Raw genomic sequence first — 72089 nt, forward strand, 5'->3', positions numbered from 1 at the left:
AAGAAAGAAGGTACTAAGAAAGAAGAGATCAAAGATGCCACCGCACCTAAAGATGCACCTCCAAAGGAACAAGGTATCGCTCTACCAAAAGATATCCAACAAGGGACTACTAAAAGAAAAGAGCGCTTCTTCACATTTTGCAAGAACCTCTATAACCTTTACTCTGGAAGAGATGGACGATTTAGAGAGAAGACTACTCAAGAAGCAGCTGCAGCTGGTTAAAGAGTTCAATTGTTACCATATACATATGGTAGTGATGTGTGTGAACACACTTAGGATTGTTGGGGAATTTTTTCCCTCACTAGGAGGTTTTTTCCCCGTGCATTGTATATACGCCCATGACTCTAGGGCTATCTTATCTTTCCATTGCATAATAAGTAATATACTCTCTCTGTTGTGTGCCTTGTGCTTCCTTCGTCTTCTCCAAGTTGTGTGTGTTTCCCTACAACCCTAATTCCAACAATTGGTATCAGAGGAGGTTGCGCCGTCCTGGGCTTAGTGGCCAGTAGCTCCAGAACGCGCTTTCTCACTTTCTCCAATTTCTATGAGCTTTGGCGGGTGTCAAAAGGCCAACAAATACTTTGGGGAAAGTTGTAGAGCTTGGTCTGCTTAGAATTTTCATTTGGGCTCATTTTGGCCTCCGTTTTCACTATAGGCAGTACTGTGCAGGGTATATTGTCATTTTGTGTAGGAATTTTGTCAATGCCATTTTTTTGCATAGCAGTCCCTTATAGTCTTCTACGATTTGTGCTATATAGCACGCGTTGTTCCCGTTTTGTTTCACCTCTTTTTGGGCAATTTTCACATTAGGTGCAAGCATTCGTCATGGATGACAACAACAAAAATGTGTTTAAGATGTTTGTTGCTGAGGATAGATTGGATGGGGACAATTAGGTCCTATATGGGCTTATATGATGAAACATATTCTTGTGTCAAAGGGTGTTTGGAATATTGTGCAAGCAGGGCACTGATGTACATCCTAGTTATGTAGATATAGGCGATGTTGAGGATGCTACAAGTTTGGTGGCACGATTGCTGCTATTAGAGCTATTTTGCCTATGATTGAGCAAGCTCGTTGGGATGTAAGAGATGCACAAGCTCATGCATTGATTGCGTTGTCTACGAAGCACACTATTACTCCTCATATTTGTTTAGCAAAATTTTTAAAATAGTCTTGGGATATTCTAGATGTCTTTATGCAAGTCGCAAAATGGGGCTAAAATTGCATTGTTGCGTAAAGAGCTGGAGTCGAAGATTATGCATGAGGAAGATGAAATGGACACTTTTCTTGTTGATATCAAGGATATAAATGAGCAACTTATTTTTTCATGCAAAGTCATTTTTGATAGTTCCCTTGTGCAGGACTTTTCTTGATGCTTTGCCAAATTCTTACCAGACTTTTGCTAGTACTTGGAGACTTATGACCTAAGGAAATCCTAAAGTTGTCAAGTTTGATGCATCATGCACATTGCTATTGCAAAGTCACTTTCAAAAAAAAAAAGGCTAAACAACGTGTAGTTGAACATGCTTTTATTGCTGCTCAAAGAAAAGGTGGTAATAACAATGTACTTCTCATGGTTCTTCTATGAGCGGAAAATCTTACGTTCCTAATGCTTCTACGGGAAGCATTTTGTCTAGGAATTCTAGTGGTAAGGGCAAAAAGAAGATACGTTTCCATTATTATAAAGCTGATGATGAATTGATCAAGCAATGTTCGCAATTGAAGGCAAAAGAGGTTGTATCAACTACAGGGTCCAATACAAGTGCAACTATTGTAGACCCTTTTGTGAAAGGAGATTGTGATGCTGATGTTGATGCATAGTGGGATTTTAGTGCTGAGTGTACCTATGATCCTCCTGTACATGATGCATGCATATAAGTTGCCGCAGATATGCATGTGTGCTATTTTGATAGTGGTGTTACAAAGCAGATTACCTCCATTAGGGCCAATTTGGATGAAAAAAGGGTTGTGTAAGGATCTAAAAAGGGGAAACCTAAAAAAGACCATGAAGATCTTACCAAAACTATTCAACATGTATTCATTGGATAGACCTCAACAAGTGCCACCTATGGACCATTTGAGCACTAAATTTGGAATTCATATGCAAAATTTATGGCTAAAATAGTGCAGAATATTCCAAAAGCAAGTGAAGGAGATCTTGACACGTGTACAAAAGTGCCATACTTTTGGAAATGTGGCTCCTCCTTGACCCTTAGATCAAGAATAGAGAAACCCTAAGCAACCCTTTTTTCATCCAAATTGGCCCTAATGACATCGTGATTTATTTACCTCTCTTGTGTTTGTCCCTCATGGAAATACTGTCACTTGTGCCAAGAATGCCTCTTATCTTGTTCAAGGAGTTGGAAAGATTGTTCTTACTATTGAAAATGGTATTTCTTTTACACTTGTTGATGCATTGTATGTACCTAGGATCAAGAAGAATATTTTGTATGTATCTACACTTGCTATACTTGGACTTGTAGTCAAATTTGTGGATGACAGATGTATAGTACATGATCTTAGTTTCGATGATGAAATTGTTGCATCTGGCATTTTATGCAATGTGCAGTATAAGCTCACTTTGTATGACACGTGTGGGAAAAATTTTGCAAATGCTATTGTGGATTCAAATGCTGTTTTAGATGCAAAACTTTGGCATGCACATTTTGGGCATCAGAATTTTGCTAGTTTGCTACGTTTGCAAAAATTTGATATGGTTGCTTCTTTGCCTCCTCTTGAAGCACCTATCAAACATGTTTGTGAAGGCTGTGTTTTGGGTAAGATGTAGTGTTCAAAGTTTCCAAAGGATAGTTTAGTTAGGGCTATTGTTGGACGGATACGCCGCGACGGACGTCATCGCAACGAGAACTCACCTAAAAAGATTTGTCAGCTAAGGACGAAGCTCGACCCACAGGCACGTGGAAGCAAGCATAGGGTGTCAACCTACACTTGACGGACTCCTAACTAATTCCTACAGAGGTCTCTACCCAATGTCTAAGTCACATCCTTAAGGAGTGCATAAGAGGAAACTTCCTACAACGCTTTCTTGAGCCAAACACCCATCAAACAATCTCAAAACACCACAGAACTTGAAGGAGACCCTACTAACACCAATAGGTCGCTCTCCCTAAGGTCTATGAACCAAAACCCCAACTCAAAACACCCGGTGCAAAATCACGTAGGATGTCTGGCCGAAATTTGCAGGTCTTCGTTTTTGAAATCTAAAGTGCCTAATGTGTAGCTCTACTCAATGTGAACGTGTGGATATGCTGCAATGCAAAATCGGACAACGTATGCTCACCGAATCACCAGATGAAGCTCGTAGATGGAGCTCACAAAACCGGACTGTACGCGTGCAATGTAGGCATCGGTGTGTAGCTCTCGTTGGGGAAACATGCTGCACTTCTTCACACTCGATTCCGACCACCGGTGCACAGGTAGCGTCAAGATGAAGCTCACACTCTCTCTCATACACAGTACGCTCACTCACAAACTTCAAACTTATTTTAAAATGACAAAAAGTTTTTTATTAAGGTCAAAAAGTGGTATAAATACCTTACAATTCTCAAACCCTAAAGTTCCAAATCAACCATCTACTCAATCTAAATGTCAAAACTGGGATACAATCTGGAAACTTCTGTAAGCCCCAATATTTACAAGGTGAAGTGTCGGGTTTTCTCAATAAATGAATAATTACAAAAAATGATAATCTGCCGAGCCGTCATTTTTCGTGGGGTGTGTTCAGCTTCTAACACTCCCCCCGTCCTTGCTCATGTCGTCCCCTACATAGCTGTTGAGATGCTTCTTCATCTTATGGTTTCGCGCATCTTGAGCAGCGACTCGTATCTTGCATGTAAATCCAGTAGTGTTGGGCCGAATATATCGGTGTTGATGGTGAAGAAGCCAGTGTAGAAGGCTTCTTCAAAGGCCTGGAGGTGATAGGATGGCAGAAAAATTATCCTTTGATACAATGCATGTATCACCTCCTTGGAAGGCTAACCAGACAGATGATATGCACATCTGTAAGTATCTTGAAAGAAGAAGATACCGTCTGTCACCTGGCCCGGTTTGAACGTCTCAAAGACTGCCAAAAGAGTTTTGCAGATCTTCCTCATCATTATGCAAGAAAGGTCAGGCGAGCCAATGAGAACAATTTGATGGCACCCGTTAGGGTTTTCACCATGTATTGAACACTTATTCTCTCGCCTGTCTTCAAGCCTGGCAGCTTCAGATAGTTTAGCCAAGTGGGCTGGCTTCTTTGTAGTATCTCCTGGGCCTTCCACGTCTGCATCCTTGGTAGAGGGCAGTAGCTTAGGTTATCTCTGATGATTTTGGGTGCCTCTACCAAATGGATTACGTACTGTGGATACTTCGTCAGCCATGCCTTTCTCCACCTGGGCTGGGAGTCGACTATCAACTTTGCCCCTTCAGGCTGGGAGATATCTGTTGTGTAGAGTGGCACTGTTGGCTCTTCTCTGATTCTCTTGTTGATGGTGGCGGCTTCGTACTTTAGCAAAGGATATGGGAGAGAGGGCTGTAGCCATTCACGCCGGAGGTTGCTGGTGTCTATCTTCTGAATGGTCATGGATTTAAAATCCCTTTGCTCCCATTCCAAGGCTTCCTTGGCCATTTCTCTGATTTCTGCCTCTATGGCCTTGCGCAGCTTCTCTTCCTCTTCTTGTGTCAGATCTTGTGGCTCTTGAGAGGGTCCTACTAGGATTTCCTCTTGCATGGGTGTGTCCACAGGATCTGCCACATTCTCTAGGTCTATGACTTCCATGGATGATGGCCTTGTGCCTGCCTGCTCTTGTGCTTGCTGTCCTCTTAGCTCATCTATCTGCTTTTAGAGTGTCTATTTCTCTGCTTCAACTTCTTCTCCCATGTTTACGAGGAGGTCGTTCAACTCGGCATTTATCTTCCCCGCCTCCTTGAGCTTTCTCTTGATATTTTCTAGCTCATCTTGCATTGCTTTCTGCTCTTCTTCCATGTGTGTTTGCATAACCACCGACCCTTCTGCCATCATCAACCTTTGCTTCTTCTCTAAGGTCAACTCTTTCTTGAGCTCTTTCATCTGTTCTTCATAGATATGTCTCTCTGTAGTGGTGTGAGTCGAGCTAGTAGCCCTGACTCTGGCAAGAGATGCCCGTAGCCACTGGATGGTTTGATCTTTAACTTTAAGCTGGTCCTTGAGTTCAAGGACCTCATCCTGGTTGGCCTCCTGCTCTATTTCTTCCTTCTCTTTGGCATTCTGCATGGCCTCAACTTCCTTGGACTCCTCAACAAGTTGTAGGGTTAGGTTATCCCTTTCCCTCTCTTCATCTGTCAATGACTTGCTGAGTTGTCTATACTCCTCTTCGGCTCCTTGCAGTCTTTGAGCTGCTTCCTGATTTTCTCTTTCCATTTCCTGGCATCTTTGCAATGCCTTTGCCAGACTAGCTTGCAGCTCTGCTTCTCTCTCTATCTGCCTTTGGCTTTGTTTTTGTAAAGTGTCAACTTCAAGCTTTATATGCACTTCAGTGGATCTAAGAGTTGCCATTTCACTTTCTGAGGCCATCGACTGTGCTCTTAGCCCGATTAGCTTTGTCATCACCATATCCCAATCATTGGTGGGCGGGTGCAGGTCCACTCCCGACATTTCTTCTAGAGACGGCTTCCATAGCTCGTCTAAATCTCCTTTAAGGGCTCTTTCTACCTTGAAGCTTTCCATCAGCCGCTCTAGCTGTGCCACTTTCTGCGATTTCGTCTCTTTTACTGGCACTTGGGCAGGTTCCTTCTTTCCCTTCTTCAGCTTTGGCTACTCTTCTTTGCACGGTTTCTAACTGGCATTTCAAACGGGTTGCCACCCTTGGTGCTTTTGGCTGTTCCTCTTCCTTGTCTTCCTTGAACCTCAGCCAGTCGTTCTGTGATGGAGGGTCACGCCATCTCCCCTTGGCGTGAAATGCTCCATAAATCACCTTCGTGATTAGCTCACCCGGCACAATGTATGTGGGATTCTTGTTGCCCATCTTCACCAGATTATCATGTACATAAGCTGCATAATTGATTACCTTCGGCTTGCTTTTCTGCATTTCCCAGGTGAATGTTGTGGCAATTGCTGCAGGCGACATCCTGTACTTTTGTGGTCGCTTTGTACACATATGGAAATATTGATTGTACAACTGCCTCATGATTGCCACTTTAGGGTTGGCAATGTCTTCAAAGGTGTAGTTGGATTTCTTTTCGGTGTACACCTTTACTTCGTCTCTCCTTTTGGTTACACTATCCCCCTTGTTGGAGAGGTCTAGTGCAACTGCCACTACTCTCTCGGTGATTAGAATTTATGTGCCTGACTTGCCCTGCAGATCCGTAACTCGGGCCACTCCATCTTCTTTTATTGTTGTCACAAATTCCCATACTCTTTTTATGTCTATACCTGCTGGCACAGCTTCAAAATAGTTGTGGAGATCAATCTTCTCCAGATACTCTGCCATCTTGCTTCTGACGAACTCATTGAGTTCCCGCGGTAGCATTGGTAGCTCTATCACATTTCCTTCAGTGTCTTTGAACACGCCCTGGTAAATCTTTAGATCATTGGACTCTAGCAGATCTTCTTGGATCCATGTGCTTATTGGCTTTAGAGTTTCTTCTGGTATGACGAAGGGCTCTACTTCTTCCAAGTAATCCTTTATGGTCATCCTTTTCTTCTTTGCCGGTGACTTTGCGGCTGCCATAGATCCTGTTGCACAAAGTAGTCCGAAGTTACCGTTTTTTCCATATCAGCTAAGAAACTGAGTTTTAACTATCCAAATGACTTGAAAATTGAAAATAAAGCTTAAAAGGAACTTGTGAAACTGTGCATGTGCTCATAGTGCAATTCTGGCCAAAAATTTTCAATTAGACATCCTACGCGTAGGATGTCTTTTTCATCAGATTTTGGTGATACTTGACATGCTGGTGGTCCTTGGCTTGTACAACATGGCTATGTGCTTGGATTTGGATTTGGGCATCAAAAAGTGGATTTTTGGGCTGATTCAGGCTTTAGGTCACCAATTGGGTAGAATGTCCATAAGAGGTAGTAAATGATATCCAAATGGGTTGAAAATTGATATATGGGCTCCTTGCACCATGGTATTGGCTCCCATGATGTCATTCTTTGCACAGAAGGTCAAAAACATGCTTGAGACATCCTACACGTAGGATGTCTATTTCATCAAAATGGCTTGGGATTTGTTCTGTGGGTAGTCCTTGGCATGTGGAACATGGCCATGCTCTTGGATTTTGATTTGGACAAGAATTGATGTTGGTAAGCTGGGTAGTGTTTTTGGGCTCAAAAAGTGTATCTTGAAGGTATTGGGGGTCAAAAATGATTAGAATGGCTTCAAACTTGGTATATGAGCTCTTGAAGATGATGAGAAAAGATCTGGAATTTAAAAATACCCCTTGTAGGCCAAAAATGTCAAATAGACATCCTACGCGTAGGACATCTACTTCATCAGTTTTTGCAGGTGACCACACAGGTTGGTTGGCTATGTGCTCATGAATGTGTTGTGCAAGTTTCATGTGATTTGGACAAGTTTTGGTAGGTCTATGGCCCATTATTGCCTCTATGCCCTAACTTTGCATTTTTTCATGCATATGAGGTCAATTTTGGTCCAAATGTGATGAAACTTGGTGGCTAGCATGTAAAGGCTATTCAAAAAATGTGTGTGATGAAAAATATTGGGTTTTGTGCCCAGAAATGGCCTTGAGACATCCTACGCGTAGGATGTCTCCTAATGTTTTTTTCATGGAATCTGTCACTAGTGTCTGCCCTTAGTCCCTGTGAGTCCCTTTTAAGCCTAATTTCAACAAAAAAGTCAAATGGATAGAAAGTAACTCCCTGTGTGGATTTCAGAGCCTCCGAGTTGTTTTTTGACTTTTGGAGTGCTTTTCGGCGATGAAATTTCTTGATGTTGGTCTCCATAGCTTCCCAATCCCTTGGGGATCCTTGTCGTATGGTTTTTGTCGACTTTGGCTTCACCGGAGCTCCATTTGGCAATTTGTCGCCCTAGAAGCACCCGTGGTTGCGTTTACATGTCTTCGATGACTTGTGGTGGTCTACCACCATAGGACTTGGTTGTTGATGGTCTAGGAAAGCCGCTCGTGAAGTTTGGTGGCAAACGGACATGCGGTTTGGCTTCGAGAGCTATTTGACGCTTTGTGTATCTGTTGCTGTTTCTGAAGTTTCGTGCCACTTCGGGTCACCTTTTGGTCATGTGGGCTACATAGGCTTGTCAAGCATGTCGAGATGCTCCTACCCATGAATTTTGGTAGCATTTGGGCACCTTTCCGCCGATTTCCCATTTGGTGGCCTCTTGCGGGATTCTAGGAATTAGGGTTTTTCCCGATGGTTTTCTACTGCCTTTGGACATCCAAGACTGGTCTCCTATGCTAGGCTAAGCTTCTGATGAAGTCTCATCGCTTTTGGGTTAGCCGTTAGGTGGCCGCCTCTACTTGTAGGTCTCTACTGCCCGCTTTGTGTGTGAACCCTACGCTAGTTTTCGCGACAAAACGACAAACATGCGCGAAAAGCTCAAGGTGGCTAGCCTACCTCTCATGTCTGAAGCCCGTCGAGTAGTCGTGTGCGTCGTAGAAGCTGCTGGTAGTTCCGCTCGCTCTAGGTGGCAGAAACTCTCTCTCAAAGGTCAATAGTGAAAATGAGGTAAAATTTTATTATAATGGAGGTCCCCGAACCACTTTTCATGAAATTTGACATGTGCTCCCAACTTCTTGCGAGATGCAGTTTAGCCTCAAAAATTTCTTGATTTGGACTCCATTTGCCCTGTTTACCAAACATTTGGCATTTCGGTCAAAATCTGGTCAAAACACGCTTTCCGCTCCAGTCTCATAATTGCACCCCCACTGTACCATAGGTTGTCCTTAGTCACTGATCATCCCCATGTTTTTTGTTTTTCATTACGATCGTTTTTCACCTGCTTTTTGTATTTTTGAAGTTTTTCTGTCAAAAATTAGCAAAATTAAAAGGAAAATAGCAAATCAAACCCAGAAAATCCCCAAAAACTAGAATAAATCAAAAACATCATTGCAAAACATTATATACACTCACATGCAATTTTTATGGCCGGATTTCTCCGTTTTACCAATATTTTGCCCGAAAAATGGCTATTTCTACTTATATACACACACTTAGGGGCTTGATTCGGCGTTTGGCCCCATATACCTGTAGATTCATGTTGTATAAGTACATATGTACTTTGGTTAGTCCAAAAAATTTCGCAATCAAACAAGAACCCTTAAAAATAATCGAAAATCATGCCCTTTTTTGCTCTTTCTGCTATTGGGTCCGCATTTGAGAATGCCTCCCCCCCTCCTAGCCGGAGTCCTCCCGGACGACAAGGTATCACCTCGGAATATATGCCGTGCATAGGTTGAAAAAATTGTGCTAATGCTTGGCCGTGTAATGTGGCCCTATTTTATGCATACTCGGTCAATGCATGGAAAAATTAATGTTGTGCAAGAGAAGGGTATAAGCAAGATGCTTATTGGCATTCGCCGTCGAGGTTTCCTATTTTCTTTGCAAGTAACAGCTGTAACTCTACTGCTCTCTGTTTGATTGTCTTTCTTGCAAAAGGCAGTCGCCTTGCCGCTACTGTTGATATGGCCGTAGTTGTCTCTTTGGAGAGAATTGGCTTGGCCGGAATGGCCATAGACCGTATCTCTTTTGCTTTCCATTGGTAGCTTGTTTTTGCCGGTTTAGAGTTTATTGCTACTGCATTGGTTGCCACTGTTTTGTTGCTTATTGGCATTCACATAAGTCGGTTTGCCGGTTGCAATGCAGCTGTCTGCCTTCCGATGTTGCTTGTACTGAAGGGAGTTCCTTTTGCTTTTGTTTTGGTATCCAAATGAGAGTCACATTTGAGTTATTGCTGAGCATTTTCTTTGGGATCCATATCTGTTTTATGCCCTTGGTGTTTGGTTGAACTATCTGCTTTGGTTGAATTCTTCCGTTTGTGTATTTTCTGTCTGCCATGTCATTTCTATCCTTCCGCATCCATACTTGTTTCTCTGGTTTTGGTAACCTCGATCTTTGCACTGCGGTTGGTGACTTGTCATACTTGTAGTGGACAATGTTGGTTGTTACCTGTTTGTTAGCCTTGCCAGGTATTATGTTGTTCTTTGGTGGCACCCTTGATTTTGGCTTTTTATCCAATGATTGAATTGTTGGCATCTGATTCTTCCGGGGTTGTTGAGCAAAGGCTATCACCTGTTGTTCTTGTGCATGCTGAATTTTGACTACATTTGCATTCCAATCTATCTGCACATTGTACTCTTTTTGCCAAGGTTGTCCCAACAACAGGGGTGTTGGGTGCTTTCATCCTCAACTACATAAAAGTTGTGTGGGTAAATATATTGATGTATTTGTACATGCAATATAGTCCAGCCCAGTGTTTTCAACGAATGTGATGTACTACTTTCCAGCACTCATGGAGTAGGATGAAGTTGACCTATGGACTTGAGTTGTTTGTATAATCTGTACGAGATCAAATTTACTTGAGCTCCAGAATCAAGCAATGCCGTCGATTCAACCTGATTGCTACCCACTTTGGCTGCAATTATTGGCTCCACTGTGTCTTCCTCAAACTTCGTTAGTCGAATGGCATTGATTCGCAATGGTGCTCCACCTTGTTGTTGTTGTCGCAGAAGTCTTCATTTTGCAATGCGTTCTTTTGCTTATGCTTGAGCTTCTTCTCGTACTCTCTGTTTCTCCTTCATTTGTTGTTTTCCTTGATGGATTTGTTGAAGCATATTCTGTGTTAGTGGTAAATGATATTTCTTCAATTGACACCTACTAATCCAATTGGGCATTCACCTGCTAATATAGCAATCTTGACAGCTCCGCTTTGTGATAGATCACTTATCACAAAGGGTCCCATCCCTTGCTTTTTAAGTTTCTTGGCATGTTGCTTCAAAGTATAAACAAGTACATAATCACCTGTTTTGAACTCTTTCGTGCGCACATGCTTGTCAAAAAACTCTTTTTGTCTTCTCTTTTTAGCATAGATCGAAGCTATAGCTCTCAAGCGGAGTTCATCTAGCTTTTCAAGATTATCTATTCTTGAAGAGAGCTCATGCCTTGTCCATTCTAGGCGTTTCACTACTCGTAAAGTTGGAATTAAAAACTCTATGGGTAATATAGGATTTAGGCCAAACACCATGTTGTACGGTGTCGTTCCTATCGATGTTTTGTAAGCTACCTTGTATGCCCATAGTGTTGAGTGTAGCTGCTGATCCCAATCTGTTCTTGTCTCTGATACAATTTTAGTGAGAACCGTGCATAGTGTTTTATTTGTGGCCTCAGCTTGTCCATTTGCCCGTGAATGGTATGGAGCAGATTTCCTATGTATGACCATGAATTCCTCTAGCAGATATTCAATGACTTCATTAAGAAAATGTGTTCGACGATCAGTGACAATTTCTATTGGTAAACCGTGTCGTACAAAAACATTCTCATACAAAAATTGTGCAGTGGTCCGTGCATCTGCTTTTTGTGTTGCCTTGGCTTTCGCACATTTTGTGAGATAGTCTATAGCCACAATGATATATTGGGTATGGGTGCGATATGCGGGGGGTGAAATAGGCCCCACAAAATCAATGCCCCATTTTGCAAATTCCCTTGCTCCCATCATTGGCCGTAGTGGCATCTCATCTCTCTTTATTGGCACCTTGGTGCGCTGACATGCGTCGCAATGCTTTACAAACTCTTCAGCATCCATATGCAATGTAGGCCACCATATTCTTGCGGTTAAGACAATTTTTGCCGTCTTATCGCCTGAAAAATGGCCTCCACTTATTCCGCTATGTGCGTGTTCTAGAATCAGTAGGTATTCACTTTCACTTGCACAGATTCTAAGTTAATTGTCCTTTCCTCGCTTATAGAGTTGGTTTTCAATTAACTGAAAGTCACGAGCCTCCAGCTCTATAGCCCTTTTCCGTGCTTTTGTTATGTTTTCAGGAAACGTCCTTGTGGTTAAGAAATCAATGATATATTGACTCCATGCAGGTGCAATGTTTACCTGAAACAATGTCGCATGATCCACTAGTCATTTGGCACTACATATAGTACAATTGGTAACATAAGCATGTGTGTCCGCATACATAGTTGGCCAATAAACCCCTAACTATTTCAGTCTCTGGTGTGTTTTCACTGTTGAACAATGAAATGCACAATCTTGGACATGTGCTTCTTCAAGATAACACTCGAATTCCTCCAGATTTATACATAATCGTAGAATTTGGTCCGATCCTAGATGATACAACCGTCCTGCAATCAACTGGAAGTTTTTTGTTTGTCGAATTGTTTGTTGTTTGGATCTGTATTCCGTGTTATCAAACCTACCTCCAAAGGAAAGAATGCTAACAATTTCCTGAGACCATTTGGGTATCATTTCAATATTGAAAAGATAAGCATCTGGTATGTCATCATCTACTCCTTTAGGAGCTTTCCCATTGTGTATCCTTGAAAGATGATCCGCTCGTAAGATGGGTTTTACCCTTTTTGACCACCACTATGAAATCAAACTCTAGCAATATAATAAACCAGCGTACAATTCTCCCTGTATTGCATGGTTTATTCACCAGATACAAAAGAGCTTGATGATCTATGAAGAACACAAATTTGTTTGCAAGCAAATAATGCCGAAATTTCTTTACAGCATAAATCATTCCTAACCCCTCTCTTTTGGTGGTTATGTAGTTCTTTTCCGCACTATTTAACTGTCGGCTTGCATAACAAACTGGAAAATCCATTGTTCCATCTCCAGGTTGAGCCAGGATACTCCCGATTGCATATGCAGAAGAATCAATGTGAACATGGAATATCTTTTCCCAATCCGGTGCTTTAAGTACAGGTGCTGATACAAGGTTTTCCTTCAGCTTTTGGAATGAAGTTTTGCACTCGTCTCTCTAGTCGAAATTGATTAGCAAACGATACAGAGGTTGTGCGATGACTGCATACATATATATGAATCTTCGATAATACCCACAGTATCCCATGAAGGATTGCACTTGTTTCGCATTAGTAGGCCTGGGTAGGTCTACTATGACATTGACTTTGTCTAGGTCAGTGGTTATGCCATTTCTTGAGATAATGTGTCCTAAGATGCGGCCTTGCCTAACCATAAAAATACACTTTTCCGGGTTAAGACAGATTCGATATGTCCTGCATTTTTCAAATACCTTTTGCAAATGGTCAATATGTTCCTCTCGTAGAAGAGAGTGTACACAAAGATCATCCATGTATATTTCTAAGAATATTCTCAGGTATTCTTTGAATGCGTGCGTCATTAATCGTTGAAAGGTAGTTGGGGCATTAGTTAAGCCAAATGTCATAACTCAATACGCATAAATTTCCCATTCCATGGCAAACATTGTTTTGTGTTGATCCTCCATTGCAATTGCCAGTTGGTTGTATCCTGAAAACCCATCTAGAAAGGAATAAGCCCGTTTCCCGGCCACCCTCTCAAGTACATGTTCTGTGATTGGAAAGGGATAGTTATCCCTTATGGTGGCTGCATTTACCTTTTTGAGGTTTACACACACTCGTAGTTTTCCGTTCTTTTTGGAGACTACCACAATGGGTGACACCCAATCTGTATGTTCGATTTCATAATGAATTCAACATCCATCAGCTTGTCAATATCCTCTTTGATTCGTTTAGCAAATGTGTCATTACATGTATAAGGACGTTGTTTGCTAGGTTTTTCATCTGATCTCAAAGGAATTGTATGTTGGCATATCGATGGATCAACTCCTTTGAGCTCTTTGTAGGACCATGCAAACACATCTTTATACTTCTTGAGAAGTTGTGTTAGCCGTTCTTCTTCTTCAGGCTCTAAATCGGTTGCGATATAGACCGGCTGAGGCTTTTCACCTGGTTCCATGAGGTCTATCCTTTTTGCATTTTCTAGCCCATCATAAGATTCCTGGTTGGTTCTTTCTCTGAGTGGTGATGTCATTATGATTTTTCTGTCTTGGATGGTAAATTTCTGATAGTGTGATCGTACATTCATGTTTCCCTTTTCTAACTCCCCTTTACCATCACTATCTTCCTCAGTAGTCCATATCTCTCGTAAAGACCGTTTCAGTTCTTGGTATTTTTGTTTACACTCCAGTTTCATCCACTCTTGGTCTTTTGTTGTTTCTTTTTTTTATTTTTGAGATTTTTGTAATTTTGTTTCTGTTTTAGCTTTTCGTACTTGTCTTTTTTCCTCTCACGTTCTTTCCATTCGAACTTTTGAGAATCTTCCTTATATTTGATCTTTTACACAATCCTCTGCTTTTACAAGCATCAGATAGTGAGTTTTACCTTTTATCCTGGGCATTAAGTTCTCTCTCGCTTTGTTTCCTGCTCGTTTTCTCCTATAGAATTCTTGGCGTCTAGGGTACTGATTAGAAAAATCATAAAACTTGATATTCTCTGCTTTCTCCACACACTCGCTTGAGTTGTCTGAACACTCATTATCTGCATCATTATTTACTTCCAGTTGTTCAGAGGAGTTATAAAACTCTACTTGTTCTGGTGGTTCTATCGTCTCATCTCCTCTGGGTAGAATGCTTACCATGTAGTAGGGTAGCACATCATAGCCATCCTTATCGCAAAATTTTGTTGTTGGACTATCTGTAATAGTACAGACATCCAATGTTGCTAGTATGTGTTCCCATTCCAGAGGTTCCAAGGCATCTTCAGGAAAAGGTTCCGAAATATACTCCTTGTCCTCAATCACTCTTTCTAAGACGCATTCCACTCTTTTTAGGCTTCCACAATGTGAGGACCCGCACATCCAGAGCTCTTTTTGTTTCCCTAACCATACTAGGAGTTCCGACCCTGCTAATGTAGCTGAATAAAACTCTTCCACTGGTGTCTGGTTCACATCCTTGTAACTATGGTCTTTCATGTGTATTTTGGTTGTTGTCTCGCCATGTCTGAGGTATATGTGGTCGTAACCCCAATCTTGGACCATCTTCAATTGTCGCATGAACGGCCTTCCCAAGATGATCTCATAATTGTTCTTTTTGTCGAAATTGACTATTGCAAATGTATGCTCATACTCGATTCCGCACGAAGTGACAATCACTTTTTCTAAGAGTCCTAGAGGCTTCTCCATGAACCCATCTGCCAATTGCAATTTCATTATGGCAGCTCTAAATGCTGGTTTTCCCCATTTTTTCCATATTTCCTTGGTGGCGATAGTAACTCCCGCTCCACTGTCAAGCATGGCTTTGGAAACTACTCCTTGGAATTCTACTAGTAGCGTGGTGTTTCTATATTCTCCCTCGCAATACTCTCCAACTTTGTTTAATGGTACTGGCCTAGTGTTTAGTTGAGGCCTGTCCAATTCTCTGATCCCTTCCTGAAGCTCAAGGTGGGGTCTTTCACTCCAAATTTTTCTAGGCATTTTCCTACTGTGGTCCACATGTTTAGTCGTAACCTTAGGAGTTCGGCTAATGTGATTGTGCATGCCACCGCGGTGGACAATAACTCAATCAAACCTTGTGAGTCCATCACTTTGTTAGAAGAAAGTCTTTGAGGTGGAATTGCTCTCACTTTAGACTTGGCTTCATACTCTCCCAGGTAAGAGGGTAGAGTTTTCAGCGAGTATGGTTGGCTGTGCCCTGAACTAATTGATCCTTGGTCTCCCCCTTGTGAATGTATATCAAAGTTCATTTGCGATCTTGCCTCAAATTCTTCAATAGGCGGTAAGATCTCATTCTTCTCTTTTCTCGTGCTATTCATGTGGTTACTCACCCTGTTAGCTTCGTTGGCCTCACGGATTTGCTTCCACAGATCATCTAGACCGTTACAATCCTTACCCATTTCTGCCAATGTTTTAGGCTGGAACCTGTCACTTGCCTCATCTATTGTATTTGGCACTATGATAGGTTCTCCCCTAGTCTCATAGGCATGCTTGAGTCTTTTCTTCATTTATACTTGTTCCTCTAAAGTTGGTTGGATAGGGGTTAGAGCTGGTACTTCATGCCAATTTGCAAGTTTACCAAGCGAGTTTTCTATCAATGATTGAGCTGTTTCAATCATCTTTCTACACATTTCCAACCTCTGTTTTTCTATTTCAGCATATGGATAAGTCATCCATCTTTGCTCTTGGGTTTGGTTCTTTTTTAGTATGGCTTCATAGGCTTTTAGAAGTGCATCCAACTGCTCGTTTACCTTGTCTGCTAGTACTAATCCTCCTCATCCTGCACTTTTGGGTTCTGCTATTTCCTTAGGTGCTATGGTTGCCGTGGTGTGTGAGCTTAGGCTAGCTAGATCCTCTAACCGCTCTAATCTATCCTTTGTGTGTTTTAACTCCTCGGATAGAGCTGTTTGCTCTCGTTCTTTCCTGGTTTTCATACGCGCCTTTCTAAATTTCCAAGTGCTTCTCTGATTTTTCGTTTCTGAACTTGGGGCATCGGTTTTTGGTTCTTCAATTATGGGTTCGTTCGTCATTCTTTGAGCTTGGGCTCGTGTCACCGCCTGAATAGGTATGATTGTTTCATTTTCTGACCCACCACTAGAAGGCACTGCTTCTAGCATGTTCAAGGTAGTTTTTGCTCCTTTTCTCGGGTTCTTAGGGAAATCAAGAATCAAATGAGTAACTCCACACTTGGTGCAATATGCGTTGACCCTAATGATTTCATCATGAGGACAGTCTCTTAGCCAATGGTCTCCACCACACTTGTAGCAGGGTCCCTTGGGTTGTTGAGGTGCTCCTTGAGCTCCTCTCTATTGGTATGCATGTCTCTCTCCGCCCATGCCTCCATTGGCTATGAACAACAATGTTCGTTCATCTAAGCTATATTTTCCTTCTCCCACTGCTTGTGCAGTTGTTGGTGGTCCTGTATTTCCTATCATGCTCCATGGTTCTGGTGTTGAGGGTTCTTCCGGTGGATGATAGACAGGATTTGCCGCATATCCACTGGGATCTTCATAATATGCATGCATAGGCAACAAATCCTTCTCTTTTGATTTGGTTACGGTTGGTGTGTATCTTATAACGACTGGTCGTAATCCTGGTAGGGGTGGTTGTTGCCTCAACACTGGTTGTGGTCTTTCTACACCTACAGGTCCTGGTAGATTGCATGCTTGATACCTAGGCATCGGTGGAACTTGAGGAGAAGCTACCTGAGCTTGGGGAGTGTAAGGTCTCTCTCTCACATATCCCTTGTTATAATAACATTCCTCCGTCCCATGGTTTGTCCATTTTTTTTCAATAGCACACCACTTAGGCTGTTTAGCTTGGGGTTTGTGGCATACAAGTTAATCTTTTTTAGCACTTCCTCTACAAGCTGCTCCTAGTTTACAGCTACTTCTCCTTTCGGTGTTGTCTTAGAAGATTTGCCTCCGCTTTGTTGTGAAGATGAATCGTCGTCAAGATCCTTGAACTCACCCTCTTTGTAGACCGCACAATTGTCCACAAGGTAAAGAGCCTCCTTGGTTAACTTATTCAACGTCGTGCTCCTCTTCATATGTAAGTCCTTCTGGAGATCTGCATTCCTTAGTCCTTGGATGAATGTAAGCATAAGTTTGGACTGAGTTGGCAGTTCTTCCACAGGACAGAACTTCACATACCTTTTTAGTCTTAGGACTGCCTTTCGCACAGATTCTCCATCTTTCTATTTGAATTTATGGATTTGTGAGACGGTATTATGAGCTATCCCCCTTTGTGAGAATTTCTTGATAAACTCATCAAACACTTCCTCCATAGACTCAAAGTCTCTATGCTCCACAGAGTCAAACCAAGTAGCAACATCATCCTCTAAGGTTAGTCCAAACCCTGCAAATTGAGTAGGGAAATCTAACACCTCTTCAACTCTAATTACACACACAAAGGCTGCTACATGATCTCTTGGATCTCTGTTTCCTGTGTATTTCTTGTTTACCCATTTTTGCACTTGAGAGGGTCTAATTCTACGATGGTCTACAAACCTCATCATTGGATCTCCATGTCCTAATCGATATACCTCCTCTGGTATTCTGTAGTAAGCTGGTTCCTCTCCTAATGGTTCTCCTAAGACATAATTTCTAACAGTTCTTGCAAGAGATGGTTCATCTCTTCGAATTCGTTCTATGGGTGGTCTTCCAGGCTCCGTTGACCCTTGAGTTTTTGGTTTACTCTCTCCTTGATACCTTGAATAGTGTGGTGGTTCTTGCAAATCCCTTAGCCCTCATGTGGCTTGATAACCATCTCGGTTTCGATCTTGTTCCAATGTTGCACTCTGTCGAAGCCATGCCTGCAATGATGGCTGAGTTGCTGGTTGGTTTTGATTGTTGAATGTTTGCGGTCGGGTGGAATGTGAGGTCGTGTCATACTCCTTTGAAAAGGGATTTGTAGACTTGCTAGGGGTGTAGGTGGCTCTTGGCACTTCGTCATGGGGCATATGTTGATGCTCCTGGAACTGTTGCCTTTTTTACCTCCTCTGGGAGAATACATTGGTATTCCCGCCCGTACCTATCAGCAAAAACTATATCCTTCCCCATAGCAATTTCATAAGAGAATAAGTAAAGAACCTTGTCTTTGCTTAGCTCGTTTAAGTATGGTTCTTTGTAGCAAAAGTAAGCGACTATTCCCTCACTCTCATGCTTGTAGATTCCCATGTTCTCATTATAAGCTGAAACCTGGTTGTTTTCTTATCATACATAAAAATTGCTCCAGGTCGATCAATGTTTGGTGGAGGTTCTTGAGTTTCTGAAACCATTTTCCCCTTCACCACGTTATCTCCATATCTGTTGTAATCCTCAGGGTTACTAACTATCAGATAGTGGTTCCCCTTTTCGTCTCGGAATCTATCTCCATCATCATAGACTCGAATTATCTCAAATCTTTGAGCCGGCCTTTCTTCAATACAAATGCACTTACGTCCTCGATAGTCAGAATAGACTAGGGCTCCCCTCTAGTTTGTTCCTTCTAAGAAGATCACAGTGAACTTGGAATCATTCAATGGATTTAAGGAGGTGCTTCCTCCTGGCATTGGCCCATCATAGGTGAAACCTTCTGGCTGTTGACTACCCATCATGAAGAAATATTTATCTGATGAAGTTTCAGTATCACTACCTTCCTCAATAATCGGTGCTAGTGGATCTAGCCTTGCCTGAGTTACACTCTCCTCGGTGGACACTAAGCTACCTTGGTCACCTGCCACCTTTTGGTCTCTAAAAATGTATCTTCATGACCTTAAATTTATCAAAATTATCAATGCAGTTTATCACAAATCCAACCACTCACCTGGCAAAGGATCAGTCTCCGCACAACTTCTTGCTTTGCTGCTGAATATACCTGTACACAAGCGTTTAATTTCGGCAATCGAATCAAAGCATTTAACTGCTAGAGAATATCTTAGTAATGATTGGTATAACTAGAGAGTTAATCTCAACCACTACTATATTTTATACACTGCTGATGTTCTGGATTAGGTCTGCTAATCTAGAACTGTACTTCCCTCGGATGTTGGTCAATTTACGTGAAAAAGTCTGAATTCAGTCTTTGCTCCGTCAAATGACCAAACAAGGTCCAAATTCACTTCTGAAAAAAGTTATGGAACCCTTAAGCCAAATGGAACCTCACTGTCTAAGCCCAGTCAAATTTTCTCTTCAGTAGACCCCAGTAGACATCCTACGCGTAGGATGTCTCCTGCTCTATTTTGCCTGGATTTTTGCACTATGGATTCCCCTTAATGTGCTCAGTCGACAGCTGTTTTTACTTTTTGATTTGGACACATATAAGCTGGTCAATGGATCAGATATCTGTTTCGACAGCCTGCTGCTGGTCTTGATCAGTCTAATCAACTCCAATTTGGACCAAAATTGACTAGGAGGCTAGCCTCAGGCTATACAACACCTTGCTATGCCCACAGTCAGTATTTTGCTTCAATTTCTTGCCTTAGACATCCTACGCGTAGGATGTCTTTTTCATCAGAATGGCTTCCAATTCAAAGCACAGGCTCCCCTTGAGGTGCTGATCACTTTGGTATGCTCAAAATTAGGTTTGGAGTGCAAAATCACATAGAAGACATCCTACACGTAGGATGTCTTTTTGGTCTGTTTGACCCTAGACTTGTCCCACAGCTTCCCCTTGATGTTAACAACCCAGTGGTATGCTTAGATTTTGGTTTGGATTTCAAAAGTCCCCAATTTTAGCTGTTCTAGCCTTTTTCAGTCAAAAGTGCTAAAGTCTGCTTTGAACCCAATTTTCTCACCCAAATGAGATGAAACCTCTCTTAGTCACTCAATATATCATGCAGATCATGCTCATGCAGCCATCCTATGGTTTTGGTCTTCAAATAATGCTTTGGCACAATTTGGGTAGGATGTCTGGCAATTTCAGTCTATGTGACCTTATCCTCTCAAGATATGGTCAAATTTCCACTTTCCAGGTGAAAATAGGGTAAACCCCACCTTCTGAATACACTGGTCAACTCAAAATCCCAAAATTCCCACTAGATTAGTCTGTAGACATCCTACACGTAGGATGTCTCCTGGCTTAAAATTAATTTTTTTCCTGACAGAAATGCTCTTGATGCTCTGCAGCTCTATCAGAAACACTCACAGTAACTTTTGGACTTCACTTCAGCTTTCAAACACACTTTTGTGTCTTTTTGCGTCTTTCACAACCTTGTGATGAATCTACCAAGCAAGTATACATGCATGAAGTGCTCTAGATCCTGAATCATGATGTCCTACTTACTCTAATCCTACTCATCATGTGAAATGGTGATAATGGTGTTTTGGTTGCTCTCTTGCCTCTCCAGACTCTCAAGCTCTCCTCTCACCGCTTCTACCACTCCAACTCCTATTCAAGGCTCAACTAATATCTAAAATTATCTCAGCATACCTAAATCTACCTAAGTCGAAGGATCTAAGCCAGACACACGCTCCTTAAACTCCCTCTAAGACCTAGAGAGTCCTCCACCCTCTGATCCTATCTAAATGTAGAACAAGACTTTTGGCAAGCCAAAGAATCCCTATCCTCAAGGACTAATCTCGGTCACCTACCTAAGGTTTTCGTCCCCGGCAGCGGCGCCAATGTTGGACGGATACACCGCGACAGACGTCAGCACAGCCAGAACTCACCTAACAAGATTTTTCAGCTAAGGATGAATCTCGACCCGCAGGCGCGTGGAAGCAAGCATAGGGTGTCAACCTACACTCGACCGACTCCTAACTAATTCCTACAGAGGTCTCTACCCAATGTCTAAGTCACAGCCTTCAGGAGTGTATAAGAGGAAACTTCCTACAACGCTTTTTTAAGCCAAACACCCAGCAAACAATCTCGAAACACCACAGAACTTGAAGGAGACCCTACTAACCCCAATAGGTCACTCTACCTAAGGTCTATGAACCAAGACCCCAACCCAAAACACCCGGTGTAAAATCACGTAGGATGTCTGGCCGAAATTTGCAGGTCTTCGTTTTTGAAATCTAAAGTGCCTAATGTGTAGCTCTACTCAATGTGAACGCGTGGATATGCTGCAATGCAAAATCGGACAACGTATGCTCACTGAATCACCAGATAAAGCTCGTAGATGGAGCTCGCAAAACCGGACCGTACGCGTGCAATGTAGGTATTGGCGCGTAGCTCTCGTCGGGGGCAACACGTTGCACTTCTCCACACTCGATTCCGACCACTGGTGCACACATAGCGTCAAGATGAAGCTCACACACTCTCTCGTACACAGTACGCTCACTCACAGACTTCAAACTTATTTTAAAATGACAAAAAGTTTTTTATTAAGGTCAAAAGGTGGGATAAATACCTTACAATTCTCAAACCCTAAAGTTCCAAATCAACCATCTACTCAATCTAAATGTCAAAACTGGGATACAATCTGGAAACTTCTATAAGCCCCAATATTTACAAGGAGAAATGTCGGGTTTTCTCAATAAATGAATAATTACAAAAAGTGATAATCTGTCGAGCCGTCATTTTCCATGGGGTGTGTCCAGCTTCTAACAGCTATATGTAGGTTACAACTTGTGCATAGGTGATGTTTGTGGGCCCATGCAAACTCCGTTCGTGGGAAATTACCTTTACTTCATGACTTTCATTGATGATTACTCCAGACCTGCATCACTTAAAGAAAAGTCTGAAGTGTTTATGTGCTTCAAACAATTTTTGGCTATCACTAAAAATGTCTCAAAATGTACTATGGGCACCCTCTCTTTAGATTGAGAGGGGAGTATATGTCTCATGAATTTAATGCATTTTTGGCTAGTCATGGGATAAAAAACCAATGTAAAATTCCATATACATCTCATTAAAATGGTGTTATTGAGAGGAAAAATTAGTCAATGGAAATGGCACAATGTATGGTCCAAAGTCAAGCTTTTCCGCATTCGTTTTGGTTTGAGCCCATCATGTGTGCATTTGTGTACTTAACAGGTGTCCTACTAAAACTTTGCTCTCTATGACTCCATATGAAACATGGTATGATAGAAAGCCTTCTATTGAGCACATGCGTGTTTTTGGATGTTTGGCATATGCTTTGGTGCCACAAACACAACACAAAAAATTGGATTATAAGACTGTCAAATGTATTTTTGTTGGCTATAGTGCTAAAAGAAAAGGTTATAGGTCATATCATCTACAAACATAGAATATCTTGGTTTCACAGGATGTTGTGTTTGTGGAAGATTTTGTTCAGCCCTTGTTGTCATGTACTAGAGCCAATAATGTAAGCTCACATGTCATTTATGACACATTGTTGCCTCTTTTTAGTGGTGGAAGTTTGAATGTAGATTAAAATGAAGGAAATGTATTGCCTATGGGGGTTTCAAAAAATGTTTTTGATCAGCCTATTACTAATGTAAATGTACATGATGTACTTGATGCAGAAAGGGCTATGAATGAGCAGGCTAGAGGTATGCCAAAATGGCTGGTGCATACTTTTTGTGACAATAAATTGGATGCACCTTTGTCTAGTCGTACGCGTTCTGGTTCTCACCATGTGTCTCATGCATTAGATTGTTATGCTTTGGCTATGTCTAGCTTATGTGATGTTGAGTAACCTCTGTCTTTTGATGAAGCATAGAAATTGAAAAATTGGATGGCTGCCATGCAATATGAATATGATGCACTTATAGAAAATGACACATGGACATTATGTGATTTTCCTCCTAGAAAAAATTCCATTAGTACAAAGTGGGTTTACAAGTTGAAACGCAAGCCGAATGGTGAGATTGATCGCTATAAGGCTTGACTTGATGCAAAGGGTTATGCACATCAAAAAGGCATAGATTATGACGAGACTTTTGATCCCACTTGTTGTATGACTACTGTGCATTTTCTATGTGCATTGGTAGATCATTTTATGTACATTAGTCAGACATTTTTATTGATTTCTTGAATGGTGACATATTTGAGAAGTTTATGTAACACGGCCTCGTGGTTTTGTCAAGAAAGCATAAGAGGATAAAGTGTGCAAATGTAAGAAAGTTATGTATGGGTTGAAGCAATCTCCTTGTGCTTGGTATGAGAAAGCTGATACTCATCTGGTCAAACAAGACTTTTGTAACAGTTCAATAGAAAGCACACTGCATGTAAAGCATGAGGGTGATGTACTTCTCATTGTCGTTCTCTATGTGGGTGATTTACTGATCACTGGACCAAATAAGGGATATTGCTAAATTTAAGGCTGATTTGAATGCTACTTTCAAGATGAAAGATTTGGGGTTGTTGCATCATTACTTGGGCATACAATTTAAGTAGTGTGATGGTGGTATTATTGCCTTGTGTCAGACGAGTTACATAAAGACATTGCTACGTAAGTTTGGACTTGAGGATTGCAAACCTATTGTAACTCCCATGGAAACAGGTTTGAAATTGAATCTTCATGATTTTGGTGATCTTGCCTCATTTACGTATGCAACACGAGGCCGGATATTCAGTTTGTAGTCTCACAAGTTAGTAGATTTATGCATAGACTAAGGTCTAAGCATTGACATAGTGTTAAGAAGATTTTTTCTACTTGAGTGGAACTTTACATCTTGGATTGTTTTATCCCACGGGGGAATCCTTTCCACCAGATTTACATGCTTTTTTGGACTCAGATTGGGCTGGTTGTTTTTACACACGACGTGGTTTTTGTCTCATGCTCAACAGTTTATGCATATCATGGTTGAGCAAGAAGCAACCTACTATGGCCAATTTGAGCTGTAAGGCTGAGTACAAGGCACTCTTCACAACTACGGTCAAGTGTGTATGGCTTAGATGCCTTATGACTGATTTGGGTGTTGGACAGGACACTGCCAACACTATCTACAGTAACAATCAAAGCACATTGGCGGTTGCGAGAGGAACCTAGTTTCTCAAGCTTGCACAAAGCACATTGAGGTACATCACCACTATGTTAAGGAGAGGATCTCAACACGAGAGATCAACTTGGCTTATGTGTCAACATAGGACAAGCTTGCAAATTTTTTCACAAAGGCATTGGAGTCATGAGAAGTTCAAAGCTTTTCACAAAGCTTTGGGCTTACTCCCCTTTGTGGAATGATCATGTCCTTAGGGCATACACTTCCATATACTCTATTTACCAGCTCTCATTCACCACCACTCCCAAGGGGGATTTGTTACCATATACATATGGTAGTGATGTGTGTGAACACACTTAAGATCACCAGGGCATTTTCTCCCTCACTAGGAGATTTTTCCCTGCGTGCATTGTATATACGCCCATCACTTTAGGTCTATCTTATCTTTCCATTGCACATTAAGTAATATACTCTCTTTGTTTTGTGCCTTGAGCTTCCTTCATCTTCTCCAAGCTGTGTGTGTTTCCTTGCAACCCTATAACAAACGATGGAGCAATTCCAACATCAACCCTAGAACAAACCATGGAGAAACTACAATATTAGTTCATATGCCATCACAATGTGATCAACACACAAAAAAGGGAACTCAAGGCATACATTATAGCTTATAAAGAAATGGTAGCAAAGAAATGCAATTTGGAAGATCAGGTCAAAGCACTTGAGAGTAGCAGGAACACCTTGCAAGAAGAAAAGGACAAGCTAGCAAAAGACCTACAAGAGGCACATGTAGACATTGAAAGGCTCAACGAGAAGGACATTGCGACCAAGGTCAAAGTCCAAAGATTGGAGGAGCTCAAAATGAAACGACGTAGATTATACAAAAGTTTTGTAACTTCATACGAATCAATCAAAATGGCTCCTGCAAGTTTGCTCATGAATCCGATAACAAAGTCTTCCATGGTGAGCACCTCAAGCTCACAACAAAATGAGGAGATTGCCAAACTCAAGAAAGAGTTGAAAGAAGAAAGAAGGCAAAGACAACTGCGTGTTAGTGGTATCATGGTCACTTATTCTCAAAATAAAGCAAAGATTTGAGAGGTGGAAGAGCAAGTAGCAAAAACAAGAGAAAAAATGGAGCTCTAGGCTATACAAAACAAGAAGGAGATACAAAAAAAGGAAGACTAGATTTGTGCAAGATATTTGTAGATAAGTTACCTCCAAATAGCCAAAAAAAAAAGCCAAGCACGTCTACAACAATGGAGTTTGTGCCACCTGAGCCGCTCGCTTGAGCTACCCACAACACAACTCGAGGCGACTCATAATGTACCAAAGACATTGGGGTAGATACAACTCTAGACATCTAGTTTGAAAGCACCATGGTGGAGATGAGACAAGATCTAGACAAGTGGATAGAGGATATGCTTGAAGGATCTACAAAGGAATACATGAAGTAGGCAAACAAAGTGCTCTCATTAGCAACCTTAGAACTCATCAAGCCAGAGTAGCAAGTAAAGAACATCGGGCACGGCATGTTACCTCTACCACTACTAAAGCATGAAGTGTACCTCTAGAAAAATAAGATGCTACCATGTAAGGTTTGTGGGATTTGTCCTAGAGTCACCATGGAGAATGTTCTGATTCTACCGGGCATATATGTCAAGGCAAGGGTCCTGTACCCTAAGAACTAGGATAGTCATGGACTACGGCCAAGGGTCGGGCTAGGCAGTGTGGACAGGGGATCTGTCTAGGGCAAGGGGCTAGGAGCCCGCCTATATAAAGGGAGCTTGGGAGGAGGATCTCAGGTCCAGTTTTCCTAGTTCTTACACTGGTACCAAAGCTTAGGAGTCTCTCTTCCACTCTCTCTCTAGTTTTTAGCAAAGCACTGCCTAAATCGGGCAGTCGTGCCCGTTTTGGAAACCACTGTGTGGTGCACGGAATCGTGAGGGCTTGGGCTTGGGCTTGGAGGAAGCGCCCTGGGGAGGTAGGAGCTTTGCCAGGACCTCGCGGCTGCTACCGGATTGGGCAAGCACACACACACCATCTCCTTCTTCACGCTGCTCACGGCACGCTGTCTATGTGTTTTTTCTTCAAAAAATTTGACATATTCACATTGCAAGGCCTTTTGGCCATTAGTTTTGAGCCTTGGTCATTGGTAGTGGCCTTTCCCACAGGCAAGGAAGCACTTCGGGTGCAGGGCAAGCAAGAAGCACTCGGCTTTTCATAGAGTCTCAAGGTGGATGACTACGCTGAGTTATTATAGAAGAATTCCAGAACTTGCATATTTTTCCGATTGCGACGACTTCAAGTGGCGTTCAAGCAACATCATAGCCGAAGCTTTCAATAATTAAGCTTCTTTTCAACGGTGACGCTTCAACCATCTACACTACACGCGTTCAGTCATCTTTTGAACCACGGGCAATTGTGCGAAGTTCGTCTTTTACACCGTAAGTGCAAATTCTTCTTTTTTCGACGGTCAAGTGCTACGACGCACAAAGGGGAGTTAGCTATACTTGGCAAGTGCTACCAAAATCAGTTTTTTTTTCCTGAGTACTTCTTTCACTACACTTTGTAGCCATGGATTTGGATATCAACATGACATTCGATTTTGAGCAAAGTACTCCCGATCCTGCCAATGATGGCTCGCGGCCGGATCCTCTCAAGGAGAGTACCCGCGACGCTACGACAGGAGAAGATACTTATGAATTGCTCGATATTCAAGAATTTCGTGCACTTCAGACACGCATGACAGTCATGGATGAAAATTTTAAGGCTTTAAATGAAAATGTTACTAAACTTTTCACATTAGTCATTCAATTAATGCAACAGCAGACTAAGAGTCCGCTGACACCACATGCATGAGCACGTTGGAACACAAGGGCAAGGCCCAATTAATAAAACACTGCATACTCTCACTACCAAAGAGGTAGATGATTTGTTGAAGAATTTAAACCACCAATTTTCAAGGGCGAAGACCGGGACCGCAATAAGGATGCAGTGAACATCTTTCTCAGTAAATGGGATGGAATTCACGCCTTACGACGTACTCTGGATGCAGTAAGAGCTCTGCAAACGAGCTTAACTCTGGAAGGCAAGGCCTACAAATGGTGGATGTCTCTCAAGGAGAAGAACATCATACCACATAGTTGGGCATCCTTTGAATCAATGTTTAGCAAGGAATTTTTGCCTACAAACGAGGCCGATCGGAATTGGACCGCTTGGGACACGTGTTCCATGCACCAATATCCATCACTCCTTGAATATATCTCTCACTATAGGGATGTCATCCTCAAGTTGGAAGGCTTGGATACCTTTCAACAAGTACGAGGGTTCATACGAGGTTTGACTCCAGAACTTAAGAAGTATGTCAAGTCCCAGGACCCTAAAACACTTGAGGAAGCCATTGTGAGAGAACATATTCATGATGAACCTGATGATAAGAAAACACATAATAGTAATGTGCCTGCTAGTATACATGGTAATACACACACTCAGTACGGGCACAATAAACAAAAATTTATAGTTGCTAATTCAGATGCATCTAAAAAGCCCAAGGGGTCCAGGGGACCTCTCTCTCTTGAGGATTTTGATAAGGCCAAGAAAGAGAAGCTATGTTTTCAATGATTAGGAAGAGGCCATGGAAAAAAGGATTGTCCCAAGGGGAAATCTGCTGCCCAGGGGAAGGAGAAAGCAGTGCACACCGTGCAACTATTGCCTCTCGAGTCTTCCTCAAAGTTCTCTACAGTGGAAGTAACACACACTGAGGTGGTGCATGAATGCTGTCTCACAGCTTCCATGTGGCAACAAACCTTTGGACCACATGAGCTAGTACGTATGCACGGATATCTGCAAGGGCACAAGGTGCGCATCTTGGTAGATGACGGTGCTACGCACAATTTCATCAATTATGGATCGGTTAAAAAGCTCAAATTGTCTCAAACTCCGAGTACCCACCGCTACAAGGTAGCAATGATGAATGGACATGATAGTGAAATATGTGATACTCAATGCCGAGCTGTTCCATTGGAAGTACAAGGGTACTCTACTTGTTTGGATTTTCAATTTATGAATGGAATTGGAGCTGATCTCTTGAGACAACTAATTCCAGTGTTGGAAGATTTTAGCTACTAATGTGGGAAGATTTTAGACAGCAGACTGGACAGGAATCAGAGACTAGACTGAAATGTGGATACTGAAATAAGAATCGGACTTATGTACTGGAATAAGGTTCCGATTCACATTCAGAAGACTGGACGAGAAGTAAGTATAACTGAATAATATGCCATGATTGGGATTACAGATCAAGATTATAGTGAATATGATTACAGAGAGAAAGTACAGCCAACAATACTGCCAATGATGCTCAAGTACAATTATAGCCAAAGCGCTAGCCTAAGCGATAACAATTGCCAACCCGATAAAAATGTAATGGGCCCTATTTATACACTTCGGTTTTACTGTAGTAATTACTAAGTAATTCGCTGCCCATCTTCTAAGAAGACGTTCCCACATAGTGAGTGACTATCCAGCCGTCTACATCCTTCCCTTCTTTCTTAAATTTTGGCTAGATTCCAATATTTTTGAAAAATTCCCCTGTCTGATTTTGATGTGAGACTGAAAAATCCATCCTCTGGTTCTGATGTTGGGATGCCAGCTTGACCACTGAGAGAATGGCCATTCAAAGATTTCGAGTAGGAGTTCAAGAAGGACCAGGGATTGCGAGAGACAGCGGAAAAGGCCAAGGTGGAGCTCTCACCAGGCTAAGGTGGAGCTGTCATCAGGCCAAGGTAGAGCTGTCATCTCTCCCTGCCTGCTGAGAAGAAAAGTTTCCACTGAATTCTGAGATGGAACTACCCAGTATCCTTCCATTGGACCGTCTTCCTTTTGCCTTTGCTCTTTGACCGGGACGGTGCCTGAGAAGTCCCAGCACCAGCATTCTCCTTCTGAATCAGTCGGTAAATGGCCTCCTGCTCAAGTTGATCCCGCCGGTCGGTGGTCATCTCTACTTCATAAGGCGTGAGAGAATGATAGGTCTTGGTGTCAGGATCATAGAGTGTACGCCTGCCCTTGCTCAGCCTGGTTCTGGCCAGCTTATGACAATGCGAAGCAGTATGGATCCATCCTTCTGGAAGAGGCTGATTAGTTTTGACTCGAGATTCGAAAAGAATCTCAGCCATCTCCCTGTACTGTGGTGCTAGACCCGCCTTTGCTGCAATGTCTTTTTCAAGCAATTTGGAAGATTCGACCGTAAGTTGTAGCAACTGATTAGTAATCCTGGTCAGTCCTCTGACTTGAATCTTCCATTGGCCCATACACAGCTGAATCCTATGCATTTCCTCTTTCATTGCCTGAATGTCATTGATTTGGAGAGCATCATTGAGCAACGTCTGCCAAGTCTTCCATTCTACAGTTGACCGCTCACACCAATCCTGAAGCTCATCAGTAATTTTGAAGTATGTGGGACGATCAACTGGTTCTTGATGTTGAGGATACAGCGCTGGAAAGAATCTTGGCAGCTCGATTTCTCTTGCTGGAATAGCATATAAGAGAACTCGAGAATCAGTCACAAATTCTAAGAAATTGAGAACAGCCTGGTTCTCCTGCTGCATCATCTTTCTGGTGATTCTCACTAGCTGGAACAGTGTTCGGAGAGCAGTTGCCTGTGCTCCAACTGACATTCGCATTCGAGGTCCTCTGCTAGTGGTTGTCTGGTCCTCAAGAATGGCTTTGACTCTCTGATCCAAAACACCTCTGGCAGTTTGCATTTGTACCAAAACTTCCTTGAGTTGTACCCTAATATCCTTCATACAGCGGTAAGTTGGTTTGTTACCCAACAAAAGTTTCAGTTCTAGGGCTAGGGAGCGACAATCTGCAGTAGACTGCCTTTGCCAGTGCGGGTTTGCTACTCTCTCATCAGCATTGAGTATCCATTCAGGAACTCGTTCCAGCAGCTGGACTGTACTGGGATGCGCAGGTAGTTGGCAAGCTTCTTTATCATGGAAAGCTGCTGATTTCCAATATTCTACCATTTCCCTGGCTCCCACATATAGCCTTTGAAATCTTTCCAAGTTAGTCAAGAGATCATCATCCTCTAGATACTGTCTGGTGATGGAGGCTTGTTGATGTCTCAGTTGCCTATTCAGGGTAATGAGCTGCAGCGAATGTTGATGATCAACAATTGGTCCCTCATCCTGTACTTTCATTTTCCCTTTAGCATCTCTGCTGAGATGGGACTGATCAGTTGGTTGATTCCCAGTGTGACTGGGCTGCTGCTCTTCAATCTGCTGATTACCCGACTGGTGCTCTTTGTCCTGTCCTTCCTGCTGGCCCTCATTCTGGTCTGGCTGGTCTGGCTGTGACTAGCCTCCTTCATTTGGCCCTATTCCACCGGTACCAGGTCCTGGAGGTGGAGATGGTGGTGGGGCATCATCATCATCCTTTGTATGCCCAGCTTCTTGCTCATCCTCCTCATGATCTTCTTCATCTTCTTCTTCCTCATCCGGGGAAGTCTGCTGCTCAATATAATCCATTATAGCTCGGTTCATCAGAGAATTATTGAACTCACCCACCTTGTTCTGCAAATCGCTCTGCATACTTTCCATCAATTACTTTAAATTCTCTAAATTGAAAACAACATTTTTGTTAAGCCGGTTACGCCGCTAGCGGAAGCTAAATAGCGAGAACTCAACCAACAACAGAATTTGTCAGACGAGGACGGAGCTTGACCCGCATGCGCATGGAAACAACTAGGTGGGTGTCAAATCACCTACTCGACCTTCTAATGACAATCACTACTAAGGAAATCAAATCTAAGTTCTAAAATACGCAAGTGACTGAAATCCGTACTACGAACGAATGCTATACGAAACAGGATCTAGAATCATTGAATCGATATCAAACTCAAGGGGAAGTCTATACACTAGGTAAGAACAACACCCTAAAGACTTGAACTGCAAAATCAACCTATAACCACTCCGTGCGGTAAACGCGTATGAAGACAGACCGAAAAATACAGGTGATCGAAACTTGACCCCGATGGTACTAATGTGTAGCTCTACTTGTTGTGGTTCTATAGATATGCTACACGCTCCATTCCGACACACGAGTTGGAAGAAAACTCACACCAAAGCTCGTAGGAACTTACCACACATAGAAGACGATAGCACGCACTCTTGGTATCTGTGCGTAGCTCTCGCCGTTGCTAACACAATGGCGGTGTCGCTTCTCCAATGGCGGCTCCGTAGCTCGCGTAGCAAGTAGATAAGACTCTCTCTCTCTCTCACTCTCTCTCAGACACAGTCACGGCGCTCAAAAACTCACTTTGATTAATAATCCGCCCCTTAGGTTACAAAAACTTTGGCTTATATACCTCAGCCTTGGAGGTGAGAACATATCTAACTAATTACATCAGCAAGTGAAATTACTTCGGGATTACAAGCTGGAAACTCAATTGAGTCCCGTTACTTAATGAATGGCTCAAATCAAAATTAATGTCGGAAAGACATTTATTACAATCAATGGTTACAAAATGATGAGTGTGAGCAAAAACGTGGGTGTGATCCTCTGCTGGCTCAACACTCCCCCCCTCCGCGTTCATGTCGTCCCTAACATGACTTTTATGCTTGGTAAATAAAGTCCTGTCGTCTTGAGCATCTGCAAATGTGATTCGTATCGTAGGTTGCCGATGGTCAAGGGTGGGCTGAATATTTTGCTTTCGTGGGTGAAAAAGCCGGTGTAGAAAGCTTCTTCGAATGTTTGCATGTGGAAGCTAGGCAAAAACATAATCCTTTGGTATAGTAGGTGTAACACTTTTGGAGAAGGCTGCAATGAAAGATCGTACATCATATCAGTCACTGTGTCGGCTGTCGATAGTAGACTCGAGGTCGTGGCTTTATTTGGCGCGAACACTTCAATGCAAGCTAAGAGAGTCCTGCAGATTTTCTTGAGCATCTGACATGAAAGGTCAGGAGAGCCAGTAAAGAGCTTGATGGTGCCCATTAGGGTTTTCACCATGTAGGCTTTACCTATTCTCTCTCCTGCCTTTGGTCCTGGCATCCTGGGATAATTAAGCCAATTTGGCTTCTTTTCTGCAATCCTGCCATGCTCTTTCCAGTTTCTGACTCTTGGCACCGGGCAGAAGGTTGCATCCTCCCGAATCTCCTTTGATGCCTCCACCAAGTAGATGAGGTAGGCTGGGTATTTGTTCAGCCAACCTTTCCTCCGTCTAGGTTGTGAATCTACTATCTTCTTTGATTGTTCCTCCTTTGTGATGTCGCCTTCGTAAAGAGCGACATACTGCTCCTCCTCTATTCTCTTTTTCGTCTTTAGCACTTCAAATTTCATCAAAGGGAAAGGCAGGCTGGGTTGCATCCACTGTTCATGGAGCACTTTTGTGTCTAGTCCCTGAAGTCTAATGGAGATTAGGAGTCTCCTCTCCCATTCCATTTCCGCCTTGGCACTCTCCTCTGCTGACTTTTCTATTTGGTCATGGATCCTTTGTTCTTCTTCTTCAGAGATTCTTGAAGTCGAGGCCACCTCTTGAGCTGGGGCTGGATCTTCAATTGGGGTTGCCTCTCCAGTTTCTGGTAGCTCTATGGCTGCTCCACCTGATTCTTCTTGTGGTGTCTCTATTTCTCTTCTTTGTTGCTCTTGTAGATCTTGGAGCTATTTGCGGAGGGCCTCTCTCTGTCCGTAGTGTTTGATTTTCTAATGTGAGCCTCTCCTCTGCGGCCAATGATCCCTCCACAATGTGCAACCTTTGCAATTGCTCTAATCTCAGCTCTCTTTGTAAGCTTCGGACCTGGTCTTCCAAAGCTGGTATGATAACTCCCTCTTGTTCGGTTCCTACTCTGCTAGCTCTAGGGGTAGTCCTGAGTCTAGTGATTGTTCTTTCTTGGAGCTCGACTCTCTCCCTTAGCTCAATGAGCTCATCCTTGGCCGCCTCCAACTCATCCTCTATCCGCTCCCTTGCTTCATGTGCACTTGTTACTTCTCTTGAAGCCTCGGCTAGCTGGAGTATTAAGCCGTCTCTCTCGTTTTCCGCGTCATAGAGTGATGCTTTATGACTTTCAGATTCAGTCATAGCATTCTCTAATTTTCTCTGCAACTCCGTTTCCCTTTGTTTGGCTGTCTCAATCTCTACTTCCTTTGCCTTGGACCTTTTTTTTATCTTGCTGAGCAGTTCATGCACCATGTGCATGTCTTTTTCATCATCAACTGTCAACTCTAAAGCTCTTTCTGCCACCACCTCCACTGGCTTTGGCTCTTCTAGTACTTTCGGTTTGTCCAGTTTCTCTTCACTTTCTTTTTTACTCTTTGTTTTTTCCTCCGTTCCTCTCCGTTCATCTTGTTTTTGTAGGGTGATCCCATAAACTGCCTCAAGGGCCTCTCCTTTGGTGTATCCTATCTCTACTAGATCTTCATAATCATTTCTCTTTTGCAGAACTAGATCTATCTTCTTTTCTTTGGTCTCGGCCTCTGGCTTTTCCAAATCATTTGTGTCCACCTCTACTATGGTCTCCTCCACAATTTTTTCCGTCTTCTTAGGGCTTGGTACATCAGTCATAGAGCGATATCTGTCCTCAGCTTCCTTGGCTTTCCCTTTGTCGGCTTGCCCATCTTTCTCTTGAGGCTTAGTAGACTCATCTACTTTCCTTTTCCCCTTGTCGTCTTTTTTCAGCTCAGCTTTCAATTGTTGTACCTCCTCTTCAGTGTATGGCTAGACAGGTTGCTGCTCCAGAATAGCCTCTGACTCCTCATAAGCTTTAATATATTGATCGTATTGATCAGTATGTGGCATGGCTGAGCTAGTTCCGACTTTAGTGGGGTCTGGCACCCACTTTTCTTCAAAGTCACCCTTTAGAGCTCTTTCCGCTCTAAACTGCTCCACTAGTCTTTCCATTCTTGCCGCTTTCTGACTTTTGGTTTACTTGGGAGCAACCTTCTTCTTTACTTTCTTCTTAAGCGGCTCGTCCACATCCTCTGAAGGTTCTGAAACTACTTCTAGTTTCCGGCGTGCTCTTGTGGATGCCCTCTTGGATACTTCGGGCTGTTCTTCCTCCTCGCCGGCTTCGCTAAGCCACTCATTCTGGGAGGGAACCTTTGGCCACTGATCTCTAGCTCTAATAGCTTCATAAGCTATTCTTGTCAGAATTTCCGCTCCTCCTATGTACTTTGGCTTCTCGTTGTGCATGGCAATTACTTGCTCGTGGACGTGCTGAGCGTAATTCACCTCTTTTGGCATATTGCTCTTTAATGCCCATGTGATGATGGTCGCAATGGCATGGGGTGGTGTCGTATACTTTTGCGGTCTTTTACTGCAAACATGAAGAAATTGGTTGTATAGTTGGCAAAGGGTTGCCGCTCTTGGGTCCGCCATATCTCCATAGGTTGCATTTTGCTTCTTGGGCCCATAGACCTCTATGGCCTCCCTTCTTTCCCTGACCGAGCTCCCTTTGTTGTGTAGCTTCAATGCGTCTGCAATGAGCTGTGGAGTGATCTGTACTTCTACTTTCTCTCCATCCATGGCTGTCAATGTGGCTTTTCCATCCTTCTGAATGGATGTTGCCAACTCGTACACTCTTCTTGTATCCACACCTGATGGTCTCGAGGTGAAGAAACTGTGCAAGTCTGCCCTTTCCAGGTACCTGCTGATGTCTTCTGACCTGCTATAATCTACCAATTCCTGTGGGATCATCGGTACATCCACCGCTTACCCTTGAGGATCTCTGAAAGTCCCCTGGTAGATCTTTATTCCCTCTTTCTTCAATACTGCTTCCTCCACCCAAGTTTTGGTTGGCTTAAGGGTTTCTGCTGGAATGTCAAAGGGTTCCGCTTCTGCAAGAGCATCTTTGATTGTCGGTCTTTTTCTCTTCGTTGCCGATGACTTGGCGGAATCCATGGATCCTGTAACTCCAATTTCAAAAGTTAGCGTCTTTTTAGTACTGAAAGCCGAAATGAAGCTTTTAACTATTCAAATGACTTGAAAATTGAAACATGAGCTATTCAGGGCCTAAGGATGCAAGGTAGGTGAAAAAATATGCAAAATGGGCTCAAAATCATGCTGGAGACATCATACGCGTATGATGTCTTTTGTGTCAGAATGACTTCATATTGGTTGTGCTTGTAGCTGATAGTGTATACATGATTATCATATGCTTGGATTTGAGTTTGGATACCATTTGGTCAAGTTTTGGCCAGTTTAGTCCAGTTCCGGCTCTTGGAAAAATTTTGAAAGGGACTTGGATTTTAGGATCCAAATTGGATAAAACTTGGTGGTTCACTTTCAAATGGCATGTAGATCACTTCTGTTTGGTGGTTGAAGCCCTGAGGTGCCAAAATCACATAGTGAGACATCATATGCGTATGATGTCTTTTAGTGTATTTTTGGACCAAATTTCTCTATAAGCTTGGATTTGGCTTTAGATAGGCTTATTCAGTGGATTTATGAAGTTTGGATAGATTTTGGGTTAAAAATGGCTCTGGAGACATCATACGCGTATGATGTCTTTTTTCATCAATTTTGCATGGGATTGGTTCTGTGGACTCCCCATGTACTAGTGAAGGACTGTTTCTACTCAAATCTTGGTTTGGACTTGAGTATGTTGGATTGGGCCAAAATAGGCTTTAGGTGAAGGATTTTCCCTCAATTGGGCTAATGGGGTTATCCACTTGACCAAATGGTTCCAAATTTCATTTGTAGCATGTATTAGATATATATAATGGATGTATGATGACAAATGAGCAGTTTTGGCTCTGTAAGTGCAAATAGACATCATACGTGTATGATGTCTTTTGTGTGAAAATGGTGCTTTTTGGTTCCAGATAGCTTGTAGATGTGTTAATCAACAATCCTACAAAGTTTCAATGAGTTTGGAGTTATTTTGACAAAATTAGGACCAAAAATCAATTTTATGGCCTACTTTGCGTCTTTTTGGTTTTCCTTGGGTTTTCTAACTCCAATTCTCATGATACTTGGTTCATAGGATGTGATTAACATGTGGAATGAGGCTATGCACTCAAATGTTGAAATGGATGTGAAATTTATGCTGTGAGACATCATACACGTATGATGTCTTTTCTTGAAATGTTGGTCTTTTTGTGCAAAGAATGCTTTGTGCTAGTGCCTTAAGCCCTGCTAACTAGTTTTCAACTTAAAAAGTCATCAGTTTAGCTAAAAAGTCCCCCTTATAGGAATTTCAGTCTCCGAAGTCGTCTTTTTGCCTTGGAGTTGAATTTCTTCAACTTTTCTTCTCGAGAGTTGCATTTCCAGCTCATTGGATATGTTGTGAAGCCATCTATTTGGTTGAACTTGACTTTGGCTCCCCGTTCTCCATCTTTCTCCTTTTGGTTGCCCGAAAGCATCTTTTTCACCATCGGTAAGTGAATCAGCTTTCTTTTGGGTTTTGCTTGCAAACATAAGTCATCCATGTATATTTGAAGCTGCTTGTGAAGTTTCATTTCATTCGGTTGTCAATTTCAGCCGTTATGCCAAAATGACGCTTTGAGTGTCCGCAGCCGAAAGTAGGTCGGTTGTTCCGACCTACTTTTGGTGGTCCAAACCTGGAGATACTCCATGGTTGCATTGCCCTCGATGTTGTTAAGCTATCTGAGAAGTTTTGTGTCGTTTCGACAACTTTTTCCTGTTTGCCTCTTGCAGGCTCTGTTGACCTAGGGTTTTTTCAGTCGTTCTTTCTCGAGCTTTGAGTGTTAGAAACCCATCTTCTATACTAGGGTAACCCACCTATAAGTTCTTGCAAGGTTTGGTTAGGCGGTTGTGCCACTACCTAGCATTCTAACGCATTCCCCGTCTGCTCTTGTTTCTTGGTTTTGGTCAGTTTTCGCGACAAAAGTTAATGATAAGCATCAAAAGCTTATGGCAACGAGTCTACCTCTCATGTCTGGTGTCCTCTGAGCTCTCGTAGCAGTCGTAGAAGGTTGTAGAAGGTTGGATGCTCCTGTGTGCTCTTTGCTCTCTCCAAGAAGGTAATAGTGGAAATGAGCTTGAAAGTGATGTGAAAAATACTTAACTTCGGACTTCCCGGATCACTTGTTACCAAATTTGACATGTGCTCCTATCTCGTCGTGAAATGCACTTTAGGATTTGAAATTTCTCAATTTGGACTCTGTTTGACCTGTTTTTGAGAAATCTGTCCAATTTTGCCAAAATTCTGTCATTTCGGGTTTTCCGCAACTTTTTCAGAATTGTACCCAATTTTTACCATGGGTTGCCCTTGTCATTAGGATCATCACCATCTATTCTTTTCTTTTTTCTGATCTCGTTTCACCTGCTTTTTTATTTTTATTTTACTTTTATTAAGAAAATCATAAAAAATAAAGGAAAATAGCAAATTGAAGCCAAAAAATTCCAAACATACACGATAAATAGCTAGTAACCCTGTGTATATGAATATACACTTAATTGTGATTTTTGGACTTGGATTACCACTTTTTTCCACTTTTTAGCTCCAAAAACACTCTTATTTAGTGATATTTACACGTTTAGAGACACAAATTCATCATTTGATCTCTTCTTGTTGCAAAACAAGGTATATAAAGGCATAAATATGATCAATATCCGCAATCAAACATAAAAATTACAAAATCATGTAAGACACTGCCCTTGTAATATAATTTTTGTTTTTCTTTGTTTTTGTCGCTTGTAGCTGCTTTGTAGCTCCTGTATACCTGTATACCTCCCCCCCTCCTAGTCTGAGTCCTCCCGGACAATTATGAATTGTCTGTGGGCGAAGCATTGTAGTTGTTTTGGTCATAAGTTCCCAATGCAATTGTAGAGCGATGATACAACAGTCTTTCCAATAAAGCTGCTCTTTGTTTGATTGAAGAATTGGTTGTCGGGTGTTGGGTTGGTTTTGGCACTTCGGTAGTAGAATCAGTAGATGGATTCTCCTTTACCTTGTTGTTCTTTTTCACAATCCAAATCTGCTTACGCAACGCTTGTGCTTGCCACAAACTCTTTGCGACCCAAACCTGCTTTGTTCTTTGTGTTGATTTCCTCGCCTTGAAATACCTAGAAGTTTCCGTGGATTGTACTGAAGGGAGTTCTTGTTTACAAATCTTTGGGATCCAAATTTGCTTGCTATAGCTTTGTGCCGTCATGAAAATCTTTGGAATCCAGATCTGTTTCACTGTCCTTGATTGTCTGGAATCACTCTGTTGTCTGGTATTGAAGACTCTGTTTTCCACCTTTGTTTTCTCTGGCACAACCTTTTCTGGTCTCCATACCAACTTTGACTCCGTTTTTTTCCAAGGTTGAGCTGTTATATTATTGCTTGTCTTCCTTATCCAATGTTGACAGTTCCTCGTCGAAGAGCAATCCAGTTGTATAGAAACTTTTGGTTGCCATTGCTGCTTCTTTTTCTCTAGTTCTTGTTTACCTTTGTGCTTGGATTCTTCCTTTGGAGTTGGCTCTGCTCCTTTGGTGAACTTAACTGATTGACTTTCACCTTCGTATTTGATAAGCACTGATTTAGAACTCCAGTCAATCATTGCATTGTATTGCTTCTACCATGGTTGTCCTAGCAATAATGGATGTTGTGTAGCTTGGTCTTCAACCACGTAAAACATATGAGGATACACATACTGGTTAATCTGTATATGTAAAACTGTGCATCCGACAGTTTTGATTGAATTCTCGGAGTAACTCTTTAACTCTTGCTTGGCAGTTTGTAAATTAGTGTCATTTGTCAATTGTCTATACAAACTGAGGGAAAGTAGGTTAGTTTGAGCTCCTGAATCCAATAGTGCTCTGGCTTTGATTTGGTTGGTTCCTACTTTGCATTCAATGATGGGTTCTTCTTTGTCATTATCCATTTCTGTTATACTGACTGCGTTTATTCGTATTGCTCTTTCATTGCGCTATTTCTAACGTAGTAGTCTTCTTTTCTCCATTCTTTCCTTCGCCTCGGCTTGCGCTGCCTCCACAATCTTTTTCTTTTTCTGGACACGCAGCTTTTCTTGATGTATTTTGAGAAGCATGTCTTGGGTTAGCGGCAAAAGATACTTTTTCACTCTGCATCCACTAATCCAATTGGGCATTTCTTCTCCGTCTAATGTAGCAAGCTTGACGGCTCCACTTGGTGATAGATCTTTAATCACCAGAGGTCCCATCCCTCGCTTTTTAAGCTTCTTAGCATGCTGTTTCAGAGTGTAAACTAGGACATAGTCCCCAACCTTAAACTCTTTAGTCCGCACATGCTTATCAAAAAATTCCTTTTGTCGCCTTTTTTGAGCGTAGATAGAAGCTACTGCTTTTAGGCGAAGCTCGTCTAGCTTTTCCAAGTCATCTATTCTATGAGAAAGCTCGTGCCCTGTCCACTCTAGATCCTTAGCCACCCTTAAGGTTGAAATCAAGAATTCTATTGGTAAGATAGCATTTAGCCCAAAAACCATGTTATATGGGGTCGTTCCTATTGATGTTTTATATGCTACCCTATATACCCATAATGTTGAATGTAACTTCTGGTCCCAATCAGTTTTCGACTCAGATACAATCTTCGTAAGGACCGTGCATATGGTTTTTTTTGTTGCTTCAGCTTGTCCGTTTGCTTGTGGATGATACGGGGCTGATTTCCTATGGATTACCATGAATTCATCTAGAAGGATCTCTATCACTTCATTTATAAAATGTGTGCCTCGATCACTCACAATTTCTATTGGCAATCCATATCGTACAAAGACATATTCATATAGAAATTGTGCCGTGGTCCTGGCATCCGCTTTTTGAGTTGCCTTTGCTTTGACCCACTTTGTTAGATAGTCTGTAGCCACAACGATGTATTGTGCATGAGTCTTATATGCAGGAGGTGAAATGGGTCCGACATAATCAATCCCCCATTTTGCAAAAGCTCTTGCCCCCATCATTGGTCTAAGCGGCATATCATCTCTTTTAAATGGTACTTTGGTCCGCTGACAGCCATCACACCGTTTAACGTATTCCTCAGTGTCCATATGTAATGTTGGCCACCATATTTCTGCGGCTAAGACAGGTTTTGCTGTCTTATCACCTAAGAAATGGCCTCCACCTACTCCTCCATGAGCTTGCTCCAGGATTATCACATACTTAGACTCTGATGCGCAAATCCTAAGCTGGTTGTCTTTACCTCTCTTATAGAGTTGATCTCCTATTAAAGCGTAATCTCTAGCTTCTGTCTCTACAGATTTTTGACAAGCTTTTGACGTTCCTTCTGGGAAAGTTCTATTTGTGGGATATTCAACAATATACTGACTCCATTCCGGAGCGATCATTATCTGATATAATGTCGAATACTCTGCTGGCGGTTTTGATGAACATACAATACATACAGTGACATATTCATGTACGCTTTCTTTCATTCCTGGCCAATAGACTCCCAATTGTAACAAATTCCTATATGTGTTCCTTCTTGAACAATGAAATGCACATTCCTGAACATGTGCTTCGCGCAGATATATATTATATTCCTCAGGATTGATGCATAGTTGTAAAACATGATCATTTCCCAATTGATACAACCTTCCTGCAACCAATTGAAGATTCTTGGATTGCTGAATAGCAATATGTTTCTGGTTGTATTCTCTTCTATCAAACTCTCCTCCATAGGTTAATAAGCTAACGACATTTTGAGACCACTTCGGTATCATTTCTATGTTGAACAAGTACGCGTCTGGCATGTCGTCATCTACTCCTATAGGGTCTTCTCCATTCGTCAATCGCGAAAGATGATCAGCTCTAAGATGTGTTTTTCCTTTCTTTACTACTACCGTGAAGTCAAATTCCAGTAAGATAATGAACCATCTCACTATTCTCCCGGTATTGCATAGTTTATTCACTAGGTAGAGCAAGGCTTGGTGATCCGTAAAAAACACAAACTTGTTGGCTAGAAGATAATGCCGAAATTTCTTCACAGCATATATCATTCCTAATCCTTCTCGCTCTGTTGTGGTGTAATTCTTCTCTGCATTGTTGAGCTGTTGACTGGCGTAACAGATAGGAAAATCGATGTTTCCTTCCTCTGGCTGAGCCAGAATGCATCCTATTGCATATGCCGAAGCATCTATATGCACATGGAATATCTTCTCCCAATCTGGTGATTTCAAGACTGGAGCAGTAATGAGTGCCTCTTTCAATTTCTTGAATGATTCCTCACACTCCTCTGTCCATTCAAAGTTCACTATTAGCCTGTAAAGTGGTTGGCCTATTATAGCGTACATGTAAATGAATCGTCTATAATATCCGCAATGTCCCATAAAGCTCTGTACTTGTTTCGCATTGGTTGGTCTAGGCATATCCACTATAACTTTTATCTTCTCTAAATCCGTGGATATTCCGTCTAAATCGTCTATATTATCCGCAATGTCCCATAAAGCTCTGTACTTGTTTCGCATTGGTTGGTCTAGGCATATCCACTATAACTTTTATCTTCTCTAAATCCGTGGATATTCCGTTTTGTGAGACAATATGTCCCAGAATTCTGCCCTGTCGGACCATAAACACACATTTCTCAGGATTGAGACAAATGCGATATGTCCTACATTTCTCAAATACTTTTCTTAGGTGTTCTAGATGCTCATCTCTCAGTAGAGAATGTACACATAAGTCATCCATGTATATTTCTAGAAACAACCTTAAGTATTCTTTGAAAGCATGCGTCATCAGCCTCTGGAAGGTTGCGGGAGCATTGGTTAGACCAAAAGGCATAACCCTATCAGCATAAATTTCCCACTCCGTTGCAAAAGCTGTTTTATGTTGATCTTCCGGTGCTATGGCTAGCTGGTTATATCCTGAAAAACCATCAAGAAAGGAGTATGCTATTTTCCCTGATACACGCTCTAGAACATGATCAATTATCGGCAGGGAATAATTGTCCCTGATTGTTGCAGCATTCACTTTCTTTAAGTTGACACACACTCGGAGTTTTCCGTTCTTCTTGGGTACCACCACAATCAGAGATACCCAATCAGTGTGTTCAATCTCGTATATGAATTCAGCTTCCATTAGCTTATCTATCTCTTCTTTGATTCGCTTAGCAAAACGTATCATTATATGTGTATGGTCTCTGTCTGCTAGGCTTTGCATCTTGTTTTAGTGGGATTGTGTGTTGGCATATCGATGGGTCAACTCCCCTTAAGTCCTTATAAGACCATGCAAACACATCCCTGTACTCTCGGAGAAGACTCAAAAGTCTCTCTTCCTCGCCTGGAGACAAATCTGTGGCTATGTACACCGGTCTAGGTGTCTCACCTGGAGCTGCTATATCAACTTTTTTTGCATCCTCCGGTCTGTCATAAGATTCGTTCGCCTTTCTCTCTCGAATGGGTTGGGTTAATACCACCTTCCTATCCTCTATTGTGAATTTCCTGTAGTGAGAGGAAACATCCATGTTTTCCTTGATTTTGGCGTTTTCGTCCTCTCCACTCTCAATTTCTGTCGTTCAAACTTCTTTCAGAGTTTTCTTGAGCTCTCTGTACTTGTTTCTACGTTCTAACTTGGACTCCGTGTGTTCTCTGTTGCGCTTGTTCTTTTCTGATTTTTTTGTTTCAGTTTTCGTTTCATTCCTTTGAACTTGATTTCTTGAGCTTCTTTTGTCTTTTCGTAAGCTCTTTTGCTCATTGCCTCTCATTCTTCCAGAAATCTTGTCCTTAACACAATCTTCCGCCTTTACTAGCATTAGGAATTGATTTTTTCCTCTTATTCTAGGCATCGGATTGGTTCTAACCCCCTTTGTTTTTCTCTTTGCTCTATAGCGTTTCTGGTGTTGTTTAGTTTGGTTCGGAAAATCATAAAATCGGACATCCGTTATAGTTTCTTCGTTTCCGCTTGAATTGTCCGTTGACTCATTGTCTGCTTTATTTCCCCACTCTGGATGATCGGGAATGTCGTGAAACACCTCTTCTTCATCTTCCTTTTCGAGTGTATCGTTCTTTTCAGTTTCTTTTTCGAGTGTAGTTCTCAGCATGAAGTACGGAACCACGTCGTACCCGTCCTTGTCGCAAAATTTCGTTGTGGGACCATCCGGAATTGCACAAACATCTAGGGTTGCTAGAATGTGTGTCCATTCTAATGGTTCAAGCGTGTCCTGTGGAAAGGGTTCTCCTATATAAGTTTCGTCTTCGATAGCCCTTTCTAAAACACATTCTTCTCGCCTCAGACTTCCACATTTCGAGGCTCCACACATCCATAACTCCTTGGGCTTACCTAACCAAGCTGGAAATTCGGATCCCGCCAAAGTAGCTGAATCAAACTCCTTTACCGGTGTTCGGTTCACATCTTTGTAGCTATGGTCTTTCAGGTTCACACGTGTAGTGGTTTCCATATTTCTCAGGTATATGTGATCGTAGCCCCAATCCTGGACCATTTTCAACTGTCTCATGAATGGTCTTCCCAGTATGATATCATAGTTATTCTCCTTGCCAAAATCGACAATAGAAAAAGTATGTTCGTATTCAATTCCGCAAGAAGTCACTACGACTTTCTCTAATAACCCCATAGGTTTCTCCATGTGTCCATCTGCTAATTGGAGTTTCAACCTAGTCTTTCTTATTGCTGGTTTCCCCCATTTTTTCCAGGTTTCTTTTGTGGCAATGGATACCCCAGCTCCGTTGTCTAGTATTGCCATCGTGTTCACTCCTTGGAATTCAACTGGTAAGGTTGCATTCCCCTCTTCACCTTCGCAATACTCTCCGACCTTGTTTAAGGGTACAGGCTTAGCGTTCTTTTGTGGTTTGCTCAGCTCTTGTATACCCTCTTGCAGTCTCGATGTTGGGTCTTTTATCCCAAATTTCTCCAAGCATTTTCCTACAGTGGTCCACATATGTGGTCTTAGCCTCAAAAGCTCAGCTAGAGTGATAGTGCATGTCACTGGTGTTGACAAGATCTCTATCAATCCTTGCGAGTCCATGACTTTTTCTGATGAGATTCTTCGTGAGAGAAGTGCTCTAATCTCGGATTTTGCTTCATACTCTCCTAAGTATGAAGGTAAGGTATTCAGTGAATGAGGTTTGCTCTCCATTGTTCTAACAGAGCCCCCATCTCCCCAGTAAGATTGCAGATCCAAGTCCACTTGAGATCCTGCCTCAAATTCCACTATGGGAGGATTCCTGATGTCCTTTTCCCATTTTGTCTGATTAGCTTGGCAACTTAGCTCGTTTGCAAAGTTTGCCTCTCTCACTTGTTTCCAAAATTCATTGTAATCCTCATCTCTTCTGTAAGACCTCTGTATGAGTGGATGAAAACTCTCTATCTCCTGATCGGTTGTGTTCAATACTATGCGGTCATCCTTGTGTGTATTTTCAGGCTCTTGTGCACTGGGAGTCTTTTCAGCTACCCGTGAAATGATAGTCTCTTGCTGAATTGGGTTTTCCATTCCACAATTCATTGTTTCTCTTGGTGGTTCTAATAAGGCTTGTGCAGTCTCAATCATTCTCTGGCACATTTCAAGTCTCTGCTTTTCCAATTCCGCGTTTGGGTATGTCATCCACCTCTGTTCTTGTGTTTGGTTGTTCTTTAACCTAGCTTCGTAAGCTCTCATCAGTGCGTCAAATGGTTCATGTACTTTGTCGACTAGCATTGATCCCCCTGAGCTTAAGCTCGTTGTTTCTTCGATACTCTTTTTTTTCATTCTTTCCGGGCTCATCTCTCGTTTCCCGTTTTGACTCTCAAGTTTTTCTAATCTATCTTTAGTTCGCTTTAGTTCCTCAGCTAGAATAGCGTCTTCACGTTCTTTTCTCAACTTCATGCGTGCTTTTCTAGCTTTCCATGTGTTTCTCTGACTCCGCGGTCCTTGACTAACCACTTCAGTCGCTAACTTTCCATTCTCAGGTTCTCTAGTGGTTTTCTTAGCTTGAGCTCTAGTAACAGCTTGCATTGGTATCAGACTTTCATTTTTAGACCCACTGCTGGTAGGAATAGTTTCTAGCATATTCAATGTCGTCTTTTGCACTTTGTTTGGATTCTTTGAGCAATCCTCAATGAAGTGAGTAACCCCACACTCAGTGCAATAAGCGTTAATTCTAATGATTTCCGTATGTGGACAAACATTCATCAGATGGTCACCTCCACACTTGTAACAGGGTCCTAGTGCTGGTCTTGGCCCCACTTGATTCGTCCTTTGTGGATAGGATGGTCTTTGTCCTGTTAACCCTCCATGAGCTATGAACATCAATGTTCTTGCGTCCAAATTGTATCTCTCTTCATCAGAAGCACTTGTAATTGTTGGTGTTGCAACATTCCCAATCATGCCCCATGGTTCTGGTTGTTTGGGTTCTTCTGGTGGGTAATACACAGTTGGAGACATGTGTGCACTAGATTCTTCACAATAGGCTTGAACAGGCACTAAGGCTTGTTCCTCCTGATTCTCTAAGGTTGGTGCATATCTAATGCCCACGGGTCTTGCTCCTGGTAAAGGTGGTTGTTGTCCCAATACCGGTTGCGGTCTTTCTATCCCCATAGGTCCTGGTACATTTCCCGTTGGGTATCGAGGTACTGGATGTACCTGAGGTGGTGCTAATTGAGCAGGAGGTGCATACTGACGCTCCCTTACATACCCTTTGTTGTAATAGCACTCCTTTGTTGGATGGTTTGTCCATTTTTGTTCAATAGCACACCATTTCAGTGGTTTTGGCAATGGTTTTTGGTATGGTGCCATCCTTTTTAGAGCATCTTCTATCATTTGCTCTACATTTGGCATGGTTGTTGTTTGAACATTCTTTTTAGTGGTAGTCTCGCTCGCTATGGAGGAAGAGCTACTGGATGCAAAATCTGTATCCGCTGACACCCCTCCATAAACCGTATAGTTATCCACTAAGTACAATGCTGCTCTCGTTACTTGCTCGAAACTTGTACAAGCTTTCAAGTGCAAGTCCTTCTTGAGAGTGTCGTTTCTCAATCCTTCAATAAAGAGAACAGATAGTCTTTCATCTTGTGGTCGTTCACGTACTGGACATCTCTCAATGTATTGTTTGAAGCGAAGTGAAGCTTCCTTCACTTTTTTGTGTTCTCTCTGTTTAAAAGCATATATTTGTGAGACCGTATCGTGCTTAATCCCTCGTTTTGAGAATTCCTCAGCAAACTCTCTTAGCAAATGGTCAATGTCATGGAATCCCCCTCTGTTAAGTGGTTGAAACCATGTCAATGCCGTACCTTCTAGAGTAAGACCAAATCCCTCGTATTGTGTATGGAAATCTGTTATCTGCTCAACTCTTAAGACTTTCTTAAAGAGTGACACATGTGCATACGGATCTCCTGAACCACCATACTTCTTTGGCATACACTTGGCTACTTGAGATGGTCTCATACGTCTATGGTCTGCTACCAGTCTCATTGCTCCTGTGTCCCGGCTAAAGCTTTCTCTAGCATCATGGACTTCATGGGTTACCCTTGTCGGTTCCCCTGCCCTGAGTCTACTACTAGGAGGTAAATGTGATGGTTCCGCTTCGAACCTTGGACCTGGAGTGGTATACGTGGGGATTGGAAATGCACTACCTCGATTCGTATCCATTGACTCTCTAGAATGTAATGATCCCATTGGTCCGGGCTCCGAGTACTGAGGTTGACTGAAAGAGTCAGCAGCCTGAGTTCTTTGTCCTCCTGTCGTCATTGGGTTTGCACTCCATTTGTTGGTGCTGGTATTTGTGAGCTAGAAGTAACATAATACTGATGTAGTGGTCCCCCAAAGTATGTATATCCTTCTAATTCTTTCTTGCCCATTGTTGAGTATTGCCTCCCATACTTGTCGTAAGAGGAAATTTTCACTTCCGATCCCTCTGTGTAGGTAAAGACATAAAGTCTTTTTTGGTCTGTCAACTCTCCGGTGTAGGGTTCTTCACATCTATAATAGAGATCTTTCTCCCCATTATTATATTTGTATAGCCCCACATAGATGTTATCAGTGTTGATCCTTGTAGTTTCATTCTCTCTTCTTAACCTCGCATCAGGGAAGTTCATTATTGGTGCTTTCTCCTCGAGTTCTTCATCTACTTTGGCTTTGGTGCCCATCAATCCCCACTTGTCCACAATGTTAGGGTTTAGGACTACCAAGTACATGGTACCCTCGTCATCTAGATATCTATCTCCGCTATAGCTCACAGGCACTAAGTCCTTGAACTCACTAGGTCTATCTTCTATCTTTACACAATAGCGGTCCATTCCATCTTTGTAGATCTTGGCACCTTGCTCATTGTCGTACTGATATTTTATGAACAATAGCTTCATTGTGGCGGAAGGGTTTGATGGTCCTGCTGCCATATTTTCTCTGTTGTTCAGGTTCAAGTGTTCCAAGTGTTCGGTGAAAATCTCGTAAGATCTCTCCGAAGAAGTATCAGAAACACTTCCTTCAAAGATCGGCTCTAATGGTTGCACCCAACTTTGGTTTACACTTCCCACGATTGATATGACACTTGCTTGTTCCCCTTGTTTTGTTTGGTTATTCTGGAGATTCCTGCCCGATCTCAAATTCATTAATTCCCCTAAAGGACTTTAACTTTTCCGTCTCGGCAATTTGTTTTCCCAAGTTTTTGTGGTCAGAATTGATCCAAAGTGATTGATACTTGGTCAATTGTTTAATCTTGTCAGTTGGACAACTTCTGTTTCAACAAGTGAGAATTTTGTTGCAGTTATGCTGAAAAAGACATTATACGCGTATGATGTCTTTTTTCACATATTTGGACTATTTTGGTTATGCTCACTCTCAGTAGCCCCCTTATGCTCTGTCCACTCACAAAATTCAGTTTGAACTCTGTTTCAGCAAGTTATGGCTAATTTCGGCTTTTCTTGGCAATTTTCCGCTTTTGACTTGTTTTGGGTCAATTGTGATCCAAATGGGATGAAACTTGAAATATAACCTTTAGACAGCTATTACAATGGATCTGTGTTGGCAAAGTATCAAAATATGTCCAAAATTAGGTCAAAGACATCATACGCGTATGATGTCTTTTTCATCAATTTGGGTCAAGACTTGATATTTATGCTTTCTACAGTGTTTGTAACAATCTTGTCAGGTCAGATATAAAAAATAAGCAGTGGATGTGCTAAAAGACATTATACGCGTATGATGTCTTTTGTCCCAGATTTTGACTATTCTTGGTTTTAAGCCTTCTCCAATGTTTATAATTGAGTTTCAAGTGTTTTTGTCAGGTTTGAATGTAAAAACAAGATCTGAATCCAAAATTTTCTATTCTTTGCGTTTCTTGGACTCCGACTTGTCTTTTTGGGTTTCTTTGAGTGTTAATGCTCTTGTTTTAAGTTGAAATTAGGGTATAACCCCCCTTTTGAACACTCCGGTAAAGTCAAAATTTCTGTTTTGGTCTCTGTTTGGTCATTTAGACATCATACGTGTATGATGTCTAAAGTTGCAGATTTCCAGTTTTTTGGCACAGAATCCTTCCTAAAGCTTTCTCAAGTGCTCAACAGCTCCCAGATACACAGAAAATTTCTCTGACTTTTGTTTATTGCAAGTTTCACTACTAACTCGACGGTTTAGTGATCTAACATGCAATCAACCATATCAAGCAAATACTCCAATGATTACTAGCTCCAGATCAGGATCAAATGAAGTCCTACCTAAGCTATTCCTAATCATAAAATGGGTTTGGTAATTGTGATTTTAAAGAGATCCACTGCCACTCACGGACTAGCAAATTCTTCTTCTATCAACAACTACTCAACACCAACAATACAACAAACAAATCTAAGCTAAACTAAAAATACTGTCAACACGGAAGACCCAGGAATACCCCACTTCCTAGTATCTCTCGAGATCTTCGGAGTCCACCACTCCTAGATCTTTTCTAACTAAAGTATACAAAGTAGTCTATACGACTCACCTCGTAGGATTAGTCTAAGGTCACCTACTTAGGGCTCTCGTCCCAGCAGCGGCGCCAAATGTTAAGGCGGTTACGCCGCTAGCGGAAGCTAAATAGCGAGAACTCAACCAACAACAGAATTTGTCAGACAAAGACGGAGCTTGACCCGCAGGCGCATGGAAACAACTAGGTGGGTGTCAAATCACCTACTCGACCTTCTAATGACAATCACTACTAAGGAAATCAAATCTAAGTTCTAAAATACGCAAGTGACTGAAATCCGTACTACGAATGAATGCTATACGAAACAAGATCTAGAATCATTGAATCGATATCAAACTCAAGGGGAAGTCTATACACTAGGTAAGAACAACACCCTAAAGACTTGAACTGCAAAATCAACCTATAACCACTCCGTGCGGTAAACGCGTATGAAGACAGGCCAAAAAAATACAGGTGATCGAAACTTGACCCCGATGGTACTAATGTGTAGCTCTACTCGTTGTGGTTCTATAGATATGCTGCACGCTCCATTCTGACACACGAGTTGGAAGAAAACTCACACCAAAGCTCGTAGGAACTTACCACACATAGAAGCCGATAGCATGCACTCTTGGTATCTGTGCGTAGCTCTTGCCGTTGCTAACACAATGGCGGTGTCGCTTCTCCAATGGCGGCTCCGTAGCTCGCGTAGCAAGTAGATAAGACTCTCTCTCTCTCTCACTCTCTCTCTCAGACACAATCACGGCGCTCAAAAACTCACTTTGATTAATAATCCGCCCCTTAGATTACAAAAACTTTGGCTTATATACCTCAGCCTTGGAGGTGATAACATCTCTAACTAATTACATCAGCAAGTGAAATTACTTCGGGATTACAAGTTGGAAACTCAATTGAGTCCCGTTACTTAATGAATGGCTCAAATCAAAATTAATGTCGGAAAGACATTTATTACAATCAATGGTTACAAAATGATGAGTGTGAGCAAAAACGTGGGTGTGATCCTTTGCTGGCTCAACAATTTTCTGATGGGTTTAAAATTTTAGACAAGCTACTGTAGATATATCTTTTAGTCAGAGAAGCCTTCAGAGCTGTATGGTGTAGTAGTAGTTTTCTGAATTCCGCCCGCTTCATCCTGAGCATTGTTTCAGCTCGCTCGACAGCTCTCAGTGCTTCATTCCTTTGACTCTTGATGATCATTATTTCGGATTCAGCCTTAGCTATCTTTTGGTTTAACAAGTCATTAGTCCTTTCTGATTGAGCTTCCAGTATCCTGTGTTGTATGTTCTGCTCTTCCTGGGCTCTCTGGAGCTTTTCAATCTGATGCTGTGCTTTTGCCAAGTCAGCCTTGAGCTTTTTGACTTCCTCTTCTGATCCAGTAGCCTCCATCAGTTGTCCCATACAACTGACAATGGTATTCCAAGAAGACTGTATAAGGACGGAACATCTGTCTTTGACTGTGGTTGGATCAGAATCAATAGGCTCATATATTGCCACTGGAGCCACATAGGGTAGAGTTGCATAATCAGCTTTGCTGAGCAGAAGATGCCCTTTCAATTTCTGAGTCTGCATTTGCTGCAACTTATCCTGTTTTACCAGTTGCAGAGGGTTTCCAATATTTGTGGGAGCTCCACCAGGCCAAGTCGAGAACGCTGGACCTTTCCCTTTGTCCAGTTGACTCTTGCCTTTGTCCCCTAACTGGTCTACTATCTTCTCAACAGTGACTGGCTTGACATGATCTTTCCCAGACCCAATAGCAACTGTATTCTTTACAACTGACTGGTCAGGCACAGTCTTCTGAGCAGATTGCTGCTCAGTCTGACTCACTTCAGCTTTCTCAGTGCTTATTGCCTTGACCTGGCTTTCTATCTGCTTCAAAAACTCACTGCTTTTTGTCAGTGTAATTTTTGGCTTCTTTGAACTGCCTTCTTCTGCAGTTGCTTTCCTTTTCAGGTCGGTTGAAATGGTTTGACTGTCTGTTTCCTCGTCATCTGAGGACAATTCAATTTTCTTTGGTTCAGAAATTGGCTTCTCACTCCAAGCCTGCTTTACCTTCTCATTAACATCTACAGCAGTAGCCCAATACAGCAATTGCCAAACATACCATGCCTTGAAAATAGTTTGAGATTTTAGCTTGGCAGTTTGCTGGAGTACATTATGCGAGAGAATTTGACAAAGGTTGATATAGACTTGTGGATCCAGTATCTTGGCTAACAACATAGAAAACAATTTTTCTGATACATACGTTGGGTTGTTCTTAAGACTTACTGCTTTAGCTACAAATCTGTAAGCAGTGGAGGCTTCCAGTCCTGCTACTGGAACTCCTTGAGCACTTGCCTTACGCTTTCGTCTAGCCGTTTCATCCTCCTTTAGAGCTATACTTATTTGCTGCGCAGTTTCCACAGAAGGTTTGGGCTCATTGGGCATCCGGAATGCAAATGCGATGGCTTCTGGTGTCACTGACACCTTCCTACTATTTACCATGGCACTGCCATTGTCAGGATCAAAGGAATCAAGAACTTGCTTGATGATATCTGAATCGAAAGCAATCCTTGTAGCTTGCAACACAACTCGAAGATCCCAGAGTTGTAGCAGAGTCATTGCTTGATCAGTAAATACATAACGCTGGATTTTACTGTATGGGAGAATGGAAAGGCTTGCCTTTGCCTCAGCAACTATAGCCTGGGTTTCCTCAAGAGACTCCTGCATCTTCTCTGAGTGTTTCTTTCTACCCATACACTGTGAGGTCGATGACGATGAAACAGGCGAAGGAGAGGATGACTTACTTGTCATGTCGAAACCGTTTCCTGGTGTCGTTAGCAAGACTATCTGACAGTCAAATGTTTCGTCAGAGGTTGAAGTTTGCGGCTGCAGCGAAGAGACCTCGGAGCTTGGCGATGGCGAATGGTTAACAGGAGGAAAGCGTCGCGAAGGGGATTTATGAGGGAAAATGCTAACTCTCCTGACTGTTATATGTGTTCGCGCCATAAAAGCTCCACCACTCTCGCCGCTCCTAGACTTGTGTGCGTCGTTACTGTCGTGGCAGACATGCATTGGACAAGACTACGACCCATCCTTGTAATAATTACCACTGGCGTGCCATTTGACCGTTGGGCGCTTAAAAATTGGGAAGTGTGTCCATACTGGTACTGAACTGATTTCCAGTCTGGCTCAACCATACTGGTATTGATTCTAAGGTCAGCCTGATCTGGTCCTTCTTGTACTGGTTCTGAAGCTGGAACTGGTTGCACATGGAAAAGTCCAAAAATGTCTGATTCCGGTATCTCTTGATCATCAACCCCCAGTTCCTTAGTACCTTGTTCCGGCCCAGTTTCTCTGGTCTCTAAATAATAAAGCTTGATTTTTGCTCCATTATATACTCCCGGTAACATCAGTCCAAATAAATCTTTCAATCTAACTGTGCCATTGGAGAAGACCCAATTGACCTCAAAAGGTCCTGCCCAGGCAATCTTCAAGTTCGGCTTCTTTGGACCTAGTCTAGACTGATATAGAAGCACTAAGTCTCCTTTCTGGAATTCTCGAACTTTAATTCGGCGATCATGCCAGTGCTTCCTTCGTTGTTGAACAATTTCTTGTTCCAATATAGCCCTTTGCCTGAGTTCATCTAATTGCATCAGTTCATCCAGCCTTTTCTTATGATTATGGTTGAAGTCTAATCCATACTTCACAGCCATTCTCAGACTGGGGATTACAAACTCCATAGGAACCACAACTTCAGTACCATACACCATTCTGAATGGTGTCATTCCAATAGTTACCTTATAAGCTGTCCTATAAGCCCATAGAGCAGTCTGAAGTTTCAAATCCCACTGGTCTGGTTTCTTTTGCACCACCTTAGTGAGGATAGTCTTTATTGTCTTATTGCTACTTTCAGCCTGTCCATTGCATCTAGGATAGTAAGGAGTAGATTTCCGATGCTTGACTGAAAGCATATCCAATATGATTTCCATAGTGTCATTGATAAAATGTGTTCCTTGATCTGTCACAATCTCTACTGGACATCCATATCGGCAAACAATATTCTCAAACAGAAACCTTGCAGTTGACTTGGTTGTGTTGTCAGGAAGAGCCTTAGCTTCAACCCACTTGGTAACATAACAAGTAGCCATCACTATGTACTTGTTCTTCCTGGGAGTCACCTTCTTAAAAGGTCCCATAAAATCCAGTCCCCATTTCATAAATACTCCCAGTGGTTGTATTGGCATTAAGGGAGTCATATCTGCAGCTCCCATTCTTTGGCATAAGTCACAAGTTTTACAAAAACTTCTGGCATCAGCAATCAGTGTTTGCCACCATAGACCAGCTTGCAGAATCTTCTTGTAGGTTACTTCGTTTGAAAAGTGTCCACACCAGACTCACCATTATGCGCTTCTGAAATCACTTGCATTCTTTCTTCCATAGGGACACATTGTCGAAGTATACCATCCACACCCAGTCGATAAAGTAATCCTCCTATGATAGTAAATTTTAGGCTTTTTATGATCAGAGCTTTCTTTTGATTCTGCTTCCAATCCTCTGGAAAGGCACCTTGGGAAAGGAATTGATAAATATCATACCATTCAGGATCCACTGATTCTTTTGCCTCTAACTGAAATAAATCAGCATCCACTGGCTCATCTCTCAAGGGTGATTCTGAATATCCTTCTATACTTCTTGAAAGAAAATCACCTCCACAGTGGTTTCGGCCAGGCTTATGGAAAATTCTGAATTCAAATTCCATAAGGAACATCATCCATCTTATCAGCCTGCCTTGAATAATGACTTTGTTAATCAGAAAAAGAAGAGCTTGATGGTCCACATAAAAATTAAATAACTTTCCCAACAGGTAATTCCTGAACTTCATGGCGCTAAAAACCATTCCGAAGGCTTCTCTCTCAGTAGTCGTATAGCCTTGTTCAGCCTGACTGAATCTACGACTAGCAAAATAGACCGGCTAGTATGTTCTACCATCTGGCTGAGCTAATATATCCCCCATTGTCAATCCCGAAGCATCCACATGTACGTGAAAATTAATATCCCAATTCGGCTGCCTAAGGACTGGTTTACTGGTAATGGCTTTTTTTAAATTCTGGAGACTCTCCTCACACTCAGCAGTCCAGTTGAACTTACTGGTCTTCTTTGTAAGCTCATATAGTGGTACTGCTTGAGAAGCAAACTTGTGTACAAATCTTCTATAGAAATTCACATAACCCAAGAAAGAACTCAACTCTGAAGCAGTTCTGGGTGCTTTAGCTTGCTGGACACACTGTATTTTGTCATTGGCCATCTCTATTCCATTGTGGGAAACCACATGTCCCAGTAGCTGTCCCTTCCATACTAGAAAAACAGATTTGAATGGAGTCAAACAAATCCTCTTCTCCTGACAGCGTTTAAAAACCATCTCTAGGAATAGAAGATGTTGTTCCTCATTTGAATAGACAGTGAAGTCATCCATGAAAATGGCAAGGAATCGATGAAGAAATTCATTAAACATCTCCATCATACACCGCTGAAAAGTAGCTGGTGCATTGCACAGGCCAAAAGGCATCACTAGATATATGAAAGCTCCCCACTCAGTGATGAAAGTGGTCTTGGATCTATCTTCAGGAGCAATCTGTAAACTAGTTATAGCCGCTATAACCATCCATGAAGCTATACATATCATATCCTGCAATCTCATCAAGCAACATATCAGTAAAATGTAAGGGAAATGGATCCTTAATAGTATGGGCATTTAGTTTCCTATAGTTGACACAAACTCTTAATTTCCCATTCTTTTTAGGAACGACGACTATGGGAAATAGCCAATTACTACTTGCTACTTCCGTAATGAACCCAGCCTTGAGAAGATTATCAATCTCCTCCTTGACCTTCTTTGCATAGTTGGGGTTCATCCAGTACCTTTGCAATCTTACTGGCCTAGCATCCAGTTTCAGTGGTATTCAGTGCTGACAGACTTCAGGATCTACTCCCTTTAAATCTGTATGTTCCCAGGCAAACACATCTTTATAGTTCTGGAACATTTTCCGTGCCTTTTCCTTCATTTCCGGGTTGAGGTGCTTGTTAACCTTGATCATTCTGGGATTTTCCTCTAATCCCAGGTTCCACTCTTCTACTTCCTGATCGTCAGGAAGCAACTAGTTTGATCCGCCTCCTTTTCGTTTGGTCGATTCTTCACCGTAGTCCTAGGATGGTTCATTCATTTCTGAATCATTATTCTGATCCAGTGAGTATTCTTCAGAACATACTGGTTCCTCTACTATACCAGTATTAGCCGGTTCCTCCATCCTTCCAGTTAGTTGAACTGTTCTTTCCCCTGCATTAACTTCGGTAAACTGATCAGGGAATTGTCTCTTCTGCTTGTCAGCCTGCTCTTTGTTCAGCAAGATTGCATTCAAATCGATTTCTGCCAAAGGGAATATGTTCATAGCTGCTAGCATTCGCTCAATTTTCTTGGCTCTGTACTTCTGACACAACTCCTTCGGCCTTAGTTCCTTTTTCCAGCTCCTAGTATTGTTGGTCTGGATTTGGATTCAGCCATTGGCCCCTTCTATGGTCAAAGTTTGGTATGAACAGCACATGTTGTTCTTAACCATGGGCGCCCTAGTAGCATTCCATATGCTCCCTGCACATCTAGGACTAGGAAACTGGTTTTGAATTTCTCCCTCCCAACTCTTATCTGCATGTTTTCAATCATACCCGTCGCCTGTACGACTCTATGATCTACAATTCTTACTTTGAATGGTGCTGGTTTCATATTAGTGATACCCATTCTTTGCTGAAGATGGGCTCCCATTATGTTGACTCCTGCCCCTCCATCCAGAATAACGCTTGAGAGAGGTTCCCACTACTTCCTGACCTTGTATTCTACCTGAATAAGTGGAACTTCATCATCCCGGACAGCCGTCGGGTCCACTATTCTGGCCTCTGCCTCAGTCTTCCTACGCTGTCTGATAAAGTTGGCCACCTCAGGCAAGGTATTTCTTATATCCTCCAGCTCTACAGTCAGCTTCTGGATTCTATCACAAATTTTCACATGAATTTCTTCTCGCTCTTGGTCAGGCAAGCTGATTGTCAGAGCTTGAAGAACTGGTATCTTCACACTGCCATTCTTCTTTTGCAGTGCTTCTACGCTTTCCGTCCACTCCCATTTCATCAGCTAGTCCATGTACCACAGCCAGCATGGTCTCTGTCATGGCCAGTACTAACTGATCTTTATCAGTCGATTGGGCTGGTATCCTCTGAATGACTCTAGCTTCGGAACTTTTTGGCTGCTCTGGCAGCTTCTTAGCTAAATCCTCTGTGATTTTAGCTGCTAGTTCCCCCTGCTCTTGCCACTCATCTACCACCTTTTCTTTACCTTTAGCCTTCCAAACTTCCCTTTGTTGAGCCCACTTGCTGCTGTTAGGATTGACTGGTACTTCTGAAATGTGTGGGATTTCTTCAATGACTACTCCCTTGCTCCTGGTAACCACCCTGACTGGGACTGGCTCTAGTGCCTTAGCCTCAGTAGTAGTCGTTTACAGGTGCATCTGGACATTGGGCTGCAAAATGACCATACTTCCCACAAGTATAGCAATTTATGCTCCTGTTCTGGAAGTTACCTCTTCCTCTTCCTCTGCCCATTCCTGGTTGGTATCTGACACATCCTTGACCAGTACCACTGGTACCTGGTCTCTCTTCTTGAGCTACTTTGACTGGTTCTACCTTCACTGGTTCAGTGTAGGCAACCACTGATAGATCCTTTCCTTTCTTAAAATGGTGAATTCTGATGCCACAATTATTCCATAGGTGACCAAAGGCCTTGCAGTAGGTACATTGTGGACATTCAGTAGAGATGTGGTCCTTGGATTTGCATCTTGAACACCAAGTCTCCATCTTTCGGACCGGTTGTCTTGTGTGGATAATTTCTGCAATCTGCCTATCCATCTCTTCAATTTTCTTGGTCCATGATCCCTTCTTTGATTTCTCCTTTGTTCGTTCATTGGAGCTGCTCTCGGAGCTACTGGACATTTCACTGGAATCGGAAGTTTCAGTAGTAGAGCTACTGCTACTGGCCCTTCTCTTCTTGTGGCTCTTCTCCTTCTTAGCCTGCTGTTCCAGCTTTAATGCCCTTTGGTCCAGATCATTGAATTTTTTTGTAGGGGCTGGTACTTCTTGTTCCCTAAGCTTCTTGATTCTGAACCCATTTAGGAACCATGCCCTCAATCTCTTCTCAGACGGCGGTTCTTGCAACTGCCTGGTTAGCTCTTTTATCTTTTCCACATAGCTGCGGACTGGCAAATTCCTCTGTTTGATCTTATCTAATTCACAGAGAATATCTTCGTCCCCTCTATTGTCAGAATATTCCAACCTGAAGGCCTTAAGTAATTTGTTATATGATCTCAGCTCGCTTGCAGGGTAATGGTAATACCATTTCCTCGCTGCCTCCTTCAAGGTTTGTGGAAAATATTCCCCCCAATCATCTTCATCAATGTTTTTTAGTTCAGCATACTGCTCAAAAGCTTGTATGTGAACATCGGGATCATCCTTTTTCCCCCCTTTGAATATTGGAAAGGAAATCTTCAGAGAAGCTGTGTAATCATTTCGATTACTAATGATCCCACCACTTCTCTTCTTGGCTTCAGACTGATGCTTGGGAGCCTTCTTGCAATTGTCAGTGTCAGCATCCCAATCAATCTTTGTCTTTGTCTCAGTATCAGTGTCTTCTCTGTTTTGTCTCCTAGAAGTACGGTGACTTCCCTTATTGCCCTTGGTATGCTCATCCCTCTGGCGAGACTGAGAACTCTTGGAACTCTTTGCCTTCTGTGCTTTCCGTTCTGCCCGTCGGCGTCGAGAATGACTGGAGTGTTGTGAGTCCTGCGCTTCATCAGCCTGACGATGCTCCTCCTGAGTGTCAGTGTCAATCATTTTCTCTTGCTTGGGGTCAGACTCTCTTCCTGACTCCTCAAGAATGGGGTCCACACGAATGGTAGATTTCCGTCCACGATTGGACTTTGGTGCCATTGCTGAAAACTTCAACTTGGAGAAGAGTATTTTAGTCAACGAGCTTCAGCTCAAGCCACCGTGATCGCCAAAATGGAATTGGACCTGATCTCTTGAGATAGCTAATTCTAGTGTTGGAAGATTTTAGCTACTAATGTGGGAAGATTTCAGACAGCAGACTGGACAGGAATCAGAGACTAGACTGAAATGTGGATACTGAAATAAGAATCGGACTTATGTACTGGAATAAGGTTCCGATTCAGATTCAGAAGACTGGACGAGAAGTAAGTATAACTAAATAATATGCCATGATTGGGATTACAGATCAAGATTACAGTGAATATGATTACAGAGAGAAAGTACAGCCGACAATACTGCCAATGATGCTCAAGTACAATTATAGCCAAAGCGCTAGCCTAAGCGATAACAATTGCCAACCCAATAAAAATGTAATGGGCCCTATTTATACACTTCGGTTTTATTGTAGTAATTACTATAGTAATTACTAAGTAATTCGCTGCCCATCTTCTAAGAAGACGTTCCCACATAGTGAATGACTATCCAGCCGTCTACAATGAACATGGAAAGGGCTGATGTGGTTATTGGTAGGGAATGGTTGCATAGCCTAGGACCATCACTGATGCGTAGCTATGAGCACAACAGTTTGATGTTTGATTCCCATGGCACACATATGTTTTTGTTAGGAGAAAAGGATATACCATCATCACCACTGATTTGTACTACCGAGCTTATGCAGCTCGTTTTTGATAATGAAATAGAACAGGTTTTCTTGTGTTACTAACTGTCTCATTTTCTTTCTAACATTGAGTCTGTTGAACATTCCTCAACGCCGCATGCTTCTCTCTCCTCTATTCCACCAATTTCTAATTCTACACAAGCAAACGTTGCTAATCAGTTAGAAAAATTGTTAAAGGAATTTCAATATGTCTTTCCTAATGATTTGCCATCGGGTTTACTACCGACACGCTCAGTGCAACATGGCATTGACGTGGCTGCAGGCTATAAACCTGTTAGTAAACCACCTTACCGTATGAGTTACTCAGAGGCTGCTGAGGTGGAACGTTAGCTTGCTGACTACCTTAGCAGAGGGTTTATACAACCCAGTTCTTCACCATGGGCTTCGCCTATCCTTTTGGTGAAGAAAGAAGACGACAGTATGCGCATGTGTGTAGACTACCGGGGTTTAAATGCGATTACAGTTAGGAACAAATACCCATTGCCAAGGGTAGATGAGTTATTTGATAAGCTAACCCATGCTCGAATTTTTATGAAAATCGACTTGCGGTCAGGATATCACAAAGTCCGTATTCGGCTTGCCGATATACCTAAGAGTGCATTCCGAACACAGTTTGGACATTACGAGTTTTTGGTGATGCCCTTTGGGTTAACCAATGCGCCCGCAACATTCATGACACTTATGGATAGTGTCTTGAAGCCGTATTTGGGCAAATTTGTCATTGTGTTCCTTGATGACATTCTAGTTTATAGTGCTTCTGAGGAAGAACACTTACAACATCTCAGGCAGGTGTTTGAGTTGTTACGCACACACAAGTTATATGCCAAGGAATCTAAATGTGATTTTCTCAAGGAGAAAATTCATTATTTAGGGAATGTTATTTCAGCTAATGGCCTATTCATGGATCAATCCAAAGTGGATACCATACCTACTTATGGAGCTCTCACACAAGCAACCAACATGGGCTACTTGGTGTAGCTCACCTAAATTAAGGCATTGGCTCTTGTAGGGTCATGGAATCTGTTGACCACTGGGTCAATAACACAACATAACTCAACAAAGCCTTATTTTTCAAGAGTTATGGAATGATGAGGATTATGGTTATAGACATCAATTGTAATAAGTACGTAGTATAGTTGCAGAAGTCGGGGTGCAATGGCACTTCCAGATTATAAATACAAATCCATTTGACCCCTCAAACTCTATTTTTGGTTAACCTAAGGTAGCCTTAGTATATAAGGTACCTAGGTTACTTTTGTAAAGGAGATTTAATCATAATAAAAGTTTATCACTTTCGTCTCCTGTGTGTGAGACAGGAAGAGAGAGAGAGAGCGTGTGCTTCATCCTGGTGCTACTCCTTGCTTGTTCATCACATTGTAGATCTGATTGCACCATTGCCCTAGCCTCAGCAAGAGCTACGTGACAAAGCCAAGCATTCCTTGCAAAACAAAGCGAACGCGCTCGCACATCTATGAGATCTTTGCAGCTATAGGTATATCAAACGATGCATGTTTTATGCTTGCAAGTAGTCATCAAAATTGTGGTGACATAAGCTACGCAGGTACTCATAGATTTTAGTTCTGGGAATTTGAGAATTTTGCTCTATCTTTATATGTGTTTTTTGCAGATGGGTTTAGAGCTAGGGTTTTGAGTGTAGAGGCTTTAGGACAAGTGTATCCTAGTGAGGGGATGGTGTTCCTTAAGTTTCATACGATTCTGGCATGATTTGATGGGTTTCCTTCCGATGTGTGCATGCGGGTAGCTGGTGTAGTTGAGAGCAGTGAGATTCTAGATTGTGGTTTAGTTGGCCTTCCAGAGTGTTGTCTGTGTAGGATGGTCTCAGCCTGACAAGCTAAAGAGATTTCCTCTGTGTGCTTATTGTGTCATATGCCCTCGATTGACATTATGTTGATCTAGGTTGTGTTGCATGCACTTTATGGGTGGTGTGATTCGCTCCCGCAACAAGATCATTTTCTATGGCCAATTTTGGAGTGTGGGAAAACCTGAATGCATGTTGTGAGAGTTGTAATTAAAAGCATTTTTGGATCCATTGGGAGCATTGCACGCATGCAAAACTGGCAAATGCAAGTGGGCATATCAAGAAAAACAAACTAGCAACAAGCAGGTCTATGATTAGACAACCACCAATTGGAAGATGTGAGGTCCCCACCCCGCCATTTCCAAAGGCGGATCTGATGGTGAACCCGGTGGCCACTAGATCTATTGCGCAAGCAAACAAAACGGTTCAGGGTTCGACTAGCGGACGATCTCTCATCACAAAGTGAGTCGAGTTCGAGCCTACTAGCAGGGAGATCTAGCTCCACCTCACAGGGGAAGCGTACTTGAACTATCTAGCGATCCTAAGACCCACCTTCCAAGAGGAGAGAAAACCCGAGCGCCTTTTTCCCCATGTTTCAGAGGCACGTACACTCGAGATTTCACCGCTCTAGGGGCAATGAGTATTACTAATATCGAAGTAAGCACAATGGGGACAGAGAGTTCCCGACCAATCCGGACCACCCATCTCGTAGGCATTGGCAACCTAAGCCAAGCCCCCACTTTTCACCCCCACACTCACACTTCCTTGTGTGACCTAATTACTACCACAAAGGTTGTTCAACATAAAGATTCCTTGTTTAATTCCGAATCACATTGTTCGTTAATACATCCCTTCAACCAGTATTGCAAACAGCACCAAGACAGAATTCTAGTAAAAATTCTACTCAAACTTATTCATAAAAGTTCCAATGTTCTGGAGGTACAACATCCCCCCTCCAACGAGAGTTCACTCCTCCCGTTGTCGCCTAGCTGCCCATACAACTAGGTATGTCCACCGCATAGAAAGCATGTCATGGACGCTCCCACCGCATAGAAAGCAAGACGTGGGTTCCCACTGCATAGAAAGCAAGTCGTGGGTATCCACCGCATAGAAAACAAGTCGTGGATTCAAGAGCCCTTAACGAGGAACTCTGTCCCCTGTGATCAGTAGGGGGGGTCAGGACTAATTCAACATTGGAAATAAAATGAACATGTCGAGCTAAATTTTCCCTAGCAGACATTCTTTCCTAATTGCAACCAGAATACCCATCAATCATTTCCTTCCTACTTTAGAACTTAATGTACAATAAATTCAATGCCGAGGTTTCCGTCGGATTTCTCCAACATGTTTAGGGATATTTTCATTCCTAACTAAATGTGTGCAATGTTAAATTAAACAACTTGAATGAAATTATGATCTACCTCTTCCATTTCTTCGTCGATGGCCCGTGAGATGGCCGGTATTTGTTCCTCCACGGGAGCTTTTCCCTTCCCGTTCACCTTGCTCGTTTCTGCCTCGTGGTCGTGGGCTCCACCAAAGAGAGTCCTCTTAGCCGGGGCCATTTTAAACTCACTACTTTAAATAATTAACTTGGGGAAAAGAGCTAATGTCCGTAAGCGTCATAACAAGCCAAATGATAGATTAGCAACATCAAACAATGCCTGCTACATGAAAGGTTTAGATTTTTCCATATAGCAATCATTATGGATGACACATAATCCTATGGAAACCGGCTCTAAAGATAATTACTCGGCTTACATGATTAAGAATAATAGGATTTCACTAATGGAATTACCAGAGAGATGAATTAAGCACGATTAATCTCTTTCCTAGCAATTAGAGGGTGCAGAATCACCGCATGCATAGGCGTGAGAAAACCAACCTCTTAGAGACTTAATAACAGATTAATCTTACCTTAATTATATCTTAATGCATAATAGAGATGGATCTAAATCAGGTACAATATTAATGCGTGATAGAAAGAGTGATTCTCATCAATCTACACAATTACCAGCTTACCGATTAATTTCTATGCTACCTAGAGAGAGAAAATTCTAATAATCGTGCACTAATCATTAATTAAGAGTGATGAATGACTGATAATTCAGCTATGGGATGATGATTACATAATAGAATATGGTTAAGGAGAATTTAGAGAGTAATTATAGAGAATTATGACTAGGAATAAGCATAATAGATGAAAAATTTAGATGGTAATGAAAAGGATTTGCAGAAAGCATTAATTAAACCGTGGTTACCGTGATTAAGGGCTGATAATCCTCTCGATTCTCTGATCTAATCGAGCTTCTTGAGGCGAGAATTCGAGAGCACCTCCCTCCTTGCTTCTCCGTTAAAAGGTGTGTGTTCCGGCAGCACCTTCCCAGAGTGTGTGTAGGTGTGTGTGTGTGTGCACTGTGTGTGTGTGTGTGAGCATATGTGTGTGTGTGTGTGTGCAGGTCTTTAAATAGGCTCCTACAAGCTGAAAATCGATTTGTGCTGCTATAAGCATCTGAGTGAGCACTCAGTCTCTGCATTGGCAAGTTCAGTTCCCCTACCCACCAAGTGTCAGGTTGGCTTGGTTAACTGACTCTAAGACTTAGTTACTGGCTTGGAAACTCTCCCAGGACTCCCACAAAGCAAGAGGGCGCCCCCTAGCTGCTAAAGCTGATCTGGAGTGGGCTGGAACCTGTTCCCACACAGTCCCGGGCCCCCGGTACCTCCTCGAACAATTTTTAGGAAATTTGGTTCTAGGCTAAAACGGGTCATACGAGTCGGATTTTAATGCCAAAAATTGCTATAGCACGCTCTAACTAAGGCGTACTGGCCCGAGTACCTGCCATATTTAGTAGCCCTCGGGGTCCGAAAATGCATTTTTTCAAATTTGGGGTACGGGTGCAGTTTTTCGAGACGGTCAAAACTGGACGGGTCGGATGACCAAAAACTTACTATTTTTGGAATTTTTTTATAAAAATTATTTTAATTTACATTTCGAAACTTTAAAACATTCTGAACATCATGGCACTGACAGAATTTGGAAAACTGCTAAAAATAGTAACTTTTTCCATTATGTTCGTTTCATGGTACAATGGTGCTCTTTTTGATCGGGGTCAGAGACCTTACAACCTCCCCAACGTGAAAATTTTGAGATGTCCTCATCTCAAGAATGTGTTTGGGTAATCCTTTATGAGCGTTGGTTCGTCCTCCCAAGTTGCATCTTCTTCAGGGTAATCCTTCCACTTTACTAGATGCTCCGTGATAGTTCTGTTGCGTAACTTCCTTTCCCTTGTTTCCAGTACGTAGTGAGGTTGTAGCTCGAGAACTCCTTGTGTTGGCATGACTATCTGATCTGAGTCCTCTAGGCAGATATAAGAAGCTAAGACCAAGGTATTGTGGAACATTTGAGATCATTAAGGTTGTGAGTGACCAAGCTTACAAGCTAAAGTTACCTGCAAACTTGAAGGTTCATGATGTATTCCACGTCAGCTTACTCAAACTCGTAGAAAAACCTTATCTCCTTCTTTGAAAGTTCTTTCTGAACGGTTCTTATCTACATAGTGCTTCCGTCTATCCTGAGCGGCCTGAATGTCCTGGCGAATAGCTCTAGTCTGTGCTTCCATATCCTCTAACATCTTTCTAGAGGCTTCTACCCTGATGGTTGGATCTGAGAAGTTCAGTGGTGCTAAACAGTCCTGTCCATAAAGAGCTTTGAAAGGTGACATTCCAATGCTTCTGTGTTCGGAAGAGTTGTAAGCATACTCCACCAAAGGTAGATATTGTAACCACTTCTTTGTCTCTTGCGAACAATAGGCTCTGAGAATGTCCTCGATGACTTGATTAACTCTTTCAATTTTTCCATCTGTCTGGGGATGATATGCTGTACTGAAGGCTAATTGTGACCCAATAGATTGGAAAAGAGAAGTCCAAAATTTTGATGTAAACTTGGCATCTCTATCACTGACGATATGCTTGGGTATACCATGTAGCCTAAAAATCTCCTTGATGAATACCCAACTAACATCTGAAGCAGTAAAGGTTGTCTTTATGGGTATTAGATGAGCCACTTTTGTGAGCATATCAACAACCACGAAAACACAATCATAACCTCCTGTAGAAGGTAATCCTGTAACAAAATCCATATTGATGCATTCCCATTTCATCTGGGGTATGTCAAGAGGTTGAATTTGCCCTAATAACTTGATTCTTTCGGCCTTTATCCGCTGACAAGAAAGACATTATCTCACATAGCGAAGGATGTCCCCTTTCATCCCAAACCAAAAATAACTCCTCCTAACAGCGTGAAGAGTCTTAGCATAGCCTGGATGCCCAGATGTAGGGCTATCGTGTGCTTCATACAAAATGGCCTTCTTTAAGGCTGGATCTCTGGGTACACAGAGTCTATGTCTATAGTAAAGACATCCTCCCATAAGAGAGTAATCTTTAGCTTCAGGCATCTTATTCTGCTGGACTAGAGATACTATACGTTGGTACTCTGGATCTACCAAAGATGCTTCTTTGATTCTATCCCAGATAGGGTTATTTGGAATAGAGATAGCTCCGAGAAAGGATTTTCGGCTAAGACCATCTGCAACTGCATTTTCCTTCCCTGGTCTATACTTTATGTCAAGGTCATATTCCTGTAATAGCTCTATCCATCGTCGTTGTCGCATATTGAGAATAGGTTGAGTAAAAATCCATTTTAAGCTCTTGTGGTAAGTAACCAGCTGAAACTTGCGTCCGAGAAGATAATGTCTCCATAACTTCAGCGCGTGAATAACCGCTAAAAGTTCCAAATCATGAGTATGATAATTCTTCTCATGATCTCTCAGCTTTCGCGAAGTATACGCCGTTGGTCTTCCTTCTTGAGTAAGAACTCCGTCTAGAGCAAATTTGCTAGCGTCGGTCGCTACTTCAAATTCCTTGCTGAAATCTGGAAGCCTTAAAATAGGAGCCGAGACCAAGAACTCTTTTAGCTTAGCAAAGCTAGACTCGTGCTCGGTCTTCCATTCGATCCTCATTCCTTTCTTCAGGAGTTCCGTCAAAGGTGCAGCAATACGTGCATAGTCCTTGACAAAAATCCTGTACCATCCCGTTATTCCAAGAAATCCTCTTACTTCGCTGACGGTGGATGGTTGAGGCCAATCAACGATGTCCTTGACCTTGTTTGGGTCCACTGAAATCCCCTCAGCCGATATGACAAATCCAAGATAGTTGACTTTTGGTGAGCAAAAAGTGCACTTGCTCTCTTTAGCGTAAAGTTGGTGTTTTCGAAGAAGATCAAGTTCTTTGCGAACATGTTCTTTGTGATCTGCCTCGTTCTTAGAGTATATCAGAATGTCATCAAAGAAAACCAAGACAAAATCATCCAGGTAAGGTCTGAAAATATCCTGCATAAGTCGATTGAAGCTTGCAGGAGCGTTCGTTAGACCAAAAGACATTACTGTGAACTCGTAGTGCCCATACCTAGTATTGAAAGCTGTCTTTGGAATATCTGATTCCTTCATCCTGATTTGGTAGTATCCTGACCTTAGATCTATCTTTGTAAATATTTTGGCGCCGTAGAGCCTGTCCAAGAGTTCGTCAATCCTTGGAATTGGATACTTGTTCTTGACAGTTAGCTGATTCAGTCCACGATAGTCTATGCATAGCCTTAAGGTTCCATCCTTCTTCTTCTGAAAAAGAACTGGTGCACCCCAAGGAGAAGTACTGGGTCGAATGAATCCTTGCTCAATGAGTTGCCTAAGCTGTTCTTTGAGTTCGATGGCCTCTGGAAGTGACATTTTATAAGGTCTTTTTGAGATAGGTTCACATCCAGGAATAGTCTCAATCTCATGATCTACCTCTCTGTGTGGCGGAAGATTCGTAAGGTCTTCTGGGAACACATCGTCATATTCCCTCAACCAGTTTGGTCAAAGTGAGGTATCTGATTGGTCCACTTTGTTGAGTTTAACCGCATAAATTTGCTGACCCTTCCTTAGTCCCTTCAAAAGTCTGTTGGCCTTAACTAGAGTAGCCCTACTTCTCCAATTTTCCCCCCGGATTAAGGCTTCATTACCCAAGTTATCTGTAAAGGTAAAATTCCCTTGTGCACAATGTATGTGGGCCCTATTTTGCTTTAGCCAGTCCATCCCTAATATCGCATCAAAGAATCCTAAGGGTAAGGTTCGAAATTGGGCAGAATTTGGGTGTCCCCCTAAATCAAAGTTGATTTTTCCTGCAGAATGTTGAGATACTACTTCCTTGCCGTTTGCTAACTCTACAACTATCTTGCTTGTTGGGTACTTATCTAGCTTTAGCTTCCTCATGCATCGGGGTGAAAGAAATGAAAGAGTACTACCAAAATCTATAAGGAAGTTAACTCGTTCACCTCTGAGAGATCCTGGCGTATGAATGACTGCGTATTGCTTGCAACCATTGGGATTGTCAATTGCACAGTTGGTTGTACCACTGCGGCATTTACTCTGGCGGTAGCTCCACGTCCTCGCCCTCTATTCATCCTTCCTCGTCCTCCTCTTCCATTAGCTTGGCCACGCCCACGGGTATTCAAGGGTATGGCATTGGCATTGGTTGCCTGAATGTTCCTGGGGCAATTGGATCTGTAATGTCCATGCTCGCCGCAACCATAGCATCGAACATCGGGGAACTCCATGGTTGTGGTGGTAGCCACAATAGGGCGCTGGTTATACGCTTGGTTGGCTGGTCTGTTATCCCAAGCAGTGGTCCTTGCCCTCTTTGCCCAATGATTCCTCCTGTTCTGATTAGCCTTTTGTACTTCGAGAGCTAGAGGTTTGGCCCTCAACAAGGCATCCTGTAGCGTCGTCGGCCTGAGGGCTTCCAACCGAGTATTCAGGGGATCGATTAGTCCTTGGCAGAACCTTGCCACCTGTTGTTCCAAGGTCATCTTAGGAGCATATCTCTGAAGAGTGACAAACTTTGCATAGTATTCTTCGACAGATGAATTCAGCTGCCGAAGTGAAAAGAATTCATTCATCCTCAAGGTTCTATAGACAGGTGGTAAATAACGCCCCATTATCGCAGCTTTAATGTCTTCCCAGGACTGGGAAGATCCCTTAATATCCATATCCCTGCAATGTTGCTTCCACCATATCTTGGCATTGCTAGTCAAGCGGAACATCGCAAGCATGGTCTGATTTACGGGTTGGGTCCCCGCAGCTTCAAAGTAGTCGTCCATGGCTTCCATCCATACTTCTGCATCTCTCTCCACATTTGCCCCCTCGCCCTTAAAGATCGGAGGTTGGGATTGCTTAAGGAGAAGCTTCTTTTCTTGCGCTGTCGAGTACAGAGCAACAGGCGGTACCTACATGGATTATACGAATTCTTGATACATTACTTGGATTTCAAAATAAACACGAGACTTTAAATAAAATTCAAGATTCTACTTTATCAAGAGACAGATATTCAGAGACAAAAAGCACTTTATTGATGAAAATTTATTACAATTGAAACCCCTCAAGGTTTAGGATAACTGATGATCAGCTTATTACATGGCTGTATGGATTGCGTATAAAATACGCCTAGGAGATGGTATTCACATGATGCACTACTTCATTCGTGTAATAGTTCCTATACTCATTCTTGAGTGGATAAAAAGCTAATATATCGAGCCGGAGTTCCGCTTTCAGTAATCCAAAGGTTTTGACTCTATTTGCTGGGATCACATTGGTGACCTTCTCCAAGAGCCAGTCGTTGATGGTTTGATGGAGTTGTCTGACACAGTCTGGTCCAATCGTGTAAGCACCAAGTAGAATATCTCTATTACTCTCAACTCTTCTCCCCAACGTATCTTCTTCAAGTCGGTAGCTAGGCATCCTAGCTTCCAAGCGTTGATGTAGTAAACCCCTCCTGGAAATGTCCAATCAAGTTCCCATCCTCTATCAATGCGAGTGGAGTGTGACGTATAAGCCTTCAACAATATCTCCATGACATCTCGCCTGAACTGGTAAACTGGGGATCTTCGAGCTCGCTCATAAATAAGCTCAAACACTTGGAACTTCCGATATTCGAGCACGGGGCCTTCCTGCAACACCAATGCAAGGAATTCGGATCAACTACCTATATACTTTCAATTCCTTTTAAATGTTCAAACAATACGACTTTATTTCCTAGCCTAACCTAGGCTCTGATACCAGGTGTGACGTCCCCACCCCGCTGTTTCCAATGGCGGATCTGATGGTGAACCCGGTGTCCACAAGATCTATTGCGGAAGCAAACAAAATGGTTCAGGGTTCGACTAGCGGACGATCTCTCATCACAAAGTGAGTCGAGTTCGAGCCTACTAGCAGGGAGATCTAGCTCCACCTCGTAGGGGAAGCGTACTTGAACTATCTAGCGATCCTAAGACCCACCTTCCAAGAGGAGAGAAAACCCGAGCGCCTTTTTCCCCATGTTTCAGAGGCACGTACACTCGAGATTTCACCGCTCTAGGGACAATGAGTATTACTAATATCGAAGTAAGCACAATGGGGACAGAGAGTTCCCGACCAATCGGGACCAGCCATCTCGTAGGCATTGGCAACCTAAGCCAAGCCCCCACTTTCCACCCCCACACTCACACTTCCTTGTGTGACCTAATTACTACCACAAAGGTTGTTCAACATAAAGATTCCTTGTTTAATTCCGAATCACATTGTTCGTTAATACAGCCCTTCAACCAGTATTGCAAACAGCACCAAGACAGAATTCTAGTAAAAATTCTACTCAAACTTATTCATAAAAGTTTCAATGTTCTGGAGGTACAACATCCCCCCTCCAGCGAGAGTTCACTCCTCCCGTTGTCGCCTAGCTGCCCATACAACTAGGTATGTCCACTGCATAGAAAGCACGTCATGGACGCTCCCACCGCATAGAAAGCAAGACGTGGGTTCCCACTGCATAGAAAGCAAGTCGTGGGTATCCACCGCATAGAAAACAAGTCGTGGATTCAAGAGCCCTTAACGAGGAACTCTACCCCCTGTGATCAGTAGGGGGGGTCAGGACTGATTCAACATTTGAAATAAAATGAACATGTCGAGCTAAATTTTCCCTAGCAGACATTCTTTCCTAATTGCAACTAGCATACCCATCAATCATTTCCTTCCTACTTTAGAACTTAATGTACAATGAATTCAATGCCGAGGTTTCCGTTGGATTTCTCCAACATGTTTAGGGATATTTTCATTCCTAACTAAATGTGTGCAATGTTAAATTAAACAACTTACATGAAATTATGATCTACCTCTTCCATTTCTTCGTCGATGGCCCGTGAGATGGCCGGTATTTGTTCCTCCACGGGAGCTTTTCCCTTCCCGTTCACCTTGCTCGTTTCTGCCTCGTGGTCGTGGGCTCCACCAAAGAGAGTCCTCTTAGCCGGGGCCATTTTAAACTCACTACTTTAAATAATTAACTTGGGGAAAAGAGCTAATGTCCGTAAGCGTCATAACAAGCCAAATGATAGATTAGCAACATCAAACAATGCCTGCTACATGAGAGGTTTAGATTTTTCCATATAGCAATCATTATGGATGACACATAATCCTATGGGAACCGGCTCTAAAGATAATTACTCAGCTTACATGATTAAGAATAATAGGATTTCACTAATGGAATTACCAGAGAGATGAATTAAGCACGATTAATCTCTTTCCTAGCAATTAGAGGGTGCAGAATCACCGCATGCATAGGTGTGAGAAAACCAACCTCTTAGAGACTTAATGACAGATTAATCTTACCTTAATTATATCTTAATGCATAACAGAGATGGATCTAAATCAGCTACAATATTAATGCGTGATAGAAAGAGTGATTCTCATCAATCTACACAATTACCAGCTTACCGATTAATTTCTATGCTACCTAGAGAGAGAAAATTCTAATAATCGTGCACTAATCATTAATTAAGAGTGATGAATGGCTGATAACTCAGCTATGGGATGATGATTACATAATAGAATATGGTTAAGGAGAATTTAGAGAGTAATTATAGAGAATTACGACTAGGAATAAGCATAATAGACGAGAAATTTAGATGGTAATGAAAAGGATTTGCAGAAAGCATTAATTAAACCGTGGTTACCGTGATTAAGGGCTGATAATCCTCTCGATTCTCTGATCTAATCGAGCTTCTTTGAGGCGAGAATTCGACAGCATCTCCCTCCTTGCTTCTCCTTCAAAAGGTGTGTGTTCCGACAACACCTTCCCAGAGTGTGTGTAGGTGTGTGTGTGAGAGCATATGTGTGTGTGTGTGTGTGTATGTGCAGGTCTTTAAATAGGCTCCTACAAGCTGAAAATCGATTTGTGCTGCTATAAGCATCTGAGTGAGCACTCAGTCTCTGCATTGGCAAGTTCAGTTCCCCTACCCACCAAGTGTCAGGTTGGCTTGGTTAACTGACTCTGAGACTTAGTTACTGGCTTGGAAACTCTCCCAGGACTCCCACAAAGCAAGAGGGCGCCCCCTAGCTGCTAAAGCTGATCTAGAGTGGGCTGGAACCTGTTCCCACACAGTCTCGGTACCTCCCCGGACAATTTTTAGGAAATTTGGTTCTAGGCTAAAATGGGTCATACGAGTCGGATTTTGATGCCGAAAATTTCTATAGCAGGCTCTAACTAAGGCGTACTGGCCCGAGTACCTGCCATATTAAGCAGCCCCCGGGGTCCGAAAATGTATTTTTTCAAATTTGGGGTACGGGTGCAGTTTTTCGAGACGGTCAAAACTGGATGGGTCGGGTGACCAAAAACTTACTATTTTTGGAATTTTTTTTAAAAAATTATTTTAATTCACATTTCGAAGCTTCAAAACATTCTGAACATCATGGCATTGACAGAATTTGGAAAATTGCTAAAAATAGTAACTTTTTCCGTTCTGTTCGTTTCATGGTACAATGGTGCTCTTTTTGATCGGGGTCAGAGACCTTACAGAAGATTTTCTTTTTTGGCCTTTGGAAATCTTGAACCACTAGTAATGAACAATTGGCCGCACCCATTTTGTGGGCTCCCTCCATTGTCCGACCATCGGAGCTCAAATGGCACTCTAGTTGGATTTCATACTAGAAGTTAGTTTTGCCCTAGCAAAGAGCTGTTTGCCACATAATGGCATGGCCCCAAGGGTCCAAGGATTCCTAAACCTTCTTAAGAACCCTTCTTGTGACAAATCATAACTCCTTGCTCTCTTTTAAGAAGTAATTTCCACAATAGACTTAGGTAGAAAGTTGAAAATTTGAAGCAAATTCAAAACCTCCTATTTTGAAGAGTGGATTCACCCGTGATGAAGAGTTGCTTTACATTGGGAGAATCTCCCTCTCTCCCTCTCTCTCTCTCTCTCTCTTTCTTTCCCATTTTGGTTAAATAACTGCATCCTCACACAATATAAATTTACAACATATCACTTTCAGAGTTATTGTGCACTTTTGAGAGGAATTAGACACTGTCTTGGAGAGTCTCTAAGATAAGACCATCA

The sequence above is a fragment of the Adiantum capillus-veneris genome, chromosome 29, assembly GCF_014529385.1.
Source record: "Adiantum capillus-veneris isolate H3 chromosome 29, ASM1452938v2, whole genome shotgun sequence".
Classification (NCBI taxonomy): Eukaryota; Viridiplantae; Streptophyta; class Polypodiopsida; order Polypodiales; family Pteridaceae; genus Adiantum; species Adiantum capillus-veneris.